Source organism: Sorex fumeus, unplaced genomic scaffold (assembly GCF_029834395.1).
Source record: "Sorex fumeus unplaced genomic scaffold, SorFum_2.1 ptg000075l, whole genome shotgun sequence".
NCBI classification, from domain to species: domain Eukaryota; kingdom Metazoa; phylum Chordata; class Mammalia; order Eulipotyphla; family Soricidae; genus Sorex; species Sorex fumeus.
The window spans coordinates 26,749,574-26,815,000 of NW_026606132.1; the positions used below are offsets into that span (position 1 = coordinate 26,749,574).

The 65,427-nt window shown below is 42.9% G+C and overlaps 1 protein-coding gene across 1 annotated transcript; it reads right to left on the reverse strand.

The window, feature by feature from the left end:
• Positions 1 to 14,998: 14,998 nt before the first annotated feature.
• Positions 14,999 to 60,340, reverse strand: GABRA3 (gamma-aminobutyric acid type A receptor subunit alpha3). Its single transcript, XM_056130283.1, has 4 exons — positions 60,183 to 60,340; positions 35,271 to 35,423; positions 28,025 to 28,236; positions 14,999 to 15,717 (listed from the first exon to the last, which is right to left on the reverse strand). The coding sequence occupies exons 2-4, from the start codon at positions 35,407 to 35,409 to the stop codon at positions 15,367 to 15,369; spliced, it is 702 nt and encodes a 233-aa protein (XP_055986258.1). The 5' UTR covers positions 35,410 to 35,423; positions 60,183 to 60,340; the 3' UTR covers positions 14,999 to 15,366.
• Between the last annotated feature and the right edge of the window lie 5,087 nt (positions 60,341 to 65,427).

Below are 65,427 nucleotides of genomic sequence, written 5' to 3' on the forward strand. Positions count from 1 at the left end.
TTTCTACTTAACATTGTATACCTTTCCATTTTCTTATGTTTTCTTATGACTAAAAGGGCTAGGCTGAAAAGGCACTTGATGTGTATTTGTACTTCAGTGATGGATGTGATATGATGATATGCCAACCCTAACACATATATGTATTTATAGTCTTATAAATGAGTGATACATGAATATATAGTTTTCAGTATACAGATATTTACCTACTTGGAAAGTTTTTGATGCCATTATAAATGGCATTGCTACTTTTTTTGTTTTTAAAGTATATGCCTATGCCACATTTATTTATGTACATCTGAAACCTATATGATAGTATGAACTAATTTTCCACAATACAAAAGCTGTTTGTGTATCTTTCAATATATGCAGCAAATTATTACCAAATTTTACTCTATTAGATGAAAGAGCAGTGCCACAATTCTATTTTTAAATGTCAGTGTATAAAATGTCAAAACATATTACTTACAACTGCAGTCATACTTATTAGTTATTTCTGTCAAATAAAAATGTGTGAAGGAATACATCTTCCAAACCTTTTGGTTTCTCTTTTGTGAAAAGTGTAATAATGGTTTTTCTTCATTTTCTTCTATTACAGCTTGTTTATTTTACCTTTTGGTTTATAAAAGTTTATTATATGCCTTCAACATGCAAGTTTTGACTCTATTATTGTGCATATATTCTCCAGATTTGGTACTTGGACTTTTTAAACATCAGGAAATCTAACGATTTCAGGTAATTTTTTCAATTAATTCTTTGCAATTAGCGTTTTATTGGATGTTTTTATTGATGTACTATTAGTTTACAAGACTACAAATACACATATATTTTAGGGGTGGCCTATCACATTCATTGCTCAAGTGCAAGTATACATCAAGTGCCTTTTCAGCCTAGGACCTTTTCAGTCAGCTCTGCACCTTGATGATCTCAGTTCAGTGTTGAGGGTCTAATGGGTTTGTTTTCATATGCCAGAAGAGCGAGGTTGTCTGGTATTTGTCTTTATTCTTCTGACTTATTTTACTTAGCATGATACTCTCTAGTTCTATCCATGCCGTAGTAAGTCAAGACTTCATCTTTCTTTTTAGCCAAATAGTATTTATTATGTATATACTAAAAATTCTTTTGATTTTTAATATTTTATTGAACATGATTTATAAGTTTACACCTTCAATTCCTCCGCCCCTCTTGGAGAGCCCGAAAAGCTACAGCAAAGCCTGGCAAGCTCCCTGTGTCGTATTCGGTATGCCAAACACAGTAACAATAAGTCTCACAATGTTACTGGACCCACTCAAGCAAATCTATGAACAATGGGAGGACAGTGACAGTGATAGTTCTGTCTTTATGTATATAATATTCCAACACCACACCCCCCCACCAGTGTCTATTTCACTTTCATCATAGTCTCAGGGTCTTCCCTCACCTCCTTGTCCCTCCTCAATTCTATTCCACCCCCCTCCACAACTTACCATAATGCTGAAGTTCATTCTGTAGACAAAGTTTTAGATTCTGTTCCTTTTGGCCTTATTTTATTCCCTTATTCTTCTTCTTTATATCCCGCATATGAGATGTATCATTCTATATCTATCTCTCTGCTTCTGGCTGACTTCAATTAACATGATACCCTTCAGTTCCATCCACATAGTGGTAAATTTTATGATTCTTCTTATAAATGTGTAGTATTACTTTGTGTATATACACCACAGTTTCTTTAGTCATTGTTCTTGGACATTTGGGTTGTTCCCAGATTTGGGGCTGTTACGAAGAGTGCTGCAATGACCATACAAGGACAAATATTTTTTTCAGAATAGTTTTTGGATCCTTGGGGTAGATGTCCAGAAGTAGAATTGCTGGGTCATTTGGAAGCTCAATTCTTCCATGTTGAGAAGTGTCCACATATTTTCCTCAAATGGCTGAACCAGCCAACATTCCCACCTGTGGTGGATGAGGGTTACCTTTTCCTTTCATCTGGTGGTTCTGTTTTTTTTCTTTTTGGGTCACATCCAGCGATTCACAGGAGTTACTCCTGGCTCTGCACTCAGGAGTTACTCCTGGCGGTGCTCAGGGGACCATATGGGATGCTGGGAATTGCACCTGGGTCGGCCTCGTGTGAGGCAAATGCCCTACCCGCTGTGCTATCTCTCCAGGCCCGGTGTTCTGCTTTTTTTTATGAATGCCAATTTTATTGCTTCATGGTGATATCTCATTATTGTTTTGTTTTGCATTTCCTTGATGATCCATAATGCAGAGCATTTTTCTCATATACCTATTGGCCATCTATGTGTCTTCTTTGAGGAAATATTTGTCCATATTTTGCCCTCATTTATTGGTTGGCTGAGTATTTTCCCTAGAAATAGTAAACTTGTACAGTAACATGTCAGACTACAAAATAAACATGCAGAAATCCATAGAATTCATATATGAAAATAGTATAATAGAAGAGAGGGGAAAATAACCTCTCTCATTCACAACTGTGCCTCAAAAAAAATCAAATCCATGGGGACCAGTTAAAGAAAAAAGGTGATGTATATAAAGAAATGCAATTAGTACTGTAGCACCGTCCTTCCGTTGTTCATCAATTTGCTTGAGTGGGCACCAGTAATGTCTCTATTGTGAGACTTGTTGTTACTGTTTCTGTGTGAGACTTGTTGTTACTGTTTTTGGCATATCAAATATGCCACAGGGAGCTTGCCAGGCTCTGCATTGAGGCTGAGATAATCTCAGTAGCTTGCCAGGCTTTCCAAGAGGGGTGAAGGAATTGAACCCCTGTCGGCCGCGTGCAAGGCAAATGCCCTACCCGCTGTGCTGGAGCAATAGCACAGCAGTAGGGCATTCGCCTTGCACGTGGCCAACCCGGGTTCGATTCCTCTGCTCCTCTCGGAGAGCCTGACATGCTCCCTGTGACATATTCCATATGCCAAACACGGTAACAACAAGTCTCACAATGGAGACGTTACTGAGTCTGCTCGAGCAAATCGATAAACAACGGGAGGACAGTGACAGTGATATAAGAAAAATATAATTAACTATCGTGACTGTCACTGTCCTCCCATTGTTCATCGATTTGCTCGAGCGGGCCCAGTAATGTCTCCATTGTGACACTTGTTACTGTGTTTGGCATATTGAATACGTCATGGGTAGCTTGCCAGGCTTTGCCGTGCAGGTGAGATACTCTTGGTAGCTTGCTGGGCTCTCTGAGAGGGGTGGAGGAATTGCACCTGGGTTGGCTGGGTCAGCTGCATGCAAGGCAAATGCCCTACTTGCTGTGCTATCGCTCCAGCCCATAATTAACTATTAAAGGAAATAAATAGACTCTCAGACTAAAGTAATTAAATTGAGAGTCCAGAGAGAGATCCTCAAGTATATGGTCGGCTGGTCTTTGACAAAGGAGATAACATCATGATGTGGAGCAAAGAAAACCTCTTAAACAAATGTTTTTGGAAAAACTGGTTGTTCATTTGTTAAAAACTGAACTCTGACCCCCATCTCACACCATGCAAAAAAGTCAAATCAAAATGTATTAAAGATCTCAATCTGAGACCTAAATCCATGAATTGTGTTGAAGAAAACATAGGCTGAACTCTTCATGATGTCGAATCCAGAAATATCTTCAGTGATTCAACAGTGCCTTTGGCCAAGCAAATGGAAGCAAAGATAAACAAATGAAACTATATAACATGAAGAAGCTTCTGTACCATGAGAGAAACAATGACTAGAATTAAAAGGCACCCCACAGACTGGGAGAAAATATCTGCCTAGCACTCACCTAACAAAATATTAATATCTAAAACACATAAAAATAATTGTAAAACTTAACTATAACTTTGTTAATTTACATACCACATTTATTTTATTTTTTTTAAATTTTGGGGCCATCTGGAGGTGCCCAGGGCTTATTACTGGCTCACTGCTCAGGAATCACTCCCAGAGGGGATTGATCGGGGGATCACATGGGGTGCTGGGGATTGAACCCTGGTCAGTCACATGCAAGGAAAGTGTTCTACCCACTGTACTATTGCTCCAGTTCCTAAACTACGACTTCTTTATCCACTCTTCTGTCATTTGATATTTGGGTTGATTTTAGAGCTTGGCTAATAGGAAATGGTACTGCAATTAAATAGGTGTGTATATATCTTTTAGACTTAGTGTTTGTGTAGTTTGTTTTTATGATTGTTGCCTAGGAGTGAAATTGTTGACTCACATAACATTTCTTTTGTTGTTGTTTGTTTTGTCTTGTCAGGGGTTACTCCTAGCTTTGCATGCAGGGATCACTCCTGGCCGTGCTCAGGGGACCATATGTGGTATACCTAGGGTCAAACTCAGGTTGGTTGCATGCAAGGCAAGCACCCTTCCCACTGCACTATTGCTCAGGAATATTCGGTCACGGTCACGGTCCTCCCATTGTTCGTCGATTTGCTCGAGCGGGCCCAGTAACGTCTCCATTGGAGACTTTGTTGTTACTGTGTCTGGCATATCGAATAGGTCACGGGGAGCTTGCCAGGCTCTGCCGTGCGGGCGAGATACTCTCGGTAGCTTGCCGGGCTCTCCGAGAGGGGCGGAGGAATCGAACTCGGGTCGGCCATGTTGGCTGCGTGCAAGGCAAACGCCCTACCGCTGTGCTATCGCTCCAGCCCACACTCAGGAATATTACTTTTTTTAAATTTATTTTTGGGCGTTGTTTCTTTAGTCGTGCTCATAAGCTTTAGGATCATGCCCAGTGATATCTACTTAGCCTTGTGGGCATGAGGGTTCAATGACAGGGTCCAAAGATGCAGTACAGCTCATGGCCAGTGGTGCTGGGAGTCACCAAGGCTATCCTCACAGTTCTCAGGAGCACAGCCTGTGCTGAGTAGTGAGCATGAACCCCCAACATGCAAGGTATGTACTTTCAGTCTAAGAGATATCATCTGACCAGATTTTAATTTTTGTTTCCACGCCACACCCAGCAATGCTCAGGGGTTACTCCTGGCTCTGCACTCAGAAATTACTACTGGTGGTTCTCAGGAGATCATATGGGATACCGGGGGCGGGGGTCAAAGCTGGGTCAGCCATGTGTTAAGCAAATGCTCTACCTGCTGTACTATTGCTCTGCTCCCATATTTTTTGAGAGATCTTCATAATGTTTCAATAAGGGCTGAACAAGCTTACATTCCTACCAGTAGTGAACAAGGGTTCCATTTCTTTCAGCTTTTAATATTTCTGTCCTGAGTGACATAGGCCATTTTTACTGGTGTGAAGTGATCTCATTGCTGTTTTGACTTGAATTTCTTCCATAATGAGTAATTATTACCATTGTTTCATGTGCCCATTGGTCATCTATTTATTATCTTTAAGTGTGTTCAGCTTTTTCCACGTGTTCTTGTTGTTGAGTTTTATGAATGCTAATATATATACATATCTTGTATATATATATATATATCTTAAACATTAGCTACTTGTCAGTAAGTCATTAAGTAGGTTGTCTTTGTTCTTTTGTTTAAAAGACAGTTTTTTCCCCCACAGTGCAAGTCTTCAGTTGAATGGAATCCTATTTATTTTTGCTTTTATTTTTCTTTTCAGTAAAGTTGAAGCACTGAACTTACTGATGCCATGAACTAGTTTTCTATGTTTTCTTCAATGTGTTTTATAGATCTGTGTATAATATCTAGAGTTTAATACATTTGGGGGACTTGATTGCTTTGGGGCCACATCCAGCTGTGCTCAGGACTCACTCCTGAGTCTGCACTCAGGGATGATCATGCTTGAGGAACCATACATGGTGATTGAAGTTGGGTCACCATGTTACTATCCTTCTGGTGCCTGGAATGCTGATATTTTTCAAAAGTCCATATACTGGTGAAGCATCAAATGTCCTGAAACTGAAAAAAAAAAACCCTGAGAGGTATGTATCAGAATATGTCAGTGTACTATTGTCCTTTATTGACTGCCATTCATTCTGTTAGACTCTATACTGATCCCAAAATGAGCCTGTAGGCTACAGATTAGTGTGAAGATTAGTGTGCTTGTTGGGCTTGTTGCTGGAGAGCAATCATAGAATGGGAAACTCTTTTTTTTTCTTTTTTTGGGTCACACCCGGCGATGCACAGGGGTTACTCCTGGCTCTGCGCTCAGGAATTACCCCTGGCGGTGCTCAGGGGACCATATGGGATGCTGGGAATCAAACCAGGGTTGACCGTGTGCAAGGCAAATGCCCTACCCGCTGTGCTATTGCTCCAGGCCCAGAATGGGAAACTCTTAGTCTTTGTTAAGTAGGAATTTGACCCAGAATGGAGCCATAGCCAAGGAGCCAGCAAGTGACTTCCCCAAAGCAGCTCTCCTGTGCTATTCTCATCTTTCTATGAAAGTTAACTTTCTGGGGTGACAAGTTAGCAAGATGATAGCTTGCAAAGAAGTTTCCAGGGAGATGAAAGGATTGTCTCCCACACCCCCTCTTAGGTCAAGAGATGCTCAATATTCATCTTAATAGGTAGAATGTCTATAAAGGACAGATAATGAAGACACATGCCTTTCCTTCACTTTGGGGTCTGTATACATCCATCTTGAATGACCTTTCCCTCTTTGCCTGGCAAATTCTGAATCTCCCATTAAAGTCCAAATTGGAAGGTTGTCGTTATTACTCAATAAGTATTAGCTGCATTTGGACTCTGTATTTGACTAGGAGTCACAGAGCAGCTCTTTCGTTAGCATTGCAATGAAACAGTTATATTTTGAATAATGTGAGCAATACAAAGTGCAGTGGAAGTCAATACAAAGCTGCTTTGTCTGGAGGACAAGGGAAGAGATGTGAACACTCACGTGAGAACTAAGGGATGAGTTGGAGTTGAGATGAAGTGGGAAAGTGAAGAACATTTGCGGCTGAGGAAACATGATTAAAGGCTCTGAGACATATTGGTACTTGATGGAGATGTTTGTTCATTTGTTTTGGGGACACACTTTGCAGTACTCAGTTCTCAGTGATGGGGCTCAAGAGACCACATATGGTGCTGTGCATAGCAAGTGTGCCTTACCCTCTGCACTCTCTCTCTGGCCCCCACTTGACCTAGAGTTGCTATGACTGTGAGTGAAAGGCAGATATCGTGTACCAGGAAACTGAGGATGACATTTAAGACTGAGGAGGATTTTGAATTTTATTTAGGTGCAGTGGGGATACCATGAAGAATATTAAACATACATATGATATGATGTGGATTGCATCTTACAGCTCTGCAGTTAAATAGGAATGCTTGACTTGTGGACTGGTGGTAGATGTAGAGGGAATAAGCTAGTATTTATATTAATGGATGAACATGTAAAATTGTCAGGATATACTGGTTGTGGGCGTGAGCCAGGTTTTATGAATTTATCCTAGATTTTTGTCTTGGCAAAGGAAGCTTCTCTTTATTAAGGAATAACCAAGGGAAGGATTGTGTAGGTGGAATACTCACACTTCTACTTTATGTTCAATTTGATGTTAATGAACTAGGATAGAACTATCAATTTGATAGTTACCACATAAAGGAGATGTGGTGGTTTTCATATACATCCGAAAATTCTTGATCACTTCTTGGATTAAGAGGTGAAGTCCATGCTCTTCCTCTTGAATATTCATAGAAACTGAGCATGGTGACTCTTTTAAACAAAAGAATGCAGCTACATTTCAAGCTAGAGCAGAAAACTCCTTGCTGTTTCCACCTGGTTCTCATAGAACCCATATTATCTGGTGGTTTCTTCTGGCCTCTTCATCTCAGTTTAGCCAACATTTTTTAATGACTAGGACAAAGCTTGGTAACTAATATACCTGCACGTCACTACAAAATATGTTACCAAATGGACCTCAGAAGCAGATCCTCTAGCCCCGTATACTTTGGTTAGTTAAGTGACCCCATTTGTTTGAGTCTTCCTATTTGAGGTCCTTGGCATTATGTATGCAAACAATACAAGCATGTCCCACTGTTCATGATTCTGGCCCATAAAAGTAATAGATGGTTATTGCTTTTACTTTATGGTTTCAGTTTCATAATAGCTATCATCTTGCATAGTCACCAAAATGTATTTTATTTAAACCAAATTTACTTTTACCCATTGTGAGACTTTTTGCTACTATTTTTGGCATCTCAAATATGCCAAGGGGAGCTTGCCAGACTCTGCCATGTGGGCGGGATACTCTCGGTAGCTTGCAAGGCTCTTCAAGAGAGACAGAGTAATCGAATCCAGGTCAACTGCGTGCAAGGCAAACACCCTACCCACTGTGCTATCGCTCCAGCCCCCACTTGAGTGAATCGGTGAACAACGGGAGGACCGTGCTAACCGTGCTTACTTTTACCAACTTACAAATATACAATACAGTGCTATTAACTCCTCCTCCTCCTCTTCCTCCTCCTCCTCCTCCTCCTCCTCCTCCTTCTTCTTCTTCCTCCTCCTCCTCCTTGTTCTTCTTCTTCCTCCTCCTCCTCCTTCTGTTTTGGGGCCACATCTGACATACTTGGGGGATCAGGCAGTGCTAGGGAACAAACCTGAGCCTTCCACATGCCAAGCGTGTGTTCTGTCCTATGAGCATTCTCCTCATTCTGTATTCTTGATGCTATTTTGAGCAGGGAGGAAGGTTGGAAGGTTGGGTCTAACTGGGTGGCTTACTCCTGGCTGTGCTTAGGGGTCACTCCTAGTGGTATTTGGGGAACTGTATGCAGTGCTGGGGATCAAATCAGGGACAGCCATATTCCAGGCTAGCGCCTTACTCCTTTTCCTATCTAACTCTACCTTTGACTCTTTGCCCACTGTCTCCATGCTCCACCTACTTCTAGCAAGTGCACGTCTCTTCTCTACGTCTATGACTTTGTATTGTTGTTGTTTAGATGCCACATTTAAGTGGTATCATACTGTATTATTTGATTTATCTGACTCAGCATAATGCCTTCAAGCCCCATAGTCATTGCTACAAATGGTAATATTTTATTCTTTTAATGACTGAAAAATAATTATGTATTCACACATTGCTTCAGGAGAAGTTCTGAGAAACATGCCCTTAGAAATTTTCATCATCAGACAAATTTCAGAGAGTACAGTTGCATAGTGATAGCACAGTGGTAGGGTGTTTGCCTGGGCACGGCCAGTTTGATTCCTCCACCCCTCTCGGAGAACCCAGCAAGCTACCAAGAGTATCTTGCCCACACAGCAAAGCCTGGCAAGCTACTCATGACATATTCGATATTCCAAACAAGTAACAACAAGTCTCACAATGGAGACGTTACTGGGCCCGCTCGAGCAAATCGATGAACAATGGGAGCACAGTGCTACAGTGCTACAGTTGCACAAACCTAGATGGTATCGATTACTCACCCAGGCTAGCTGTGGAGCCTGTGGGGGCCATCGCAACAGATGCGACACTGACTGAAGCATCATAGCAGACACTACCTTATCCATTCATCTGTTAACAGGTTGTTTCCATAGATTGGCTCTAATAAATAACACTGTAAGGATCTTGGGAGTGCAGACATATCTTTGAGTGGTAGTTTCATTTCCATCAGATACATATCCCCAGAAGTGTAACAGCCGGATCACATAGTTTGATTTTTTTTTCTGAACCACCATGTTGTTTTCCATTATGGTTATACCAGTTTACATTCCCACCCACAGCATGAGTTGTTTCCTCTGTGACCTTACCAGCCATCCTCATCTCTTGTCATTTTGGCGATTTCCACTAGCCATGTTGTGAGATGATTCCTCATTGTGGTTTTTGTTTATAATTACCTAATGCTTTGTGATGCTGAACATTTTTTCATGTATATTTTGGCTCTTTGTCTTTTCACTGGAAAAAATGTTCAAGCCCTTTGCCAAGTTTTAATATATATATTTATATACTAGTGTATAATATATATTTATATATATTAATTTTTATATTGAGTGATATGAGTTACGTAGTGGGCTGGAGCGATAGAAGAGGTAAGGCGTTTGCCTTGCAGGCAGCCAATATGGCTGACCCGAGTTCGATTCCTCTGCCCCTCTAGGAGAGCCTGGCAAGCTACCCGTGATGTATTCGATATGCCAAACACAGTAACAAGTGTCACAATGGAGATGTTACTGGGCCCGCTCGAGCAAATCAATGAACAAAGGGAGGACCATGACCGTGAGTTATGTAGATATTCTCAGGTTTGATTTCCAAATATATTCTCATAATCATTAGGTTCAGAAGGCTGCGTAGGACTTGAAACTCTAGGTTAGGAGAGAGAAGAAAAGTGCCTGCCACAGAGGCAGGCAGAGGTGGGGAGTGGAAGGGAAACTGTGTGGACATTGGTGGTAGGAAATGTACACCAATGAAGAGATGGGTGTTGAAACATCATATAACTGAACCAATCATGAACAACCTTATAACTGTGTATCTCTTCGTGATTATAAAAAAAAAGAAACTCCAGGGTTATATTTTAGATACTATTTTAGGTGCCGTAGGATGCCATTGAAGTGTATCAGCCATTGGAATCACACAAACTGAGTTGTAATTTAAAAGGCAGGGTATAACTACATCAGCACATCCAACCCTCAGCAGAGGTAGCAGAGACAGCAGGATGTCAGCTTAGCCTCCTGACTGTCCTTGCTTATCCCTTATTGAAGCTGCTCATGCAGCTTAGTTGTTGCAGGTAACCAAAAACAGAGTTTGTGTTACTGTGGCAGTGTGGTGTGATGGGCCCAAGATGCGGTGATACTCAGAGGCAAAGTGGATCGCCAGGGCTGCTCCTGGGAAAGTATTCTATCAACTTATTCCAACCTCATTTCACTAGTGGCTGGGAGGCAGGACTTATTCAGTAGCACGCAACAACTGGGATGAGATTGAGGTCATAATTCTCTCTGTTTCTCCCACGGTATGAAACTCCTCTAAGTGAGGCAGATGGCAGCCCAGAGCTACTCTGCACTGACAGGAAGACAGGAGGCAGCATACCCTCCTCTAGACTCCTCCAGTTGATGGTCAGGTGATTCGAGTTCCCAAAGTTAAAGGAGCTGGTGTAATTAGAAGCTGTTGTGACTGAATAAAAATCCTTCCAGTCCTAGTCCTTATTTGCATTTATTTGTTCAATAAGGATATCTTAAATTTCTACTATGTGTTAGTCTTTTTCTGTTGTTTTTTTTTTGGGGGGGGACCACACCTGGCAGTGCTCAGGGCTTACTCCTGGCTCTGCACTCAGGGATCACTCTTGGTGGGGCCCGGAAGACCATATGAGATGCCAGGGATCGAACCTGGATTGGCATATACAAAGCAAAGACCTCATCTGCTCGACTGTCTCTCTGGCCCCACGTGCTAGATATTCTTTCAGAGAGTCTAGAACTTCTAGGGATCTAGCTCTGATGCTCTAGGTACCATAAAACAGTCAACTCCAGTTGATACCAGTCACAGTTCTGGTAGGGTTCAAATTCTGGAAAATCTTACCCACAGAAGTGTTGACAGAAATAGCTTGAGCTTTCCCCTAAGATTAGGGAAACAATTTTTAGAGGCAATGTAATTCTGAAAGGCTCTTGAGGAAATCACATTTAAATATATGACGACAGGGAATTGCTAAGAAGTTTGCCACATGTTGTTCACCTGGTTGTCCAGGGGCTATGTTGAACTGGTCAGGGTCTAGTGATTACTTGCTTCAGCAGCAGGTAATGCTCAGATGACCACAGGGCTGGAACATGTGCCAGGGTCAGATTATTAAAAGCCCTGCTTTTGTTTCATGTGGAAATATTTTTATATGGTTCGAAATGTTCTCCCAAAGAGATTTACTGCATCCCTTAGGAGTCAGGTGATTTGCTCAAGCATATTTTGTGAGGTTATTTTCTTAGGAAATAAAGACCACTGTCCATTTTCCAACACATGGATCAGTAAAGCAGACACACTCCCTCTGCTTAGTAACTAATTATTGCCCGAGGGAAATAGCAATGGAAAAAAAAATGATTTAGAATGGCAGCAAAAAATTGCCTTTCTCTGTTTCAGCGGAATGGGTGAACGTAGAAAAGGAAACAATTTAAGGGCTGACCAGGATTCAATCCCCAGAATCCCATATGGTTCCCGGAGCCCCACTAGAAGTGATCCCTGAGCACAGAGTCAGGAGTCATCCCTGAGCACTGATGCGTGAGAACCCTCCCCTGCCCCTGCCAAAAACCCAACCAATCAGCCCTTCTGGAAAACAGTATGGATGATTCTCAAAAAATTAGAAATCGAGCTCCCATTTGACCCAGCAATACCACTCCTGGGAATATGCCCCAGAGAGGCAAAAAAGTATAGTCGAAGTGACATCTGCACTTGTTTGTTCATTGCAGCACTCTTTACAATAGCCAGAATTTGGAAAAAACCCGAGTGCCCGAGAACAGAAGACTGGTTAAAGAAACTTTGGTACATCTACACAATGGAGTACTATGTAGCTGTTAAAAAAGATGAAGTCATGAAATTTACATACAAGTGGTACCACATGGAAAGTATCATGTTAAGCAAAATGAGTCAGAAAGAGAAGGATAGACATAGAAAGATTGCATTCATCTGGGGAATATAAAGTAACAAAATAGGAGACTAACACCCAAGAGTGGCCGAGATTAGTACCAGGAGTTTTGCTCCATGGCTTGGAGTCCAGCCACACACTCTAGGGGAAAAGGGAGCTCAGATAGAGAAGGGAGCACCAAATAAAGGATGTTTGGAGGATCCTCCCAGGATGGGAGAAGCATGCTGAAAGGAGACTACAGACCAAACATGATTGCCACTCAATGCCTCTCTTGCAAACCACAGAACCCAAAAGGAGAGAGAGAACAAAAGGGAATGCCCAGCCACAGAGGCAGGGTGGGATGGGGGGATGGGGGGTGGGAGGGATACTAGGACCCGTGGTGGTGGAAAATGGGCACTGGTGGAGGGATGGGTGTTTGATCATTGTACAATTGAAACCCAAGCACAAAAATTTGTAAATCTACAACTGTACCTCAAGCTGTTTCACTAACAAAAATTTTTTAAAAAATGTGAATGATGGAGAATGGGCACTGGTGGAGGGATGGGCACTGGATCATTGTATAACTGAAACCCAGGGACAAAAATTTGTAAGTCTAAAAAAAAAGAAAGAAGAAAGGAGAAACTGGTAAAATCTCAGTGCTGGGACAAATAGAGACGTTACTGGTGCCTGCTTGAGTAAATCAATGAACAACGAATGACATAAGTGATTATTTTGTCAATGTAAACATGTTCTATAATTTGTGTGTATGTAAAAAAATTAAACAAACTGACTGGTTCTGTCATACCTGAAAAAAAAAAAACAACCAACAAAAAAAGGTGTCCTTCTCTACTGCATTGGCTAATGAGACCTCTGAGTCAGTGAAAGGTCTATTTTCACCCAAGTTCCATTTTGCATCACTGCATAGGTCTCTTCTTCAGGCAATCCCCCCTTTCCAGTATATTTCAATGGTGTTAAGAAGTGCAAAGAAAGGGCAGCCTTAGAGGAGGAAAGAAGCACGCAGTATTGTCCGGATTAGTAAAAAGAGAGACCCAGAGGCTCTGTAGTCTTAAGTACAATTCAGAAAGATTTTAATAAACAGCCACTGAATATTGCGCAGAAGCATATGGAAACACAGTTTCTACAGAGGCAAAAGTCAAAAGTCCACTGAAAGTCCATGAGACAATCATTAACAGCCCCCCACCCCCCCCACCCCACGTATTCACAACACAGCACTCTGCTAGTTACAGAATGATCTAGACAGGCTTTTTGAAATAGTGGGACCGGCATGCATCATCCCAGCTATGGCAAGAAAGCAGGGGCTGGGGGAAAGATGGGTGAAAAGGCAACCAGTAGCTAACGGTAGACCCCTTCGGAGCTTTGTTCAGGGCCGGACAGGGAAGCTCTGCTGTTGGTGCCACCTGTGGCTGGAGCTTAGGCTCTTAGGAGACGCTGACCTATCAGTTGTGAATCTCCTCTGAGCTGTGCTGCGGAGAACTGCTTTCTTTGGGGATGTCGTCACTTTCTAAAACTCTGTTGGTAGACAGTGGAACTGCACTTGGGACCTACGGGCCTGTGAAGACGGGGAGGCAAGCTGGACCTGACTACTTTCTTAGTCCTGCCATCATTTGAGCCTTCAGATATGGGCATGTGATAACTCTCTGTTACAGGCACTTTTAAGGAGCCTAGAAAAATCAGTTTGTCTTCCTTAGAAAACCTTTCCAGTTATCATTGACTTTTATCCACATTAGGAACAAATGATGCCAAGTGGTCCCTACATCATATATTATCCAGCTGGTAATAAAGTTACTGATTTATGTGACCCAGTTGACTAACAGGGCTGAATCCTTATCCTTAGAATTGGCATCGGCGAAAATCAGAGGTCCCTTACATAGGGGTAGTAAAATTCTCAGGTTGTGGAAGGTTTGGAAAATTGATGGGACTTCTATCTGTTCATGACCTTTTCTTTTAAGCCAGATTTTTAATCTAACCTTATTCCTGCACCAAATCTGTTGTTCCATCGGTATCAGACTCCTTGGCTTGTCCAGGAGGGGGAAAACATATCTCACTAATCTTTACAAAGTTCCGGTGTAGGGATTTGATCTACATCCTTTTGTTTTTATTTGTTTCTTGTTAGTATACATAGAAAGAAAGATTTTATCCTTTTCCTGATGAGTCTGCATGTGGTAATGAGCTCAAATCACTCAAGTATCTAGATACCAGAAGGGGATCAGAGAGTCTGAGGAAGAAGGCTTTTCAGAAGAAAAGGTACTCCAAGAGGGTCATATTTTCCTGAAAGGCTGAACATGGCAGGCAACAGCCATCTTGATGCATTGCTTGTCCCCTTGGATCTGTGTTGGCCATCCACGATAGAGTGGTGAGGCCCAATCTTTCTAACTAACCTCCAAGCCAACAAGAGGGCTGAGGGGCTTGTTCATAGGTTAGCACTAGCTCTTGCATTTGATCCTAGTACTTTGTGCCTGTGGGCCCTGTTCGTAAACAGGGTATGGCCGGAAATACCTTGCCATAGCCCAACCTGGCCCCCTTCCAAGTTAGAATCGTGTGACCTGAAACAATCAACAGTTTTCTTGCTTTGAACCTCTCAAAAAGCCAAATCATCCACTGGGAGGGGACTATTGTCTCCTGTTCTTTCTGCAGCGGGCAGAGGGCAAATGAATGCATGCAGTATTGTGGGCTGGGGAGACAGGCAGGCTAAGATGGCCAACTGGAAAAATGGCAGTGTTCGGCTCTGATGAGGGCACACTCACTAATGTTCGTGGGACAAGTACAATTTTTTCATTACTTTTTTCACCGAGACTCAAATATGAACTGGAGTCAGAGCTTGGTAGAGGGTCAAAACAAAGATCTTGAAACACATCAAGGGGAGCTCCGGGGTTAGGGGCCTGGTTGCCTCCTGGGGGAGAGAGTGCTCTGGGTGTGGCCTCACCACTATCTACTGTTTACGGATCATGCCCTTGATAGCTGTCTCCCTGTTCACGTAGGTAGCCCAGTACACCAGGTTGAAAATGGCAAAGAGCACTGGGAAGATTATGCGGGAAATTTTGTCAACCTTGCTGACACTGTTGTAGGTCTTGGTCTCAGCTGGGATTTCCTGCACGTAGGTAGTGGTCTTGGGAGAAGCGATGAGCGTCGGGGTTGAGGTTGCACTGGCGGCAGCGGCAGCGCCGGCGCCCTGGGGGATGGTAGTGAACTCGGTGTCCTTGGCCAGGTTGATGGGATAAGTGGTCCCCACGATGTTGAAGGTGGTGCTCGTTTTCTTCGCCGGGGCTGCTGGAGTCTTTTTCTGGTGGGACGTAGGAGGCAGAAAGAGCAAGGGCAGAGGGGAAACAAAATAAGAGCTAATTCAGAACGAGACAGAGCATCTTCAGAGACTTCAGGAAGGGGAGTCATGAGAGAAGTGAATGGGGTGTGAAACCCACAGCAACACACCGGCCAGCTCTAATTAAAGATGCATTTGAAAACACAAAACTCCAATGATCCCGACTTAGTAGCCATGTGGCATGAGCCAGGCTACCTCTATTCCTTGAGTTACTTTTGCAAAATGAAGATTAAAACATTTGGAGGTTGTTGAGAGCCTTGAATAAGAGAATGGGAGTAGAAACCACTGGAAGACGGAAATCTGGTTCCACAGAGGGTCTCATATACGCAAGTGATCTGATCCTCAGAGCAACCCTAGGTGATAGGTCGCTGAGCTTATTTCTATTTGACAGACAAGAGAAATCAGCTTAGACTGAGTGGCAGAACCCACACTTGCCACCTGGGCTCATGGCATGGACCTGGGGCTCGGCTTTTTGAGGGACGTATATTTTCTGTCCACCTAAGAAAAACACCCTCAAGGATTTGATCATCAAGTGGCACATCTCCCATGAGGAAGAGTGCTCAGAGAGTCTGAAAGTCATTTTGTCTTTATGTCACAATAAATAGTATGTCCCACTTCCATGCATTATTGCGATTGTAGCTCCCCCTTCAAACAGGAGAGCAAGCTGGCGAGTGCACCAAGGATTTGTAGCTCAGCCCTGCTCCAGGCAGGACCCTCAGCCACCCCAGGTGCCTCTGCAAAACTTTCTCTCCGAAACACCAGGGTGTTGCCTAGATGCTGCCACTCAGAGCGTTTTGTCAAAGGAAGGAAAAAAAAGAAACTCAATGGGAACCACACATGCACACATGCACCCCTACATTCTCACAAATACAACTTGTGTATACATGGAAACTTCATTTGGAAGAGAGAAGAGGTGACAGAGTTGACACCTGGATCAAAATTAAGGAAGAGAATGAGAAATAGGAGACGCTGAGGGAGCAGACAAGTGCCAGATGGACCAAAGCTAGTGATGCAGTCCAGAGTTAGGACTGTCTGTGGCCTCCTCCTCCCACACAGGCTTTTCTTCCCTCTACCCCTCTATGTTCCAAGGGAAAGGCCATGTTAGATGAGCTTCAGCCCAAGACTATTTGATAAACTGTGTCAGAGAGCTGTGCCATCATTTCACACTTCTCTTCTTGTCTCCTTTCTATATGGCACTGCATGCATGTCCAAGCATCTGCTTTATTTCTTTACTCCTCCACTTCCTTCTTGATCCCTCTCTGGGTTTCTTCACTTCTAATAAATGTTGCTGTGTTGTCTCTGGAAAGAAAGATGGCGGCCGCATGGGAGCCTTGTGGAAAACAGGTTTGAGCCGGGGCTGGCGGGAGCGGCAGGGACCTCATGGGAAGGGGGGCTTTGTGGGCCGTCCCCCACGCCCCACCGAGGTCGCCAGCTGCCCCCCACGAGCGGCTCTCCGGCACGGCCACGACTCCAGGGCACAGAAACCAATCTCTTAACTAGCTAACTTTTAATAGAAATTCTTCCAGGGTCAATAAGTAAAATAGCAGAAATTCAAAACCGCGCGGCCGCTATTGCGGCCGCGCGACATCATTTTATTCTTAAACTAAGTTGTAGAAAGCAAATCATTTCACAACGCTGTTTCAGCATGTCTGATTGTGGGGGGTGGGTCGTAAACTCTAAACAATAATTGTGCATCTTCTATCGAAATAATCTATCTAGTCAAAGTAGATAGAGTATTAACTAGAACTCATCTGCCTCACAAGAATTGGGAGGGGTGGGAGGTGGGGGTCTATTGGGGTTCGGGGTTAAAAATGAGTATTGGTAAAGGGAAATGTGTTTGGTATCTACATGACTGAGACCTAAACCCGAAAGCTCTGTAACTTTTCCCACAGTGATTCAATAAATAAATAAATTATAAAAAAAATGCATAATTAACTGACCTTAAACTGCAATAAAAATAATAAGCTTTTTCTTTTTATGGTGTTATATGCATAATAAATTTATTTTTTCCTATTGTAAAGGACAAAAAAGTCTATGAAAATATTTTAAAGACCCAGATGTTTTTGTTGTGTTCTCCTTTAAACTACTATTATAAATGAAATAGATTTTAAAATTAATCAATTAAAAAAAATCAAAAAAAAATAAATGTTGCTGTGTTTCTCTTAATTTTTCTACTTCTTTTCTTCTGTACTTCAGAGTTCCCAGCATGTTTGTTTGTGGGGCCATCCTTGACGGTATTCAGGGGCTAATTCAGGCTCTGTACTCAGGAATCACTCCTGGTGAGCTCAGGGGACCAATAGGATACCAGGTATGGAATCCAGGTTGGCCACATGCAAAGCACGTGCCCTGTCCACTGTACTATCTCTCTGGTTCCTTTGCAGCATTTTGATCCCCGCTCTCCTTTAGGCCACGCTGCCATTTATCTTCCCCATCCTAATAAACATTGTCTAGCATTCGCTGACTATCTACTGGGTTGAGATCTAAGCTGTTCTGTAGGGCAAAGTTGAAGGATGAATAGACGAGTTGGCTTCAGTTCTCTTTCTGAGGATATCACAGCGCAGTAGGGGAGAGCTTTCTGAGCACAGCACTTCCAGACGCTGTGATCAGAGAGGAGCAGAGTGGTGTGCGAATTCTACAGAGGAAGGGTCAAAGTACCTACGGCTACTGGAAACCACAACTCAGGAATGACAACGAACTCTGTGACATGTGTTGCAGAACAAGAGGATGCGGAAAAGAAGTGCACAGGTGAAGAGGACTATTCGTTGCGTGACAAGGATTTTGCTTTTGCTGGATCAGAGTGCTTATGGCAAAGACCTGGAATATTATGCTCTTTGGGCAGGGAGGGCAGCTGCTAAAGTAAATAGACAGTTTAACAGGCCACCTTCAAAGCAATGCTGTTCCTGCTTTCTGAGGATTGTAGTCACATTGCTACAAGAGGAGGACAGAATCGGAGGCTTTGAAGAGCCTTGTAAATGGTTTAAACACCACATGGTATTCATTTATAATTAGCAGATTCATTTTGTGAATAGAATCCTGCTGATAAATGCCTCTACTTCCAAATAAAAGAATACTTGCTTGCTTATTAATTTTCTTAGTAATCTCTTTTTGTTTTCCTCGGGTATACCAAGAAAAAAAATACTACCCTGACTTTGCTAGACACGTTTGCAAGTTTATTTACCTCCTCTTATAAGCTTATTATGACTTAGTCTGAGAAACAATCACTCCTGATAGTAAACACTTCCTTTCGCTCCATAGGCACTTCGTGTTTGGAAGACGGGGAGAATGAGCAGCTGATTTCATTGCACCTATTTTCAGTAAGAAAATTACCTTTCAACTTCTATTGTCCTTCCCAACATTTTAATCAGTCACTAGTATCTTTACCTACATTGGCAAAGGAGGAAATCAAACTGTTATCTAAAAATCAGAAATAACAGCCTGAGTGATAGTACAGCAGGTAGGGCTCTTGCCTTGCATGTGATCAACCCCAGTTTAATTCCTGGCATCACATACTATCTCCTGTGCATTGCCATAATTCCTGAGTAAAGAGGTAGGACTAAGCTCTGAGTCTGTCAGGTGTGGCTCAAAAATCAAGAAATAAATAAATAAAAAGTAAAGGGGAAATTGATGTTAATATTCTAATATATCTCTGTACTCTGAAATTGCATAGATTCTAACTAGAACTAGACTGATTTGATCAGTGTGGGACTGTATTCCTAACTTCCAGACATTTGCCTCTTCTTAGGCAAGTAAAAGACAAGTGTCCTGTCACTAATGGGTGTCAATTCCTAGTTTGTTCCTGCTGATTCTAAACCCTCTCCTAGACAATATGCCACTATAATTTATCTTGTCATCATTTCCACATTGCAAAATAGCATCTATTCATATAATGGAATATTAGCTAGTCTTAAAGAAGGAAGGGCATTATGAGACATACTACACAATGCAGATGGACTTTGATGCTACGTGAAATAAGCCCATCACAAAAGATGTCTGATTCCACATATATGAGGAACTTAGAGTGGGTAGATTCATAAGAATAAAATACAATCCCGGGGAGGTATCTGGGGATAACGTGTGGTGGTTGTTTTGCAGGAAAAGAGTTTTAGTAACGTGGGACTTGAAACTTCAAGAGGGATGTCATTCAACTTGCAGCGAACAGACACTCCTTTGATCCCAGGCACCATAAACAGGTCCCTGAGCACTGCCAGAGGTCAGTCCTGAGAATGGAGCCAGGAAAATTTCCTGAACACTGCTGAATGTGGCCCAAATCATCCTTCCTCTAAAAAAGCCTCAGTGTGCAAGATGGAAATGGTTCTTGAAATGACATGTACAAATACGTGTACATACTTAACACAACTGAACCATGTACTCGAATGATTAAGATGGTAAATATCAGTATATGAAGTGAGGAAGGTTACAGTCAGAGAGAAGTAAAATGTTAGGAAGAAGTACAGGAAGTACTCAGAAGTAAATGATGAGTCCAGCAAATTTCAAAGAAACAAAAAGCAACATTCTGGATTTGGAGGCATTTTATAAGAAAACAGAAAGTGGAATATTGCAGGTAAAAGAAAATTGAGTACTTCTACCAATTTTTGGAGAAGCTTATGGGAATATTATCATAGTTGATCATGGATAAAAAAAATCTCTTGTGGGTTATGACTACTGTTGATGAATATAACTTAACTCATGGCAAGTATTACTACTTCCCTACAGAAAAATGCCAAGATGTGACTTGGATTGTGGCTACATTTACAGGAATGCTCTATATATTCGAAAGCCATCAATGAAACGAAATGAAACAAACTTTCCCAAGATTTGGATGAAAGTTAATTTTATTATCTATTGTTAAATAAGATAAAATATTCTTCTAGGGCATCCTTGTTTGCAAAAAAAAAGCAGTGTAAGAATTACTATGTTAAACCAAATAAAGGTGTTGGGAGGATCCTCCCAGGATGGGAGAAGCATGCGGAAAGTAGACTATAGACTAAACCTGATTGTCACCCATTGCCTCTTTTGCAAACCACAACACCCAATAAGCAAAACACAGTACCCAAAAGAAGAGAGAGAGAACAAGGGGGAATGCCCTGCCACAGAGGCAGGGTGGGATGGGGGGGGGGATGGGGGGGGGGGAGGGATGCTGGGACCCGTGGTGGGGGAGGATGGGCACTGGTGGAGGGATGGTTACTTGATCATTGTATAACTGAAACCCAAGCACAAAAATTTAGAAGTCTATAACTGTACCTCATGGTGTTTCACTAATAAAAAGAGAGAGAGAGAGAGAGAGAGAGAGAGAGAGAGAGAGAGAGAACAAAAGGGAATGCCCTGCCACAGAGGCAGGGTTGGATGGGGGGGATGGGGGGTGGGAGGGATACTGGGATCTGTGGTGGTGGGAAATGGGCACTGGTGGAGGGATGAGTATTTGATCATTGTATAATTGAAACCCAAGCACAAAAATGTGTAAGTCTGCAACTGTACAACTGTACCTCACGGTGTTTCACTAATAAAAATTAAAAAATTAAAAATAATAAAAATAAAAAAGAAGGGCCCTTGGGACAACTAGAGCCCAACTATTGCAGTTGGTAGCAAAGGGTTCTCTAGTTATTATCTTCTTTATCTACCATACAATCTCTATTACCTTTCATTCTGGAACGTCTGTGTCATATTAAATTATTGCCTGATGCAGTGACTGTCTACTTAAAAAAAAAAGAAAAGAATTACTATGTTAGTATGAAACTAATATCCAAGGCCAGGGAAAATGGGCCAGGAGGACTGGTCAATGGTTGGGAATTACCACAAGGGTCGGGGGGGGGGAGGGTAGTTAAGATAAAAGAGGGTCTATTATGACAATACTAGTTGCAAATGACCAATCTGGACAGGAACTGAGTTGTTGAAAGCAGGTAAAGGGATATACATGATAACCTTTCTGTATCTGTATCACAAACCATAGTGCCTAAAATGAGAGAGAGAGGAGAGAGAGAGAGAGAGAGAGAGAGAGAGAGAGAGAGAGAGAGAGAGAAGAGGTGCCTGCCACAGAGACAGGCTCGGATGGTCGGATGGAGGATGGCTTGAAGGGGTGGGAGGGAAACTGGGGAAACTGGTGACACTGGTGCTGGAATACCGTGTTTTCAAAACTTAGGTAAGAATTTATAAATATTTTCCAAAAATGTCTAAAGATAGTAATTATTTTATTTTTAAATATAGAATTTTTAAAATTTAAAATTTGATTTTAATTTTCAAACGTGTAATTAAAGTATTTATACATATAGTTTCCAAAAATCAAATGAAAAGACTTAAAATGTATACCAGGGAATCCTTACCCCATGCACTATGGCCTCAAATAGTAACTCCTAATTGTTTGGAAATCTCTTAGCTAAAACTTCTAATACTTATGTTGACACTGCTTTCAGTTTTACACATAATGGTCTTTTCAAGATCAATTATTATTACCTCACTTGTGCAACCTTTCACCTTCTAATATAACTTTGGCAATCATTTCAGAATAATTAAGAATCAGCCACTATTACTAGAAATGATAATACATGACTACATAAATACTTCTGGCCTCCTGCCCCCTTGTGGACAACTTCCTCTCTAGGTCTGCTAACCGCATAACTTTTATCTCAGGACTTTTTATCTTCTCTGCAGGCTCTCTCGCCCCCTTTCCAGAGCCAAATGCCTTTCCTCGCTCTTCTACTTTCTTGTTTTAACAGACAATATCATCCAGTATCTTCCTATGGGAGAGTGCGTGGAAAGAGACAGGGGACACTTCTAAGTTGCTGAAGGTCAGAAAATGATAACTGTACTGTTCCACTTAATTGATGGGTAGGACTCAAGGTTGAAATCCTTTGCCCTGCCCCTCCAATCAATGGAATAGAATAGAAAACCCAGACAGACCCTATGCTGTGTGGTTAGTTACTCTTTGATAAAGGAGGAAAAAAGAAGAGGAGCAAGAAAAGCCTCTTCAGCAATTGGTACTGGGAAAACTGGTCAGCCACATGCAAAAAAAAAAAAAACAAAAAAAACAAATTCAGATCTCTTTCTAACGCCATGTCAAATCAAAATGGATTGAAGACCTTGATATTAGACCTGAATCCATAAGGTATATTTAGGAAAATAGAGGCAAAGCTCTCCATGACATTGAAACTAGAGGCATCTTTAAGGATAAGACTCCACTAACCAAGCAAGAGAAGCAAAGATAAACTAATGGGGCTACATTAAATTAAGAAACTTTTTGCACCTCAAAGCAAATGATGACCAGAATACAAAGACAGTCCAAAGACTGGGAGGAATTATTTGTTCACCACTCATTCGATAAAGGGTTAATATTGGGGCTGGAGCGATAGCACAGCAGGTAGGGCATTTGTCTTGCACGCAGTATCCCAGTATCCCATATGGTCCCCTGAGCACCGACAGGAGTAATTTCTGAGTGCAGAGCCAGGAGGAACCCCTGTGCATCGCTGGGTGTGACCCAAAAAAGCAAAAATAAATAAGTAAATAAATAAAATAAATAAAGGGTTAATATCCAAGATATACATAGCACTAGTAGAAATCTACAAGAAAAGAACTCCAATCCTATCAAAAACTGGGAAGAAGAGATTAATAAACTTCCTCAAAGAACCACAAATGACTAAAAGGCATATAAAAATGCTCTCTATCATGAATCATCAGGGAGATGCAAATCAAAACAACAATGAAGTATCACCTCACAACCACAGAGACAGGCACACATTTAAAAGAACAACACAAAGCAGTGTTGGCGTGGATGTAGGAATAAAGGGAGACGCATTCACTGCTGGTGGGAATGTCCCACATGTCCATCCTTTTGGGAAGACAATATGGACATTCCTCAAAAATAGGTAGGAATTGAACTTCCATATGACCCAGTAATTTCACTGCCGGGAGTATACTGCAAAGGGTTCAAAGCAGAGTCCAGAAGACATCTGCACTCCTATGTGCATTGCAACAATAGCCAAATGTCAAAGAACTGGTGACCAGACCCAAAAAACCCTATAGTACATATACACATTGAATACTATTTGGCCACAAGAAAAGATAAAGTCATGCAACTTGCTGTTACACGGATGAACCTGTAGAGTATCATGTTGAGTGAAATCAGCCAGAGGGAGAGGGAGAGTCTCATAATAATCTCTCTCATATGTGGGATATAATGAAACTTTGTAGGGGAATATCAAATGCCCAAAGGCAATGGAAACAAGAGCAGGAAAACTGGTCTTTTGTAGCAAGCCTGCTACTGGGGTAGAGGTGGGAGAGATAGGACAGGAAAGGGATAGGACAGGGAAGATAGGACCATGGTGGAGGTGGAAGGTAAATTGGGAACTTTGGTGGTGAATAGTGGGCACTGGTAAAAGGTGTAATCCCATCAACGGCCAAGACTCAGAGACTATAAAATCCAGCTCCCGGAACTGCGTGGCCGCATTTGCGGCCGCGCGACATCTTATCAGGACATCTTTTTATGACATCTTATTATCTCATTCCTACTTTGGACAAATTTGCAGGCTATCGAATGTAGCCTGCCCACAGGGCAGAGTCTGGCAAACTCCCCGTGGCGTACCCAATATGCCAAATACCAGTAACAATGATGGGCCTCATTCTCCTAAAGAGCCTTGAATAGAATCTCAGGGCTAGGATGAAAGAGACATTACTGGGGCCTGCTCGAGGCAATCAACGAATAACAGGATGATGAATGAATGAATGAAAATGGTAAAAGGACTGACTGGTACTGGAACATTGTATGCCTTCCTACCCTATCTTCTGGAATCCATTGCAGTTGACAAGTTTCATGCCAGTCAGCTAATTTGTTTTCCTCTGGAGATAATATTTCTTTCTAGAAACTTCTTAGTCTATCACTTTTTCCTTGGTTTTCTGAAATTTTATGATGGTGTGCCTTTATGTGGTTCTATAATGACATTTTCAATTTGGAGAGACTTGCCTTTTCATTTGTGAAAAAAAATGCTTTGCATTAGGGGCTAGAGAGGTGGTTCCATGGAGGTAAGCACTTGTTTCACATGCAGCTGACAAAGTTTCACCCCCTGAGCCCTGTCAGGAGTGAGTGGTCCAAATACAGAGCCAATAGTAAGTCCTGAATATTACTGGGTGTAGCCTAAAATAAACGCACGGAAAATCTCATATTAGTTCATTTCCTTCCTTGCTTTTTTCTCATTTCCAAGTTTGCTTTGCCAGCTCTTAGTAGCCCCAACGTCGCCTGACAATATAGATTGTCACCTAGTGGAGTTTTGATTGGTAGACTCTGATGTGAGGTCAGTGGGAAACAGGCATCTTCTGGAAGGTTCCATCTTCTGGAAGGTTCCATAACCTTATTATGTAAAAAAAATGTGTTTCCTGGAGGCATTGGGCTTCTTTCCAAATGGGCCATCTACCTACTGTCTTGGAGAAGTCTGTGTTTCGCTGCAGACACGTCACATGTAGGCAAGCTTCAGGCTCTGGCTACACATTTAGAACCAATCCCCCTAGTCATCCCGGTGTGCTTTATTCTTTGGATCTCAACAGTTTTTCACACTTCAGATACGCATTTCCATTGCCATTCATTCATCCCAGCCTGCAAATTGAACCTACTAGCTTATATTTCTTCATTTGAGTCACTGATGACAACGTTTAAGAGGGAAGGTTGAAAGATGAAGCCTTGACCGTTGTCATGGGGACTTCTATTCACATTTTTGTTGGTTCATCAATGTATATGATTTTAATTGGTCATTCAAATACATCAGCCTAGTTGTAATAGTTTCAGCTGCTATTTATCTTCATGAAGGCATAATTTAAAAGTTAGATGTCTTGGTAAAATATGAAGTTTCCTATTTTACCAGTTTAGAAATTTCTTCATAATTTTTTCAAGTTTCATTTGGCATATTTTCTTCTTGCGAACTCAGGCTGGATAGAAGTGATTTATGCTCATTACTCATAAGACATCTGTTTAACAATATATTCTTGGGTCTTTTCAATTGCATATGTTAGAATAAGGACATTTTTGCTTCCTTCTCCTCTCTGGAACCAACCAAAAAATTACAAGGAAAATAGAGATAGAAACTAATCATCTCTATAGAAAATAAATTTTTTACTGAAATTTGAAGGCATGTTTAAATTTGAAGACAAAAGTAAAGGACTGCCAGATATAGTAAAAGTTGCATCCAGTTCAAAAAGACACTGGGGATGCTTGTAGATCTAGATTTCAGACAAGAAAAGACTCTTAAACGGTGCATGACATAGCCCGAGTAAAGAAACAAATGACCCCTCTTTTCAAAGAAGGAAATTAGTTCTCAGACTGGTAGCAAAACTGTACTGGAACATGGTACAATGGCAGAGATGGTAGAGACTGGACAAACTAAAGGATGTAATCACACACACACACACACACACACACGTACAGTTGCACCACAGAGAGCTCTATGAGCGAGAAAAATTCCTTGCTGTTTAGAAGCAGAATCACAACTATAAGAGGAGTCAACAGAGGAAGAATAAATGCAATTATTTCTTCACAGTTTGCAGCAAGAACTGCATCAATTCTAATTAGTTAAATCCAGTGTAAAATGTTGTCAACTTGCAGTCAATCTTCTAGAGAATACTATCTGTTTTTCCAGCTTGAAAAACTCCATTATCTTTTATCTTCCCTGTGATTTCTCAAGGAATATTACTGGAGTGGTTCTGGCATCACAAGTGTCAGCTATTTTTAACATTGTTGCTAAGGTCTAGAGATCTGAATTCTTTTAAAACAGTCAAGATGATCTTGATTTCACTATTTGATTCCTATGAATGAACTCCAGTTGCTTGTTTCTTCTCTCTTTGGTTTTCTTTCCTCCATCCATCAGCCAATATAACTTACATTCGTTTATCTTTTACTCGGAGGCAGAAACTGCCGAAGGATGGTGGCTCATTAGCTGATGCTCACAAAAGCCCTTACTCTCATCTAGTTCCTGTAGTGAGAGGCAGACAACTAACTCGAATACAAATAAATTCTTTTAATGCCACAAAACATGAAAGTTCTCTTGGTGATTCTGAAACAACTTGGTGGAGAAAACAATATTTCATCTAGGTCCCTTTTTGTGGTTACAATTATTTTTTAAAAAATCTATTAGAGTTCAGGTAGTAAAAGAAGAGTTTAGGGTATTGATATACAAAGTTACAGCACTTACCATCATCAAAGTAGCCACGAATCTTGCACCACTGTCCACCCCCCCCCCTCACCACACACACACACACACACACCACCGCTTACTTTGTGATTGATTCTGTATTCCAATGCCAAGGGAATCATCTGGGTCTTGATGAATGAGTAGATATATTCCCAGGGAGGGAAAAAAGAATAACATATCAAGCAGAGAGGAAAAATAAAAGTAAAGATACAGAAGGAAGATTGATAATCTTTCTGCTTTGACTGTAAATGGGCACACTGAAAAGTGAGGGTAGGGATGGCCTTCCACATTGTTCTGGACTGGAGGCAGAGTCGGAACCTTCCTCCTGTGTCTAGCAGTGTTCCTCAGGGGGTGCGGGAACACTCCAGAGGGTAGCAGCCTTGATAAAACTCGGTGGGGATTGTTCTGCTTTTTTTTGACTTTAAGAAGGTAGATTTCCAGGAAGATTATATATATATATATATATATATATATATATATATACACATATATGTGTATGGGCTGGAGCTATAGCACAGCAGGTAGGGTGTTTGCCTTGCACATGGCCGACCTGGGTTCGATTCCTCCATCCCTCTCGGAGAGCCCAGCAAGCTACCGAGAGAATTCCGCCTACACGGCAGAGCCTGACAAGCTCCCCGTGGCATATTCGATATTCCAAAAACAGTAACAACAAATCTCACAATGGAGACGTTACTGGTGCCCACTCGAGCAAATCGATGAACAAGGAGGACAGTACTACAGTGCTATATGTGTATATATGTACATACATATGTGTATATATATATGTGTGTGTATGTGTGTGTGTGTGTATGACTTTTTCACAAAAAAGCGGCAGTAGGCCAAGCAAACTTGAGGACCTAAGCCTCTAGGTTTGGTCCCTTTCCACAGGAGATCAATCAAGCCTCCATGATAGTCACCCCCATTTCTTTGCTCCCCAGCAAACACTCCACACTGCTAAGAAACACTCCCATCAAGAAACGGATTGCTTTCCCCAGTGACTAGCACACACCCCGGGCCAGTTCCCCCAGGCTGTAGGCTACTCACTCCTGGCTCCAATACATTTCTTTCAGGGAGTGTGTCCCAGCAACACTCTTACTGTAGCTCACCTTCACCTCCACGGCCTCCGGCACCTTCTTTCCTTCCCAAGCCCAACTCCTTTTAGTGAAATAGTTGACAGTGGCAAATTCGATCAGCGCAGAAAATACGAAAGCATAACAGACGGCTATGAACCAGTCCATGGCCGTCGCATATGCCACCTTAGGTAAGGAGTTTCTGGCACTGATACTCAAGGTCGTCATGGTGAGAACAGTGGTGACACCTGGGGAGGGAGAAGATGACAGTTAGTTGCCACTAGCACCTACTTGAGCCAGGGGACTATACTACACTGAAATGATCTCTTTATTAATATCAATTTATATATTGATCGGTGGGGCAGGGCCAGGGATCAAAGCCAGGGCCTCAGATATACAAGGCAAGAGATTGATCCCTTAGTGCTATCCCTGGGCCCTTTCTCTCTCTCTCTCACACACACACACAGAGGGAGAGGGAGAGGGAGAGGGAGAGAGGGAGGGAGGGAGAGAGAGAGAAAGAGGGAGAGAGAGAGAAAGAGGGAGAGAGAGAGAGAAATTCAAAGAAAACTAGCTCTTGCTAGTTATCCTCCCAATCAAGGCAGGAGTGGGAATATCAGTACTCAGACACCCTTCAAGTGATCCTCCAATGCAGGAAGAGAAATACCTGAGCTTCTGAAGCTGGTCCTCTTTTGCTAAATTTTCTATTGGAAAGTAAATGACCTATTTAATTGTGACATGGTGTTTAAATGGCAAAAACCTATGTTCCAAGCTGAAACATGCCATCTTTTTAACTCCTAGAGTACTGCGCAATGTGCGTTGTGATCTGGCCCCAGGAAAGCCTGCTTCCTCCACTTCGGGACAGGCTTCAGAGGGTGGCCAATGGGTCCCTGTGAATGTGCTCAGCCCCAGAATGGCATGCCAGTTGGAAATGACAGTTCTCTCTCTTGTTATTTTCTCCCTTTGCCATGCTGGCAGTAATCCTCTGAACCATCTAGAGCTCAGCCCAAGGCTCAAGACATAGTCTGAGCTACGTGGCACTTCCACTTCCCCTCTACTGGATACTAGTCTAGTAACACAGTCAGTCACCATGGGAAATAAGTTCTTCATTGCCTCACAATCTCTGTCATATTGAACTTCATAGACAAACAAAGCTATTCCAGTACCTACTTCTTCTGAGTTTTTGCTAAAACAAAGCCTAGTCCTCGATGAACTGATGCCTTTGGGTCAGGGGTGCGGGGTTGTGCTTGGGACTTACTCCTGGCTTTATATTCCGGGATCAGTCTTGGAAAGGTTCAGGGGACCATATGCTGTGCCAGCCGTGTGCCAGCCACGTGCAAGCCATGCAACTTGCCCACTGAACCACCTCTCCAGTCCAGGAACTGACTTCTTGGCCCTGGTCATCTTATTAGCCTGAACTTTTTTTTTGCTTTTTGGGTCACACCTGGCAATGCACAGGGGTTACTCCTGGATCTGCACTCAGGAGTTACTCCTGGCGGTGCTCAGGGGACCATATGGAATGCTGGGAATCGAACCTGGGTCAGCTGCATGCAAGGCAAACGCCCTACCCGCTGTGCTATCTCTCCAGCCCCTAGCCTGAAATTTTAAGACTCAGTTATGCATTGAAATGCTTTCTCCCCTAATCTATTTACGTTTTAGAGACAGAAACAACCTAACACAACGTGGAAGATGAATAAATAAAGAAGTTGTGGCATACAGACAAAACTGAAAACTACTGACTTATTAGAAAAGATGAAATCTACCCTTTTTCTACAACTCTGACAAACCTGGAGGGAGCAGGTCTATCTCCTGCTGGAGAGACAGTTACCAACAATTTAATTTGTGTAAAGGAAGAAAGCAAGGCAACAGACAACGTTGAATGGGCCCCAAGCCCCAAGACTGACAACTCTGAGCTTACCAAGCCGGAAGGTGGGGGAAAGGGGTGGGCAAGAAGGGACCTAGGGACAGTGATGGAGGGATAATGACATTATGGTCAGGGGTGTGGTGTGGTACTACTAAAGCATATAAGCATTCGCACTCTTGGAAACCAATGCTATCTCAGTAAAAAATAAATGAATGAAAAACCTAAACATGGTAAAACAAATAAAAACACAATATGAGTATTAGAAACAGGCTGAAGAGACCTAAATTCAACCAATCCCATTTAGGGGACTGGAGTGATAGTGGTAGGGCACCTGCCTTGCATATAGCCAAGTGGGTTTAATCCCTGCATCCAATGGAACCCTGAGTGCTGCCCGGAGTAAGTCACGAGCACTTCTGGGTGAGATCCCCTTAAAAAAACCCAAATCAAAAACAACAACTGAAAATAAGCCCACCTACTAGTACTATGAATCTTGAATAAGGTGTTCTACTCCATGAATCTTCAGCTTTATCATGTGTGAAAGGTGTGTGTGATAATATCAGACTTAGACTTCTTAGGAGATCCAATGAAATTACATTCATAAAGTTCATACAGTATAATTAATATCTGTCACAGACTAATCCCTCAATAAATGGGAGCATCTAAAATTAATATTACTATTATTTGATTGTACATAATAGTACCATCAAATTTCATAAGTAGTAGTACACTTACAATCACATGTTAACAATACTTAGAATAATTTTGTAATTATTATTCACAATAGTGTTCAAGTCTTGAATACCTGCCTTAGATCTAGAAATTTTGAGTTTCACCACAGATGTGCTTTGTATCTTAGGCAATTTCCATAATCTCTCTGTGCCTCCATCCTCTCCCATCTATGAATGTTCCCTAAACATTCTCTGTCCAGAATTTGGACAACGCCATTTTACCCAAAGTCATCTATCTAAACTTGAGTAATGGGGAGAGTGAGAACCTCTTTATTCGAGTTAACTGCTTCAGCAAGTCATTCAGGTCATGGAAAGAAGGGGTGAGAGATGTCATGGAAAGCAAATCGATGAGGGGAGACTAGCACTGCCTGACTCCACACAGCAACTCAGGACGTGGATACTGCCCTTGGGACACCTGTCTGGTGGCATGTCATTGATCCCCTTACAGTTGCTATATGAACGGAAGTACAGACTGGAAAAGACTTAACAATCTCAACTTAGAAATTCCAAAGGAGTTGGGACTGGAGCAATCGTACAGTGGGTAAGGTGTGTGCCTTGCATGCAGCCAACCTGGGCTTGAGATCCAGCATCCCTGATGGTCCCTCGAGCCCGCCAGGAGTTATTCCTGAGTGCAGAACCAGGAGTAAGTAAGCCCTGAGAATCATGAGAGTGGCCCCCCAAACACACAAACAAAAACCCTCCAAAGGAGCTTGTTGTTACCCAAACTAGGCAAAAGGTCATTAAGGGTGATTAGCTAGACACCCTTTAGCCTGGACAGGGATCAAACAGAGCTGTTGATGTGCGAGGATGGACTCACGATTCAGCAACTCACACCACAGGAAGTAAGCTAGGCCTCCTCGTAGAAATGAGTTTCCGTTCCTTGTTCTCAGCCCTGTCCCACTTACTACAGTGCTCACATATGTGGGTGGAGAGAAATCTGCAGCACAAGTGATTATGTGCCACATTTTCGTGGAGATTTTTATAGCTCTTACTTCTACGGGCTTGATTATCTTGTGGAGAGCTTTTAGCAAGTAAGAACTGGTAAGACCTTCAATCAAGCCTTTGGTACACTTAATGGATGAGAAAGATGTTTGGCATTTGAAACCATTTAGTCAGACCTGCTACCCAGGGTTTTTCTTTTCTAATTTTTGTTTTGGGCCACACTTAGAGATGCTCAGGGGTTATTCCTGACTCTGCACTAAAGAATTACTCCTAAAAAAAAGAATTACTCCTGGAGGTGCTCAGGGAACCATATGGGATGCCAAGGATTGAATCCTGGTTGGTCATGTGCCAGGCAAACACCCTCCCTGTTGTGCTATTGTGCTGGCCCCTGGCACTTTCTCTTTTTCGCTCTTCTCGAGACCCATTTTGCACTATCTCCCCTCCTTTGAGTATATCTCACACTAACATGATATTCTCGTGTTTGTCCCACCAGACCAGGAGTGGTCTGAGAGCAGGGACCTTAGGTGATCTTTACCCGGTTCCGGTTCAATCAGAAAGACAAGTAGGTTCCAGTGACACTAATTCTCACGTCCAGCTCACAGTCAAGTGTGCCCTGTTCGCCCGTCACAGTGAAGAATGTGCTAGATAAGAATGAGGGGGTCCACACTCCTGGGAATATATCCCAGAGAGGCAAAAATGTATAGTCGAAGTGACATCTGCACTTGTTTGTTCATTGCAGCACTCTTTACAATAGCCAGAAACTGGAAGAAACCTGAATGCCCAAGAACAGATGACTGGTTAAAGAAACTTTGGTACATCTACACAATGGAGTACTATGTAGCTCTTAGAAAAGATGAAGTCATGAAATTTACATACAAGTGGTACAACATGGAAAGTATCATGCTAAGCGAAATGAGTCAGAAAGAGAGGGATAGACATAGAAAGATTGCATTCATCTGGGGAATATAAAGTAACAAAATATGAGATTAATACCCAAGAATAGCTGAGATCAGCACCAGGAGGATTACTCCATAGCTTAGTGGCCAGCCAGGCATTCTAGAGGAAAGGGCAGCTCAGATAGAGAAGGGAGCACCAAATAACCAAATAAAGGGTGTTTGGAGGATCCTCCCAGGAGGGGAGATGCATGTCGAAAGTAGACTATGGACTGAACATGTTTGCCACTCAATGCCTCTTTTGCAGACCATAACACCCAAAAGGAGAGAGAGAACACAGGGAATTGCCCTGCCACAGAGGCAGGGGGGATGGGGGGATGGGGGTGGGGGGGATATTATCCATGGTGGTGGAAAATGGGCACTGGTGGAGGGATGGGTATCTGATCATTGTATAATCGAAACCCAAGCACAAAAAAATTGTAAATCTACAACTGTACGTCATGGTGTTTCACTAGTAAAAAAAAAGGGAAAAAAAGGAAAATAAAAAAGAATGAGGGGGTCCAGGGGCTGGAGCAATAGCACAGCAGGTAGGGCATTTGCCTTGCACGCTGCTGACCTGGGTTCAATTCCCAGCATCCCATATGGTCCACTGAGCACCGCCAGGGGTAATTCCTGAGCGCAGAGCCAGGAATAACCCCTGTGCATCACCGGGTGTGACCCAAAAACCAAAAAAAAAAAAGAAAAGAATGAGGGGGTCCAGCATCACAATGTAAGATGTGTGTACTGAGAACCTGATTGTTGTCTCAGTCACCATGTACCTTGACCTACGACAATGAAACTTTAAACCCACTAAATATTACTTGCTATATTTATACATTCCCTTGATAAGGAAAATGACCTAGAATATTTTCATTTCATGGGTGTCTACCACAACCTGCGTAGATTATACTATGGCCTTCTCTTTTGTGTATGTGTGTATGTGCGTGCGTTTCTATCCACTGATCCTATTTCATAATTTTATTTATTTTGGTTTGGGGGCTACACCTAGAGGTACTCAGGGGTTACTCCTGGCTCTGTGCTCAGCGATCACTCTTGGCAGGCTTAGGGAACCGTATGGGTGCCAGAGATCGAATCCAGGTTGACCGTGTGCAAGGCAAGCACCCTATCTGCTGTGCTACTGTATTGCTCCAACCCTGATTTTTATAGTTTTATATATTCAATAATCACTAAGCATTAACTTTAGCACAACCCACAGACTTATAATTTTCATTTTCATTTCATGCAGTTAAACCTTCCTGCTGGTATAATTCTCCATTTGCTTGAAGAACTTCCTTTAATGGCATGTTTATGATAATGAGTTAGTTGTTGCTGAAAAAATGTTTATTTTCTTCAGTTGAAATTTCCTGATAGTCTATTTTTTATGACTTTAAAGACCATACTCTTGTCCAGGACCCAGGAAAAGGAATATTTTCCTTTTCCCCACAGGTTTCACTATAATCTCTCTCTTTGCATTGCCCTTTGCTCTATATATCCTTGTCTCCTAGTTATAAGGTCAATTGTACTTGCATTTAGAAATGAGCCAGATAATCCAGGATAATTGCTCGATCTCACGATCCTTAATTTGGTTCAAATCTGCAAATCCTTTTTTTGCCATTAAGGCAAAATTAATAAATTCTAGGGATTAGGACATACAAAGCTTTGAGGACACTTTTAGCCTACAATAGTGATACCACACAGACTTAGAGCATTTGTTATTTAACCTAAACCCAGAGATTTTTTTTACCAAAACTACTAGCAGTTCATTCACCCATCTTTTACTACCAGTATCTGTTACTGTGAATAATGCTTGAGTTTTCACTTCCTCCTCCTATTGGGGCCCCGGAGTAATTTCTTACTTAGCGGCTTAGTCTTACTTAGCAGCTCAGACATTTAGAAGAATGTTTTCTATGCCCTATTCAGTTTTTAGGATTTTGAAGGGGAAAGTTTTTAAATGGCCTCTAAATTCTGATTGCCTCCACTTGGCTGGTGTGGAGCCATTCATTAAAGATCATTATGCCACTGACACAGCACTGCATCCAACAGGCAGATTCTACCTGCACCATCCCTAAACTGATGGTAACATTCATCCACCTGCTTATTTCGTTCTACTGGAAGTATCCTCTCTTTCATGTCACTCCTGGGTTTTCCTTTCTTCTTACTTTCCAGGTCACTGTGTCTCCCCAGCTGTCTCCTCCTCTTCCTGGCTTAAAATGCTTCCCTCCTTCGTCAGTGCTGGGTAATTCCAAGTGAATACCATCACCACTGCACAGGAGACAGTTTCATAGACTACAGAAGTTAATTAACATTTATCTCCTTAAACATCTTACAGTAGGAAAAAAGAGGCAGTAAATGTTTTATACACTTTCTGTCTCCCAGGGAAAAGTGCTAATGATATGCAAATCTCTGCCAGACATCAGTAAATTCACACTAAGAAAAATTTTCCTGACTGTAGGTGCTATTGCAAAACCCTTCAAACTTGCTGTAACCCTTCCGGTGTAACAAATAATTGATACCTTCAAAAAGGTTAGTGAAAAAACAGCCAAGTCAGAGAGGCTCATGCAGAATAAAAGGGGCTGATGAAAGAGCCCCTGGACCACTTGTCTGTTGTCTTCCAACACAACGATTTCCTGTCTTCCATGACAGATCCACCCCAGATCCTAAGGCAGGGCTGCCTGACACCAGGTCTGTAGTCCCCTTAGTGCGACAACCCATTCTACTGCTTTGTCAAGCAATCGGTGATCTGAAGGGCAGGAGCCAATGATTAGCTACTAAGATGGGCCTCGGGTTTTCTTCCCAGTTTCCCATAAAGCAAAACTCACCAAAGACCGTGCGGGCAGGAACAGATTCCCGGTTGAGCCAGAAAGACACTTGTGAAAGAATGACAGTCATGATACATGGCAAATAAGTCTGGATCACAAAGTAGCCAATTTTTCTCTTGAGATGGAAGTGGGTAGTCATGATGACATACTCTCCTGGAGAGAGAGAGTAAAATTAGGCAGTAAGCATCCCAGTAGACAGAGCTCCATCTATAGCTCCCAATTCAATTCGCCAAGCTTGTCATCTCACATCTAAAATAAGGCATACCAGCACCTCCCACCTTCTCAGAACCACATAGCACTGTTTTATTCTTGGTTTGGGGCCCAGACCCCGCAGAGCTCAGGAGCTACTTCCAGCTTGTTGTTGTTAGAGGTCTCAGAGGTGCTTGGGGGATCATGCAGTGCCAGGATCAAACCTGGGTTTCCTGGGTGCAAAGGATGTTCCCCACACTATTGACTATTTCCGCAGTCCCAGGCAGACCCATTCCATCGTCATGAAGCAGTGTAGGGATTTTGCATATGTTTATACGAAGATCTGCTTTCAGCATACCAACATAGTCTTCTCAGAGTAATTTGGACTCGAAGTTTATGCAAATAAATGAGTGTCTCGTTTAAATAATAAGATGTCGCTTCACATCTACAGCTTTTGTTTTGTGCTCAACATTCTTCTAGGCCTTTAACAGTCTTAAATTACTTCATCTTTACAACAATACTATGAGATGGGCCCTGTGATCACTCTTATCTTCCAGGTCAATAAACTGGCCAAGATGAACCCCGTGGACAACAGTAACTGTCGAGAAAGGGGCAGAGTGCAAGCAATGATCCCAAAGTGGATGCTTTCACGTCATTGTGTTCCCCTATTTGGACTTCTTGGGTGAGAATTGAAAGTTCAAATAGCAGAACATGGGCACAGCATGAGACCAGGGTACCAACCAGTAGGACAGGGGGACTAGAGGGAGGAAATGAGGTCAGGAGGGGGTGACTATCAAGAATGGCCTGAGAAATCCCTCTTGCTCCCTCCATCCATCTCTTCCTTCCCTCCATCTTTTCCCTCCCTCCCTCCCTCCCTCCCTTCCTTCCTTCCTTCCTTCCTTCCTTCCTTCCTTCCTTCCTTCCTTCCTTCCTTCCTTGTCCTTGGGGCTTACTCTTGGTTCTGTGCTCAGGGGTCATATAGGGTGCCCGGAGATCAAACCCAAGTGGACTCTGCTAGATGAATGCCTTCCCTGGTGTGCCATCTCTGTTCTCCATACTTACCCCTTTCAACGTATTCTTAAGAAACCAATAAATGATCTCTTTTCCCTACTAAAACATAGGCCATACTCAGGCTCTCTTTTAAGACGCTCCATACCAAACAGAATATTGACTGCAGGGGTTCTGAAAGGCCACTTCCCAGGGTCAAAACACTATGACCATGTCCCCAAGTAGTGACCAGCACACTGTGTGGGGTTCTGCTACCCCACTAGCAAAAGAGTTGAGTGTGCCAAGGATGTTTCAAATAGAAGCTAGAATGTGCGATCCTTTAATAGATACAAATAGCCAGTCTCCCATCTGAAAGAGTACCCCTGTTGGCCCTGCTGAACAGAAATGCATGGCCCATTGAATCATGAATAGAACATAGAGAGATAATTATCATGTAAGGAGATATAACTAGTAATTAAACATCTGCCATCAAAGAAAAGCTCGGGACAAAATGACTTAATGCATGAATTCTACCATTTAAATACTAATGAGTGCCAATCCCCCTTAAACTTATCAAAAAATTGAAGAGAAACACTTCCAAACTCATTTTAGAAAGTCCACATTACTCTGCAACTAACACTAGCTAAGGGTGCTACAAGAGAAGAAAATTACTGACAAATATCCTGGTGGAGCATAGGTGCATAAGTTGCAACAAATACTAGCAAACTAAATTTAATAACTCCTTAAAAAGATCAGATAACCTGATCAAGTATATAATGTTTCAACATATAAAGTCAATATATATGTGGTATACCACATTAATAGGATGAAATAGTAAATTCATATGATCATTTAAATGCTCTTGCTATTGCTCCACTAAATAAATGTGGAAAAAACATTTGATAAAACCGAATATCCTTTTGTGATAATATAAAATATTGGTTCTGAAGGAATGTAGCTCAACACAACAAGGAAGTCCACAGCAAGCCTGTTCTTGCCATCACCCTCAATGCTGAGAACATGAGTGTTTCCTCTTCAAAGAGGACCAAGACAAACTTGTCCACTTCCATCTACCAATTTTATTCAATGAAGCCTGGAGTAACTAGACAGAGCAGATTCATGAAATAAATAAATGAATAAATGAATGATAAGAGTAAGCACATAGGTACGAAGTGAAGGAGTAAAAATATCATGTTTACCAATGATATGATGTTCAGTAACACTAAAAATTTGAACCGAAAATTCTAATGCATGAATTCAGGGTACAAAACTGTATTCAAACTACCAGATTTTTACACACAAAAAAATTGAAAATCAAATTCAAATGACAAAGCATTTATAATAACATCAAAATCAAAAAATTCTTAAGAGTAAGCTTACCCAAGGATATGGAAGACCTCTATGCTAAAAACAATGAGATACTGTTAAAATAAATTGAAAACAATATAAACAAATGGAAATATAGCTGACATTAAAGTTTGGACTTTAATACTGTGATAATTTCCATGTTACTCAAAGCAACTGACAAAGTTAATGTAATTTTTCACAGAAGTAAAAAAGAAAATTCTAGAAGTATATATAGAACCACAAAATACTCCAAGATCCAAATCAATTCCAAGAACAAGGGGTCAGAGCAGTGATACAGCAGGGAGGGCATTTGTCTTATATGCAGCAGACCCGGGTTCTATCCCCGGCATCCCACATGATCCCCTGAGTACTGCCAGGAGTGATTCCTGAGTGCTTAGCCAGGAGGATCCCTAAGCATTGCCAGAGGTGACTCAAAAAGCCAAAAAACATTCTAAGAACAATACAACCGCAGACATCACAATACCCGATTTCAATATATATTTATTATATTGTTACAACAATCTAAAGAGTGTGATACTGGCATAGAAACTGGCACATAGATCAATGGTGAAGCAAAATGAAAACAAAACAAAGTCTCCAGAAATAAGCTGATGCAGGGACTAGAGAGAGAGTAGAGCAGGTGGGGTGTTTGCCTTGCAGGCCACTGACCCTGGTTCTATCACCAGCATCCCATGTTGCTCCTCAAGCATCACTGTGAGAAAATCCTGAGTACAGCATCAGGAGTAACTTCGGAGCATTGCCAGATACGGCCCAAACACAAAACCAAAAGAGAAATAAATTCAGGTATTTAAGACAAACATGGATCTGAACAGGGCACTAGGAATTCAAACTGGGCAAAGGGGAAACAGTAATAAAGCAGAGTAATAGCACAGTAGGTAGGGTATTTGCCTTGCATGTGTCTAACTGGATCCCAGCATCCCAGATTGTCTCCGAAGACCCAGCAGGAATGATCCCTGAGCTCCAAGGCAGGAGTAAGCCCCGAGTAAGCACGGTCTGTTGTGGCCACAAAGCAACCGAGCAAAACAGGGAAAGGAAAGTCTCCAATAAATTGTGTTGGGAAGACCAAATATTCACAATGGTTAAAATGCAAACAATCACCTTTTTACATAATTTACAAAAATTACCTCTAAATGGATTAAAGAACTAAGGAAAAGGCCCGAAGCTGTGAAACTCCAAAAATAAGATGGGGAAAAGCATCTCCTTGGCAACGAATTTGTTTGCTTCAGTGGGGGGCTTGGAAAGAGCCGCTCAGGGGCACAAGGCCACTTCCGGTTATACTCATCCAGTGCCACCTGCAGGTCCTGCTGTGCCAGGGAGCTCCCGAACAACACTGGAGATGTTTGGGGGGCTCCAGGGTCACACACAACAATGCTCTAGAACCATGCTGAGGTTTAGCCTGGAACACACATGAGGCACACACACAAATGCTTCAGATTGTATGTGTCCTAAGCTATCATTACCTGGACAGAAATATTACAGGAGTTAGGGTTCTTGCCTTGCGTGTGGCTCACCCTGGATCTGATTCCTGGCATCACAGAGGGTCTCCTGAGCACCAAAACCAGGGATAGTCACTGAATACTGTTAGATGTGGCCCCCCCCAACATAAAAACAAACAAAAAGTCTATACATATATATGTATAGATAGATAATATATTTTTCTCACAGCTCACTAGTAAGGAAAGCGAATTATCTAACACAATTTGATCCAGGGAAATTTAATACAAAGCAGACATAGAAATTGTTGACAGCTACAGAAAATTGTTATTTGACATGATCGTCATGGAAATGCGAATCCCACAATCGGGGAGGGGTGGGAGAGCCAAGATGCTCAACGAGGGAGAACTTGTGTTTATCTCATCCCCCAATCGTGCGAAATCTATACGAAACCCTAAGCCATTCTACACAGAACTCATGCAAAATTCCAGCAAACAAAACTCCCACAGCAATGTACAGAAGAGGGGCACCCAAATGGATGGGAAAGGGAGGAATGAATACTCTTGCCAAGAGAGGACCCCCTATGTGGGGCAGCAAGTTGGATTCAGGAAGGGATTTCTTTCTTTAAAATTTTTTATTAGTGAATCACCGTGGGGTACAGTTACAGACTTACAGACTTTCATGCTTGAGTTTCAGTCATACAATGATTGAGTATGCATCCCTCCACCAGTACCCATTCTCTACCACCAATGATCCCAATATCCCTCCCACAACCCCCATCCCACCCCCACTCCCCACCGTGCCTCTGTGACAGGGCATTCCTTTTTGTTCTCTCTTTACTTTGGGTGTTGTAGTTTGCACTAGAGGCATTGAGTGTCCATTGTGTTTGATCTATAGTCTACATTCGGTCACATCTCCCGACCTGCACTGGTCCTCCAAATACCCTTTACTTGGTGTTCCCTTTTTTATCTGAGCTACCTTTTCCCCCAGCATTTGAGGCCAGCTGCCAAGCTGTGGAGTAAACCTCCTGGTCCTTATCTCTACCATTCTTTGGTGTTAGTCTCCCATTCTGTTACTTTATATTCCACAGATGAGTGCAATCTTTCTATGTCTCTCCCTCTCTTTCTGACTCATTTCACTTAATATGATACTTTCCATGTTGATCCACTTATACGCAAATTTCATAACTTCATCTTTTTAACAGCTGCATAGTATTCCATTGTGTAGATGTACCAGTTTCTTTAACCAGTCATCTGTTCTTGGGCACTCGGGTTTTTTTTCCAGATTTTGGCTATTGTAAACAGTGCCGAAATGAACATACAAGTGCAGATGTCATTTCTACTATACTCTTTTACCTCTCCAGGATATATTCCCAAAAGTGGTATATCTGGGTCAAATGGGAGCTCAATTTCTAAAGTTTTTGAGAATTGTCCATACTGTTTCTGGAAGGGAATTCTGAGGTAAAGAACCAAGGGGAGTAAAATTAGCATCTAGGACAGAAGTGTGTAACCCCCATATTCATTGCAGCATTATTTATAGTTAGCAAAACACAGGGGGAAATAATCTGTCTTCTTAATGATAGACTAGGAAAATGAGAGATACACACATGGTATATTATTCAATTATACAAATATGAAACTTTTGACAATATGGATGAACTTGGAGGACTCTGTTAAGTAGAATACACTAGACAAAGACAAATACCATGTAGCATGATTAATGTAAAAATATCTACTCATAGAAACAATACTTTTATTGAGACATAGAACAGAATTAAGGGTTCCAAGACCTGAGGACTAGAAGATGAGAAAGCACAGATGGCGATCAAATGACACAAACATTCAGAAGTAAGACGACTAAGTTCTGGGGGTCAGAATGGGGCCCAGGGATCGGAAAGACAGTACAGTGGGTAAGGTGCGTCCCTGGCACGCAGAGACCCAGGTTTGATCCCTGTCCCTCCATATTATCCACTTAGCACGCCAAGGGTGATTCTTAAGTGTAGAGCCACGAGTAACTCCTGAGTATGGCCAGGTGTGGTAACCCCCAAACAAACAAACAAACAAAAACGGGATACAGGGTGGTAACTAAATAATCCTGTATCACTGCCATCCCATTGTTCATTGATTTACTCGAGCAGGTGCCAGTAATGTCCCCATTTGTCCCAGCCCCGAGATTTTTTTAATTTAATTTTTATTAGTGATACACCATGGGGTACAGTTGTAGACTTACAAACTTTCGAGCTTGGGTTTCATTATACAATGATCGAGTATCCATCCCTCCACCAGTGCCCATTCTCCACCACCAATGATCCCAGTAACCCTCCCACACACCCCCACCCCCCACTCCGCCTCTGTGGCAGGGCATTCCCTTTTGTTCTCTCTTTCCTTTAGGGTGTTGTGGTTTGCAATAGAAGTATTGAGTGGCCATCATGTTTGGTCTATAATCTACTTTCAGCAGGCATCTCCCATCCCGAGCGTGCTGTTCCCTTTACTTGGTGTTCCCTTCTCTTTCTAAGATGCCTTTTTCCCCAGCATGCGCTGCTGACTTCCAAGCCATAGAGCAAGCCACCTAGTACTTATCTCAACTATTCCTGGGTATTAGTGTCCCATTTTGTTACTTTATATTACATAGATGGGTGCAATCTTTCTGTGTCTCTCCCTCTCTTTCTGACTCATTTCACTTAGCATGATACTTTCCATGTAGAACCACTTGTATGCAAATTTCATGACTTCACATTTTCTAACAGCTGCATAGTATTCCATTGTGTAGATGTACCAAAGTTTCTTTAACCAGTCATCTGTTCTAAGGCACTCGTTTTTTTCCAGATTTTGGCTATTGTAAACAGTGCAGCAATGAACATGCAAGTGCAGATGTACTTTTTCAACTGTACTTTTTGCCTCTCCAGGATATATTCCCAGGACTGGTATTGCTGGGTCAAATGGGAGCTCAAATTCTAATTTTGTTTTGAGAATCGTCCATACTGTTTTCCAAAAGGCCAGCCCTGAAATTTTCACAGCCTCTTCTTACTCGTCTTTCCCAATGCTGCCATATTGGAGGCTCTTTCAGGGTCATGGGAATGAGACCTGTTTATTGTTACTGTTTTTGGCATACTGAATATGCCACGGGTAGCTTGCCAGCTCTGTTGTGTGGGCAGGATACGCTCAGTAGCTTGCTGGGCTCTCCGAGATATATATATATATATATATATATATATATGAGGTATATATATTATGTCAATATAATATGTATTTATATATAAAATATATTATATATTTATATATAATATATATTATATAAATCACAGTGGTAAATAGATATAAATATATATTTTATGTATATAAATATATATATTTCCCTCTGGGCTGGAGCAATAGCACAGCAGTAGGGCGTTTGCCTTACAAGCCAACATGGCTGACCCGAGTTCGATTCCTCCACCCCTCTCAGAGAGCCCGGCAAGCTACCGAGAGTATCTCCCCCACACGGCAGAGCCTGGCAAGCTCCCCGTGACGTATTCGATATGCCAAACACAGTAACAACAAGTCTCATGATGGAGATGTTACTGGGCCCGCTCGAGCAAATTGATGAACAACGGGAGGACCGTGACCGTGATATTTCCCTCTATGATTTGTTGCCTACTGTCTGAACCCCATCAAATATGGTATGGTAATACAGTATTATATACTTGAAATTTGCTGACAACAAATTTTAGGAGTGCTCATAACTAAAATACTTTACAGTGAGATCACTTATGTTAGTAACTAAATTGATGATCATTTTGCAATATACACAAAGATCAAATCATCATTTGATATATATATATATCAGATGGCATAATATTTAAGGTACTGTGATCTTCTGCACGTGGTACACTTTAAATGCATACAATTTTATCTGTTAGTTATAGTTCAGTAAAGTTGTGGTAGAGGAGGAAGCAAAGAAAAAAAAAGAATTATTCTTAGTGAAAACTGAATGAAGCCTTTTGCCCTGGTGGGCAAATATTTCTGTTCAAATATTTCAGACTGCATCTAATGTGAAGTAAACAAAAAAAGGAAGCCCAACTAGAATATTATTAGGTATTTTCATAACCTATCTACTTTCTTTGAGTGACCAGTGTAAATGAACATTTAGAAGGATTAGCAAATTGATTTATCGTGTCCTTTAACTGAGATTCTCTCTAATACATTGTGATTCACTCCTGATCTCCTCTTCCTTTGCCATAGTAAAAACTAAAGCTTTGATCTGATTGGGAATTTTTCCCTGCATTATCTGTTATATTTCCACCCCTATGTCTGAAAACTTAGTAAGGTTATGAAGTACCATCTATGCTGTGTGAAATATTCATGGATACAATTGTAAAACGTATAATGCACATGTATTCATAAGTTGGCTGTCTATGGATCAGAAATATGGAGTTTACTGAATGAAGGCTTCCTAGAACTGATTCTATTTGTGTAAAGTGATCTGTAGATATGGGCTGGAGCGATTGCACAATGGGTAGGGCGTTTGCCTTGCACACAGCCAACACGGGTTCGATTCTTCCGCCCCTCTCAGAGAGCCTGGCAAGCTACAGAGAGTATCTTGCCCACACAGCAAAGCCTGGCAAGCTACCTGTGAAGTATTTGATATGCCAAAAACAGTAACAAGTCTCACAATTTGTTGTGAGATGTTACTGGTGCCCACTCAAGCAAATCGATGAACAACGGGAGGACAGTGCAGTGCAGGTCTGATCTGTAGATTTACCCTGTCATTGCTTTTCTGTCTCATTATGAAGGATGACCCTTACGTGGTTTGTGAAAACGCCCCCTGCCTTTGTACTCTCATCTATTAAGCAACATCTGTGTTGAAAGAGAAATATTTGAATATAAAATGTAAGATACAGTCATCAATTAACTAGCTTCATAGGCCATGAGAGACAGAAAAATATTTTTAATTTCTTGAAAAACTGAATTCATTATACTCGATGAGTAGAAACATATATGTTTATATATACATATAGTTTATATGCATGTATTTAGTGTGGCACTGTCCTCCTGTTGTTCATCGATTTGCTCGAGCAGGCCCAGTAACATCTCCATTGGAGACTTTGTTGTTACTGTGTTTGGCATATCGAATACATCACGGGTAGCTTGCCAGGCTCTGCCATGCGGGCGAGATACTCTCAGTAGCTTGCCGGGCTCTCTGAGAGGGGTGGAGGAATGGAACTCCAGTCAGCCAAGTTGGCTGCGTGCAAGGCAAACGCCCTACCACTGTGCTATCGCTCCAGCCCATGCATGTATATATGTATAAATATATATTTAGTATATATAACCTGTTTTTCTATCTATCACTTCACTTAATCACTTAATCCCCGTTATTCATCGATTTACTCGAGCGGGTGCCAGTAACGTCTCCATTCATCCCGGTTGCGTGCTAGCGTAGCCCAATGGTATCTGTTCATTCTAGGAACATGCAGAGCCTCAAACCGATCATTCAGGGTCTTGACGAAGAAGTCTGACCATCTTGTAGGTTGGCGTCCACGTGATCTTTTGATGTCCCGTGGAATCCAATCAGTAATGGCTCTAGTCCAGTGGTTGTCTGTAAACCTCATTATGTGTCCAGCCCATTTGATTTTTGATGTCTTGGCAAATGAGACAGCGTCCCTGATTCTTGAGCATTGACGAAGATCAGAACTCCGGATTCTATCTCTCATTTGAGTGAATCGTGATATTCCAAGCATAGCTCTTTTGATTTCTCTTTGAGAGACCAGAATAGCGTTCTCATCCTGTTTTCGTAGGGTCCAGGTCTCTGAGGCATATGTTAATGCAGGTTAATGCAGGAAGAACAGTGGAATCAAAGAGATGTGCTCGTAGCTGGAGGTTCTTTGTCCTTTTAGTTATTTCTTCAACGTTCTTGAAGGCATTCCAAGCCGCTTTCTTCCTCCTGCGCAACTCAGGTGCCAGGTCATTCATCATGTTGATTTCTCGACCTAGGTATATATAACTGTTGCATTCGGAGATGGTGGTTCCATTGAGAGCGAATGGAGCGTCAGGAACAAGGCTGTTTCTCATAAACACTGTCTTCGTAAGAGTCAGCTGTAGTCCGACCTTTTCACATTCATGGTTAAAGTCGTTCAGCATTTGTGCCACTTGGCTGATGTTTGGTGTTATTAGAACGATGTCATCAGGAAAGCGGAGGTGGTGTAGTTGCCGACCATCTATCTTCACTCCCATGCTTTCCCATTCCAGTCATCGCATGATGTTCTCGAGGGTGGCACTTACTTTTCTCTAAGTTTTCAGGGTACCTTTTCTATCTATATACTTATATTTCAAACTTTCTTGCGGAATTCTTTTTATCTCCCTCTAATTTTTCATTGTCTCTTTGTATTTTCTACTTTGTCTTTCCTTAGCGATGTCATATGTTTAAAGGGAAACTATAAATGATGACAGTATTAAAATTATTGCAATAAACCATAATGTCCAAAAGTAGAGAGAGAATAAGAAAGAAAGTACCTGCCATAGAGTCAGGGGTGTAGTGGTCGGGGGAGACACTGGGCACATTGGTGGTGGGAAATGTACACTGGTGGAAGGATGGGTGTTTGAATATTGTATAACTGAAACTCAATCATGAAAGCTTTGTAACTGTATCTCGTGGTGAGTCAATAAAAAAAGTTAAACAAATTAATAAAACTAAAAACCAAAAAAATATTGCAATAATTTTTGGAATGAAGAAATGGAAGTAAAACTGAATTAAATAATGTGGCAGAAGAATAATTATAGATTCTGAGGAATTTTGTTCATTTACTTCATATGTGTTCCAATCTGGAGAAGAGTGTCCAAGCCTTCTGCTTAAAATCACTTTATATTGACAACTGATAACATTCAGTAAGAACACCAATACACAAGAGCACTGGGACTAAAAGAGAGCACAGTGGGGGAGGGCATCTGCCTGGCATGAGGCTGACCTGGGTTCCATGCCCAGCATTCCATATGGTCTGTGAGCACCACCAGAAGCAATTCCTGAGCATTGCCAGGTGTGGCCGCCCCAAAAACATAATATCCATGAATCACACGCCTTTTCCTGTCAATACACTATGCCCCACCTGGAAGATCATCTTTAGAGTCCAGAAAGAAATTGCTATTATGTGAGGTGAAACTATTGAAACAAGTCCTAAGGACAAAGGTATCAGAGGGGCACATCCAAAGGCTCTTTCCTACAGCAACGTCCACACCAGCCACCTCGTTTCACCTTCCTTTAGAAAACTACAATGAACAAATCCTTGTGTTAATTCTCAAAGTACTCCCCTTACCTTAGTAGCAAACCTTGTGCCGTTCCAGGCTCTGCTTTGTTGACCTCAGCAGCACGTGCCTTGATGCCCCTACTGAGCACTGCACACAGGGAGGCCCGCATCCCCTGGACAGCCGCAAGTCTGGACTGTGCCAATGAACGGCAAGTATCTAATCACCTCTCAGTGGATGGGTACGAGACGAGGGTGTAGAAAGAACCTGAACTCGGCTCTGCCCCCCATCCAGACACACAGCGAACCCAAATCAGTCTACACTAAAATAGACCTAGGTGCTGATGGAATAGTTTCACACCAGACAATTAAGAGGCAGTCAGTACCAAGGCCAATGGGAGAGAAAGAAGTGCTTGCCCAGGGGTAAGTCCCACTCTGGGTGAGAACTTGCCAACTGAACAACGGAGGAGGCTGCGCATGAGAGGGGAGGAATGTGTGTGTGTGGGGGGGCGGTCCTGGGTCCAACTCACAGCAGGGCTGAGCACAGAAACTGAAGGCAGGTGGGAAATGAGTCCAGGGAACCAAAGCACTGTTTGTACTGATGTATATGCCACCGTGTTTGCAGGGCTAATTGGAGATGCCATCGAATGCCATCTGCAATGACCCTATTTTCAGTCTCATTCTGAGACGCTGAGGGTCAGGCCTTCCAACAGCTATTTTGGGGAGTCATAACTAAACCAACTCCAGCTGTGTTACCAAGGGTGAAGGCAACCGGATATGCGCCTATGCTGTCACAGGAGTATGAATTGTTTAACCTTCTTGAATGGCAATTTGTTGATGTGTATGCAGAATTCTGAACTAGCAATTTCAATCGCCCATCTAGCCTATCTACTCAATTACACAGGCACAAAATGCTATGTATAAAGTAGTCTTTAAAAGGCCAGAACAGTATGTTGCTTGCAACAGTAAGATATAGAAAATGATAGAGAATTGGTTAAGTGGAATCTGATCCATATATCTGAGACCATTAAAGTGGAGATAATTTATGGATTTTACCGTGCGATGCTACATTTCCCAGTGACTAACACCTTATCATTAAGAATGCTGTGGCTTTGCATAGCTGGGTTGGTGAGGAGAGTGGGTTGAGAGGGGTGCTGGGGGTCTTGGGGGAGGGAGGTGGGTACCCTGGTGATGGGTGTGCTGTTGGAATTATGTGCATGACAAAACACCATTATCAGTACTGGACATCACAGAATCGCAATACAAAATTTCAGGACTGTGGCTTTGGGACAGGTTTTTCAAATTCACTTTAACCAAAATGAGCAACATTAATGTTAATGTTGCATGTTAATTATTCAAATAGTATCAGTGGCTAAAATAAAACAGTAGTCAGCAAAGATACAGCAATGTCCACCATGACAACCTTAAATACTCCCTTTGCCTCTCCCCTTCACTTTACAACTAGCAAAACACAGATTTCCTTCACTCCGCACAGGAAGATGCTAGAGAACCACACCCAGGTACTGGCGAAGTTTGATGGACCAGGGAGCCAGTGAAGGCAGACTGCAATTCGCAGGAGCCATGCGTTTGGATGTAGAGGGTCTAATACAGCAGGAAACCAGGACCCGGCCCAGTCAAAGCCAGAAATGGCAGGAGGCAGGCAGTATGATGGGCAGGACCTGCTGCTCAGACAGACTACTGTCCAAGGTCACTGACAAGAGACCGCAAGGTCACAGGGTGCAGGACAGTGAAGATGCTGCGGTCCCCAGAGAGGCAGAAGCAGGACCGTTGCAGAGGCAGGACCAGAGCAAGTGATCTCACCATGGAAAAGAATGAGTTCTGGCAAAGATCCGGAGATCAGGGAGCCCCTGTAGCTTGTTGGTGTGGATTTCAGTTACCACAGCAACTACAGCAGTGTCAGGAGCTGAGGCGAGAGGACAGGGGACCCCTCAACAGGATAACAGATCCTTCAATCAAGTATCTGAACCCTCACACACTCTACAAGGCACCTTCTCAGCCCCTCTGGGGTATCACAATAGGACCCAAAAATGACCCCCCAGGTTATGCTCCAGTTAGCCCCCAGGAACAATTCGTGCTACCTCGGGGAGCAATCTGACCATCTGCTGGGCCGTGCCAAACATGTCTCCCAGGGGGTCCAAACGACAACCACATAGCCCATGTCCCCATAAAAGACACTGGGTGGGAGGAGTGGGGGAGGGGACTCCAATTAGTACAGCCTTGAAAAGCACTGACTCCCGCACCCAGGCCAGTTCTCTTGTAATCCCCCATGTCTTACTTTAAAAATGTCAAATGGGGTTTCTAAGTTTGTCCGGGACTCGTGTGTGGAAAATGGGAAAGATGCCTCGTGAGCCGCCTTCATTCCACCCTTAGCTTCACCACCAGCATTCTTGCTCTCTTCAGAGACATTCATGTCCTGATGCTCAGCAGCTACTGGGCTCCCTTGGGACTTTCGGGTGACTTTTTTCTTTCTTTTTCCTTTTTCTTTCCAGAAATGTCAAATCCAAAAAAGTTGAAAGGATTCAAATGGGAAAAAATGGAATTCAGGCACCTCGATGATTTGTTAATTGCTTGTTCAACCCAGGAGAAGGATTCTGATCGCACTATGACTCAGAAGAGCGCCTGGATTTCCGGACAAGCACGTGTATAAAATATCATCAGCTAGGGGCCAGTGAGATAGCTCAGCGAGTAAGGGCCCTGGCTCGCACACAGAGACCCCTGCTCGGATCCCCCTTACCACATAAGGTTCCCGAGCACTGTCAGGAATGATCCCCAAGCAAAGAGCCGGGAGGAAGCCTTCAGCACAAAAAGGCATGTGGCCCCCAGACAAACAAAATCTCCCTATCAAAAGTTCAGATTTTTCACTACAAAATTTCCAGAATCTGGAGCATATTCTAGCCTCAATCTAAAGATCACCATCATCTTATTAACAACAGTTGCCCCTCAAATGGACAGCATCGAGGCTTCCTGAGAAAGACTGGCTTTTGTCCCCTCTGGACATCAAAGTAGGGGTTAACAGCAACATCGCCACATGTGTCCCTAATGGGGGAAGGGCAGAAAGCCGTGCTCTGGAAAAGCATCTCAGTGAGTGAAGCAGGCAGGCAGGTAGCTAGGGAAGCCACCCTCACTCCCACCAAAGAATTCTTGGGAAGTAATGAAACCGGCACCACCAAGGCTGCCAAAAACCCACCGATGAGCACAGGAACCAGACCTTCACTTAGCACCAGCACAGCTCAGAAGTCTGGATCCCACTTTGAGAGAAGCTCCGGCAGGAACAAAAACCAGAAAAGAAATTTCAAAGACCACCCGCTGCTCCCAACTCCAGCCTTGGCAACCACCCAAGCAAGGGACTCTTACCAAAATGGAAGAGTGGGGCAGGTTGGGAGAAACCCTCTAAAAGCCAACTCGAATGAAGGAAGCGTGTGCATGTGCTGCCCGTGCCCGTATGCCCAGCACATGTGGGGTCCGAGTACATATGTCACCTGCATCTCCCCTCTTGAGATGTGGACTTTCGTATTTTCATATCTAATGCTGGGGTGGTCCTCCATGCTGGAGAATCCCTACTTCTCTCTTGAATGCATTACTCTCTCTCTCCCTCCTCTCCCTCTCCTCTCTTATCTGTCTCTCCCCTCTCTCCCCTCACTCTCCTTTCTCTCGCTCCTTTGTCTCTCTTCTATCTCTCCTTTCTCTCCTCTGGCTCTCCTGTCTCCTCTATCCCTCTCTTCTATCTTTCTCCTCTCTCCTCCCCCCTCCTTTCTCTCTTGTCTCTTCTCTCTTTCCTCTCTCTTCTTTCTCTCCTTCCTCTTTTCTCTCTCTCATTATACTTCACTGCTTATTTCCTCCAGACATTCTTTTCTGCGTGGGAAAGGAGCGGAAAGACCTGGTAAGGTCTAGGGCTGGCCTGCCCTCCCCACAAGGAGCAAGGCCCAGAGCACACTACTGTCAGTCTGTGCATTCCCTAGCTGTGCCCCTGACAAAGGCAGATTCCCTTCTTGAGGCTACGGCCTCTGTCCTCCCCACTTCACGTAAGTCACCCAAGACCACACGGACATCACTGACACATTCACAAGAGTTAGTGGTCGCAGAGGTCTTACAGGGAGGAGGCACTTGCCTTGCACAAGGCCAAGCAGGCTTCGATTCTGGCATCACATTTACCCCCTGGACCCACCATTGCTGAACACAGGGCCTGGAATAAGCCCTGAGCATCACCTGGCATGCCCCCAAATTCCAAAGAACAGAAAAGGAACAGAGTTGAGCCAAGCCCTGAAATAAGTACTTTCCAACCTGTTCATCCTTTATGTCTGTGAACAACAGCAAATCCTTATGGATTTGGACTCAGAAGAGAGGGTGTAACCAAAGGTAGGTGGCTTACTTCTCAAAACAATTTGATTTGCTCCCACTGGAATGGCAGGATTCTGGGGTGCGAGTGTGATCCCCAGTTACTGCTGTTTGTGAAGGAAGCTTGCAACGTGCCTGGGGGCTAACTCACTGAAGTTGAGATGCCTCGCCAGGCTCAGGAAGCAGGGTACTTCAAGGGCCCATTGACTCAGGGGACCTCTCAGCATATGCTCCTGCTGCTGCCCAAGTGGTCGGCCAGGTACTAAATGCAGCAGCCCCCTCCCAACTATGGCAGATGAGACCCTAGAACATAGAACATCACTATCGCAGACATGAGCACACCTTGCATACAGCATGACCCGACGGGAAACCCAGAGGCTGGGTACTACTCTAATGGCAGCAGCTCTGGAAAGAGGCATCCGAAACAAGGCATGCAGTGGTGGGTCCACAGAAAATGATGCCTCTCAGAAGAAAAGCTTGTGCTTTTCTCTGCCCTTGATGTTGGCATTATCACAGTCTTTGAAGTGTCAGTAGCCCAGAGAAAGCCATTCCGTTGCCCGAAGACACTGGGCAGAGGGAATAGATGAGAACAGAATTCTCTAAAAAGAGACAGTGCTATAAAATCCCGCTCACCTCTTAATGTCGGAAATGAAGCATTGTAAAGGAAGGATGAGGAAAGCACATGAAAACTACATGAAGCATGAAGAGTGTAGGATAACACTGTTTTGTCCTTCCTGCATAGCCTCAGGTAGCTTAGGTTTATTGGGTTGCTCCCATCCCAGTGCTCCCGAGTCACTCCCATTCTTTTGTTTATTTGTAACTACTACTCTATGCTCTCTTCCCCAAACAGTTAATCAGCTTATTCCCCCTAATCAGTTCCTGTTAATTTGTAAGGTCAGATCTTTCTAGGACGCTGAACTTATATTGTAAGTTAATATTTCCTTTCTCCTCTCCTTATGTCTTTTGAATAGTTTAATGCAATGTCCTTTTTGTATGGATACAGGAAGACAATTAATATTATGCTTTGTAATATAGGATTTAATTGGCTTTGAATATTATTCATTCCCGGGCACCTGCTTCCTCAACTTAAACTTCAGTTGCCCTCGCTTCCTAGTGCCCTCAAACACAGGGTCCCGACGAGGGGCTGGATGGAACCAGGGCAAGCAGTAAGCTATGTGCTACCCTAGGATCAAGATGGGCCTGGCCAAAGCACCATAATTCTTAAATATAAGTTAAGAGCTTGATCATGACAAATTCTTTTATGATCCAAAAGTAACGACAAGACTAGGACCCTGCTAGGGATAGGAAAGACTAATCTGGCCTGAGCACTGTAGTCTGAGATCGGGATGACCACAGGAGAGCAATTCTATAAGCTTAATGTGTCTCTTACTGTGTCCATACAAAATGATTAATATTATGAATGCTTATATGTTTGTTGGGCTGGAGTGATAGCACAGCGGGTAAGGCGTTTACCTTGTACGCAGTCAACATGGCTGACCCGAGTTCGATTCCTCTGCCCCTCTGGGAGAGCCCGGCAAGCTACCAAGAGTATCTCGCCTGCATGGTGAAGCCTGGCAAGCTCCCTGTGATGTATTCGATATGCCAAACACAGTAACAACAAAGTCTCACGATGGAGACGTTACTGGGCCCGCTCGAAAAAACTGATGAACAACAGGAGGACAGTGACCATCTGGATATGTTTATTGGACAAGGAGAGGAGAAACACTTGTGGGATTCCACCCCTGGGTGGGTGGTCCTGCTGAAATAGAATCTGTCCTAGAAGCAGCATCCCCTGAGGGGAAGAACTTTAATCCCATTGATTGTGACCACACCTATGTGTAAACCCAACCCTTCTTGGTTTGGGGGATTTAACTAGACTGTAAGAGTGGGGTGAAGATCAAGATTGAAATCCAGAGTCAGAGCCAGAAGGAGAAAGGGGTTCCAGATTGGGGCCCAGGAGAGGAGGAGAGACAGAGACAGAAATGAACGGGAATGAGAATGGAATAAACAGCATCTGACCTATCCACTGGTCTGGCCCTTGCTTCCTCCACTGTCTGCCCCAGGGCCCGGACCACCTTGACTGGGGGGTGCGGGGTGGCCCAGGCCCCCCAGAACCTGGGCAGCCAGGGGAAGAGCCGTCAGGGTCACTCCCTGGCCACCCTCAGAGTTTTTATTTAATGATATTTGATTTTTTTTTTATTAGTGAGATATCATGAGGTACAGTTGCAGACTTACAAATTTTTGTGCTTGGGTTTCAATCATACAATGATCAAATACCCATCCCTCCACCAGTCCCCATTTCCCACCACCACGGATCCCAGTATCTCTCCCACCGCCCATCCCCCCCATCCCACCCTGCCTCTGTGGCAGGTCATTCCCTTTTGTTCTCTCTCTTATTTACCCTCAGAGTTCTTTACAGAGGAGAAAAGAAGAAGAAAATGTACTACCTAGATAAGGAAAGAAGATGTGGGATTTCTGTTAAATAAAGGTAAAGGTAAAGGTAAAGGTAAAGGTAAAGGTAAAGGTAAAGACCCTCCCGTCGGGCCCAGTAACATCTCCATTGGAGATTTTGTTGTTACTGTGTTTGGCATATCAAATACATCACGGGTGGCTTGCCAGGCTCTGCCGTGCGGGTGAGATACTCTCGGTAGCTTGCCAGGCTCTCCGAGAGGGGCGGAGGAATTGAACTCGGGTCAGCCATGTTGGCTGCGTGCAAGGCAAACGCCCTACCGCTGTGCTATCACTCCAGCCCTTCTGTTAAATAAAGGAAGGGGAAATGAGACTGTTTCTGGAAGACGGAACTGAACTGAATGAACCTAGTAACGATGCAAATGACACAAGAGCGGCTGTGGCCGGCCTCTGTGTTGGCCAACGATTCCCATAAAGGTGCTCAGACTCAGAATTGGAATGTTGGAACGTACATGGGGAAGTCAAGAGAAAGGGAAAGGAACTCAGATCGGACCAAGCTCACTCTGGCCCTTTTTGTGGGGATTTATAGGAACACGGGATCTGTGTGTTACAGAGAATGCAGGGAGTTAAAAGTAAGGGTTTGCTGTGTAGACCCTCTGAATGAAAACTGGGCTCTTTGCATTTCTTATCAATTAACAAATGTCACAGAGGACTCAAGGACCCTACAGATATGATCTGACATTTTGCCTGAGGGATTGGCCAATACCTCAACCTCCAGGTGAGCCTAAACTCTGGGGAAGAACGAAATGCTAACTCCCTGTTAACTATAACAAGATGATTGTTAACTCCCTGTTTATCAGAAACAGTCCAGGAGTTCGGAGGAAGTAAAAAAATGTGAGATGGGACATTAAAAGATGGGAGTGCTCCTGGGAATATACCCCAGAGAGGCAAAAATGTATAGCCGAAGTGATATCTGCACTTGTTTGTTCATTGCAGCACTCTTTACAAAAGCCAGAATCTGGAAAAAATCTGAGTGCCCGAAAACTGATGACTGGTTAAAGAAACTTTGGTACATCTACACAATGGAGTACTGTGTAGCTATTAGAAAAGATGAAGTCATGAAATTTACATACAAGTGGTACTAAATGAAAAGTATCATGCTAAGCGAAATGAGTTAGAAAGAGAGGGATAGACATAGAAAGATTGCATTCATCTGGGGGACATAAAGTAACAAAATAGGACATTAATACCCAAGAATAGCTGAGATCAGTACCAGGAGGATTTCTCCATGGCTTACAGGCCAGCTGGGTATTCTAGGGGAAATGGCAGCTCAGATAGAGAAGGGAGGACCAAATAAAGGGTGTTGGGAGGATCCTCCCAGGATGGGAGATGCATGTTGAAAGTAGACTATGGACCGAACATGATTGCAACTCAATGCCTCTTTTGCAGACCACAACACCCAAAAGGAGAGAGAGAACAAAAGGGAATTCCCTTTCACAGAGGCAGGGTAGGATGGGGGGATAGGGGGGTGGGAGGGATACTGGGACCCGTGGTGTTGGAAAATGGGCACTGGTGGAGGGATGGGCATTTGATCATTGTATAATTGAAACCCAAGCACAAAAATGTGTAAATCTACAACTGTATCTCATGGTGTTTCACTAATAAAAATTAATTTAAAAAAAGAAAGAAATATCGACCCATTCTTTGTTATCTTTGTTGTAAATATATTTTTCCAAATCTGTAAAAAAAATGGGAGTGCTCCCGGCAGCTGGCAAGGGCAAACTGAGGCTTCCTCTAGCAGTAACTAAAAGTGAATGTGTGTGGCAAGCACAAAAAGGAATCTTAAAAGAACACTCTATGTAGAGCTAAGTGTGATGCAACAAGTGTTCTAAGATTGTTCAGAGATACACTCTATGATTTTTTGGTCAGCCTGAGGGGGCACGCAATCCCACACTCTCAGATCTCACACAAAGACCCTCATCTGACAGGCTCTGCTGTCAGCCAACTTTCTAACTGGGCAGAAAGGGGCCTTGTACAAATTAAACTCATACCCCTCACCCCATCCATCCCTAGAAATTCACCCTAATACACAGATGGGGTGGAGTTTACTAGTCTCTTTCAAGCTCCTTCTTCCAGTAAAGCGCATTTCAGCCTGACTCTTCGTTTCTCGTCCTTTCTTTCCGCAAATCCACGCCCAGATCTCTCAGTTTTCAGTAATATGTGTATGTAAGACCAACTGTGGTGCCTCTTGTCTACTGAGGAGCAAAAGTAGAATGGATTGTGACCAACTTTTTAATAGCAAACTGATTACTTTGAGTAGCCTGCCCAGGAAATACATACATTACGTGTTATCAAAGTAATCTCATATGCTTATGTCACTTTACATCTGCTATTTAATCAGGAAATAAACCTGGCCTTGATTTTCAAAGAGCTAAGTTTTATTTGCAACCATGGAGTCTTTAAATAATAGTTTAGTAAAAAGAGAGGTCACTTTGGCTATATGGATAATTAAGTACTGTTTCATAGTAAGAGTAAACTGTATAAATGGAGTACTATGTAGCTGTTAGAAAAAATGAAGTCATGAAATTTACATACATGTGGCACTACATGGAAAGTATCATGCTAAACGAAATGAGTCAGAAGGAGAGGGATAGACATAGAAAGATTACATTCATCTGGGGGACATAGTAACAAAACAGGAGATTAATACCCAAGAATAGCTGAGATCAGTACCAGGAGGATTACTACATGGCCTAGAGGTCATCCAGGCATTCTAGGGGAAAGGGCAGCTCAGATAGAGAAGGGAGCACCAAATAAAGTGTGTTGGGAGAATCCTCCCAGGATGGGAGATGCATGTTGAAAGTAGACTATGGACTGAACATGACTGCCACTCAATGCCTCTTTTGCAGACCACAACACCCCAAAGGAGAGAGAGAACAAAAGGGAATGCCCTTTCACAGAGGCAGGGTAGGATGGGGGGATAGGGGTGTGGGAGGGATACTGGGACCCGTGGTGGTGGAAAATGGGCACTGGTGGAGGGATGGGTATTTGATCATTGTATAATCGAGACCCAAGCACAAAAATTTTAAGTCTACAACTATACCTCATGGTGTTTCACTAATAAAAATATAAAAAAAAGAGTAAACTGTATAAAATCTTTAATATGACATAACTTCCTGGGTATCAAAATTCTAAGGAAAAATTTTTAAATTTTATACATAAACACATATAATTATATGTGTAAAATTATTTTATAAATTTATAAAATATATTTATAAAATATGTATAAATATATATTTATAAGATAAATATAAAGAAATACTGACTTAGAATATATATATGTAGAAATATATATACATATAAAGAAATACTGAAGACTTAGAAGAACTCCTAAGGCACCCATTGTTAACATCAGGAAGACAGGGTCTCTGGTAATGTATGTCGGGGTAACTGCAGAAATCTAAATTGCTCCTGAGGCATGGAGTCCTCTGACACTGCAGACCCATGTCCAGAGTGTGGGAAGCCCCTCCGATGCAGAATTACAGGGCCAAGCACAGATGGACCCCCGAAGAGAGGAGCCAGGAAGTCTTCTCATCTGCTCTCGGAACTCAAGAACGGAGCGCCAGAAGGCGAAGGCCTTCCCCAGGAAAAGCCCCATTCACTCCCACTCATAAAGAAGATGGGACAAAGTGTGGTCTGAGGAATATCCACAACACACCTGCCCCCAAAATGTTACTTCTCCCCTGAGCGATCTCTTAAGGGATGTCTCCTGCCCTTTCTTTATGTCCCCCACCCAAACCTAGTTATCCTCCACTCTTCCTCTCCTCCTGCAATTCTGTTCTGTGAGGGAGGGCAAGGTCCTAGCACCCTAAGGTCTGGGTAAGATCGGGATCCACTTTGCTTTTTGCAGAACAATTCCTCATTCCAGCCTGAGTTCATGGCTACCTGAGAAACGGGGACAAGAGCCTCTCAGGGTTGACGGGACCAAGTGGCAGGCCTGCAGGTTTGCACGCAGACTGTCGACAGGTGCTTGCAGGGGGCCAGAGGTGCGTAGAAAGGGAGTGTCTACTTCCTTCTCCAGGGGACACCTCTCTAAGGAGCTTCACATAAGCCACCTGGGGAAGTTCTGCTAGCATCCCTGCAGGAATTGTTCTGTCTCCTTGGAAAGAAGAACTACTTCCTTTTTTAAAATTTTTATTAGTGAGACACCATGAGGTACAGTTGTTGACTTACAAATTTTTGTGCTTGGGTTTCAATTATACAATGATCAAATACCCATCCCTCCACCAGTGCTCATTTCCCACCACCACGGATCCCAGCATCCCTCCCACCCCCATCCCCCCCCATCCCACCCTGCCTCTGTGGCAGGGCATTCCCTTTTGTTCTCTCTCTCCTTTAGGGTGTTGTGGTTTGCAAAAGAGGCATTGAGTGGCAATCATGTTTGGTCTATAGTCTACTTTCAGCATGCATCTCCCATCCTGGGCGGATCCTCCCAATACCCTTTATTTGGTGCTCCCAAGAAGAACTACTTCTGAGTTAGACTATCTGACATGTTGTGACTTCATGGGAAGTGAGACAGGCAGGTAGACAAGGAAGGGCCCCACAGCACTGGAATTCCTGGGAAGTAACAAAACTAATAGCCCCGAGGCTGCACAACGCCCACCTTGTGAGCACAGGAAGGAGAGCCTAATGATAAGACCTTCACCTGGAGCCAGCAGCCGACCTTGAGGAGGCTGGACCCCTACAGCGAAGACAGACGTCAGCAGAGACAAAGACTGCTATGAGGACCTGAAGGAGATTCACTGAAAAACAAGGTAAAAGCTCTACTTGAACGACAATCCTGAGTAACTCTCACACCTCACAGAAAAGTGCAGGCCAAGGCAACCTGAAGCACAGCCTTATAGAAAGCCTGTCTCGGGCCATGCAGGGCTCTCTCTGCCTCTGGAGAAGCCACGTTTTCTCCTGAGCACGTTGTTTTCTCTCCCTTCTCTGCTTCCTTCCTTTCCTCAACACCTCCAAATCAAATCTGATTTTACTTCACTGCTTGTCTCCTCCTGAAATTCTGTGAGAAAGGTGAAAGACCCGACAGCCCCGAGTAAGGTCCACGACTGATTTTCCTTTCTGGGAAAGAGCAATTCCTCACTCCAGCCAGAGTCCAAGGGTCCTCGAGAAAGTGGGAGATGGAGATTAACTCCCATGCCTTGTGCAACAAGTGGATGGCGGGTATGACTTGACAGCTGCCTAGTGGGGCTGCCAGGACTTGAGGTCATGCCGTGCAGGGGTTCACTGCAGACTTTATCACTCCTAGGCTTCCCAGCCAGCCATGGGGTGACAGAGGTGGATCGGGAGAAAGTGGTGTCTCTCTCCTCCCAGCTCACATAAGTCACCTGGGGACCAGAAGCATGGTCGTAGCGATGGAAATGTTTAGCTGTAACATACAAAAATAGCTAGAGTGCTAGATAAACTGCTCCTATTTTTGGTGTTGAATAAAGGTTTTGCTTCTCTCTATGTCCATTCCTGCCACGCCCAATTTTGTGTACTGGGGAAAGAATAAAATTCTAAGCTAGAAAGTAGACTGTGAGGCAGGGTGGGTTGGGGGGGATGGGGGGTGGGAGGGATACTGGGAACCGTGGTGGTGGGAAATGGGCACTGGTAGAGGGATGGGTATTTGATCATTGTATAATTGAAACCCAAGCACAAAAATGTGTAAGTCTGCAACTGTACCTCATGATGTCTCACTATTAAAAATTAAAAATAAATAAATAAAATAAAAGAAAGTAGACTATGGACCAGACATGGTGGCTGCTTAGTGCCTATATTGCAAACCATAACACCCTAAAGGAGAGATAGAGGAAGAGGGAATGTGCCTGCCACAGAGGCAGAGGGTGGGAAAGGGTGGGGGTCGTGGGAGGAACACTGGGAACATTGGTTGTGGAGAGTGGGCACTGGTGGAGGGATGGGTTCTTGAACATTGATTGAAACATAATGATGAAAATTTGTAAAACTGTAACTGTATCTCACGGTGATTCATTACAATAAGAAATAAAATTAATTAAAAAGATTCTAAGCTAATACTTGCAGAGGGGAGGAGGCATGGTGCTAGTATGAGCTTCAAAGACGACACCTCAGGTCCCCTTGCCAGCTGCTGTGAGCAGTTCCCACTGCTAGCATTCCTGAGCTCCTGTTTATAAGTCAACAGCTGTCCCATATCACAGATTCTGCCCCAGACTTGGGCCTTGAGTATGGCCAAATCCCCGCTCCCCCAAGAAAGAAGTTCACGGATCGTTACTGGACTCTTCAGGGCTTACTAATTTGCCACTCTAGCACTGGCAACTGGCAACTTTACTTCTCTTGATGAAAACTCTGGAATTAAAATGTGGCTCTATCGTCATCATAGCTTCCTTCTTCCTTCCATTCTACCACAGTTCAACCTTCATTCCCTTATCTAGTACTCCACTGCCTCAAAAGGCAGCTTAATGGTTTTTTAAACTAAGAGCTTGGGAGCCAATCTCTCTAGGATCACATCTTGTCTCTGACATTACAAATCTGTGACACAGAGGAAATGACTGAACATCTCTAAGCCCAAGTGACCTTAGGACAAGAGTATCTACATAACCAAACTGCTTGGAGGATTATACAAGTTATTATAAGCATTTTAGAACAGGTTGAAAACCATGCTTGTTGGGCTCAGGGGTGTGGCCCAGTGGCAGAGCATCTGGTTTGTACAGCTGAGGTGTCAAAGTCACACTGTACACACACAGCGAGTGTCATCCCCGGCTCTGCTGTGATTCCCAGTGCTGAAAGCAGAGTACGAGCCACAGTGCATTCAAGTGTGCAAGTATCACAACCAAGTGTGCGTGGCCCCTGGCACAAGGCAACCAAGTGTGTGCACTTCAGTGTCCTGCAACAATCAAAGGAAGGGGAAAATGTAAATGCTTGGTAAGGAAAATAATTACCGGTACTTGATCGGATTATCTCTGTCCCAACAACATGGCCAAGCAAGTCATACTGGTTGAGACGAGAGCCGTCCTGCGCCACTTCCACGGATTTGTTCTTCCCCAGTGTCCACGAGTAGACCACTTCAGCTGTTGTGTAGGCATCTAAGATATAAAAAGGTCAAGAGGCAGAACTTGATAGGAAAGGAAAATGACTTTTCTTTTTCTTTTTGCTCCTTTGGGCCTCCATCTGGGAGTGCTCAGGAAGCTACTTCCTGTTTGGTCCTTAGGAGTTGTTCTTGGCAGTGCTCAAAGGACCATGAAGTAGCAGGGATCAAACCCAGGCCTCTTGCATGAGTCCCATCCTTTGAGCTATCTCTCTGTCCCAGAAAATGATCAATCTTGATTATAAAATTGCATGCAACTTATTATTATTATTATTGGTTTACTGGCTATACCAGGTGGGGCTCAGGGCTTACTCTTGGCTCTATGTGCAGGGATCACCCCTGGGACTCAGGGGCCTACTTGGGGTGCTGGGGATTGAACCCAGGTCAACTTCATGCATGGCAAAAGGACCTACCCGCTAGACTGTTGCTCAGGCCCAAACTACATGTGATTTAAATACAACTTCTATCCCAATAGTGGGTCTGAATCTGTATTCAACTGAGGTACATTTACTCATACACTAATTTAATCAACACTAACTGAATAGCTACTATAGATTATGCTGGGTACAGAGTAATACATTTAGTGTTATCTTCCTTCAATGACTTGTCTAGTTTGATAATAAATTGTCAAGCATTTCCTTCTCTTAGAGGGTTCAGAGTAGAGGTAAGGAGAGAAATGGATAGATTATTATCTAATGTAGATTTCACAAATTCTAATTTCCTATAGGATATTAAATATTCTAGTAGAGTCTAGAGAAGAGAGAGAGGTATTTTAATTAAGTAAATTATGCTGTGGTAAGAAAAATAAATTACTATAAATATAATCAATTTTCGCACAGCGAGTAGGGCGTTCGCCTTACAAGCGGCCAACATGGCCGACCCGAGTTCGATTCCTCTGCCCCTCTCCGAGAGCCCGGCAAGCTACCGAGAGTATTCGATATGCCAAACACAGTAACAACAAAGTCTCCAATGGAGACGTTACTGGGCCCGCTCGAGCAAATCGACGATCAACGGGAGGGCCTTTACCTTTACCTTTACCTTCCCTTATGAAGTGATAGTATAATATAAAGTATTAAAATTGTATTAGGAATAGTTTTAATTTAAACATTAAAAAGTCCACTAAGCACTTTTAGGAGTGATGCCTAAGCACAGAACCAGGTGAAAGCTCTGAGCACTACTAGGTATGACAGCCCCAAACCAAAATCAATCAGCCAATATTTAAAAAAATTCAAATTGCATGTAGCAATAATCAATGACTATGATTTTCTTTTCTTTTTTTTTCTTGATTTTGGGGCCATACCCAGTGGTGCTCAGGGCTTACTCCTGGCTCTGTATTCAGGGATCACTCCTGTCAGTGCTCAGGGAAGTATATGTGGTGACGGGATGGAACCCAAGTTGGCTGTGCAGAAAAACAAGCATCTTATCTGCTGTGCTATCTTGCTGGCCCTGACCAGGATTTTCTTTGGGAACTTAATGCTTGATTTGCAAAAGGAAGCCTGCTACCTTTTTTTTTCTTTTCAAATATGAAATCAATTGCATAGATTTACATTTATAATCTTACGGTGGGCTGGAGCGATAGCAGAGGCTGGAGTGTTTGCCTTGCACGCGGCCGACCCGGGTTCGATTCCTCCATCCCTCTTGGAGAGCCCGACAAGTTATCAAAAGTATCCTACCTGCATGGCAGAGCCTGGAAAGCTCCCCGTGGCATATTCAATATGCCAAAAACAGTAACAACAAGTCTCACAATGGAGACGTTACTGGTAACCGCTTGAGCAAATCAATGAACAGGAGGACAGTGCAGTGTTACTATTACAGTATTTCCGTTTAGAAATGCATTTCATTTTTCTATATGCATATATATACATATATATGCCTCATGGCACTGAGCTTCAAATTTTTAGTCACCAGTCTATCCAAATGACACCCTTTACCCATTCCTCTCCATGTTAATGTCACATTTTGCATTAAAAAATTCAAGTCATGTACATGGTTTAGTGCAAAATATTTTCACAGGTTTGAGGACAAGGAAACTTGTGGGGAGTGAGTAATGAGGTTACGTAGCATCCTAAAGGAAGATGACTACTGTTTCACTCAGAAAATCCTGATTCTTTATGCAGTGGGATTCCTATTTGGGGTGAGTACTTGCCTTCACCCAGGTACCTAGGCTCATGAAGGGAAGTTGATCACCACTGATCAAGCTGGTGAGGAGCTCCAGGTATTGATCCATAATATGCTCATTTTCGATCTTTGCCCACAAAGTTAATCATTCTTCACAAAGTTAATCATTCTTACCAAACGTACCAACAAACAGACCAATTTTCAGGTCCTGAAAAAGCTGTGCAATGGTGGAAATACATTTCATAACAATGACATAAACACAGACTCACATGTCCTAATAGTAATATACTTACATGATACTTAATAGACATTTTTTCAATATACTACAACAAACTGTTCGCTGAGTTGTTTATAGTGGGAAACATGCCAGGAAGTTCTTCATTCTTGTCAACATTCTCATTGACATCATGAACAATATGCATAACCATATGCTTATATTTCCTATACTTATGTTTTGTCTCTGCTATCAAAAGCTGCAAATAAAAACTCGACAAGAAATCAAACTTTCCCACATAATTATATGCACTATGTATGGCCATTTCTTCAACAACACACAAAAAAGTGCTTCTAATTCAACATATAGTTCCTCTATAAATAACAGAAATTTTAACAAATTTGACACATACAGAAGTTTTGATGCCAGGACAAGAGTGCTGCTTTAAGCAGAACTGTTGCCCTCAGTCAAAACACTTAGGATATGAACTTACACTCAAAACCAATTTAGCTCTCAGTCAATTTTTCAAGATTTCCATTGTACTATTTTTCCTCTTGGTTTTGGGGCCATATTGTGCAGTGCAGAGAGTAACCAAGCTCGGTGTTTGGTGGTGACTCCTGATGGTGCTTGTGGAGGGTCATATATGGTGCCAGAGATGGAACCCAGGTCTCATGTATGCAAAACATGTGTTGCATCCCACTGAACCACATGGCCCCAATTATAACAAGTACACCATAATATACCAAGTATATCATATATGTATGTATATATGTGTGTGTGTGTATATACGTGTGTGTATATATATGCCTAAGCAGAGAATCCCCTGTAAGTCTTCCTATTTTTGAAAATCAGATGGTTGTATCACCTTTGTGTGAAAAGACAGTACAAAATTCTGCCCCTCATTTCCAAATGTTGATGATGCAAACTCTAAAACAGTATTGTTCAGGGAAAGGGTAGGGAATGAAAGATATTTTACAGCTCTGAAATGTAAAACAATTTTTTTTTCTGGATCTCTAATGCTTATTGCCTGGAATATCAGCTGGAAAGCGCCCAGTGTGATATAACAGGTGTGATACTAGATGACGCAGCTACCAGTATGTTAGGAAGCTCCCTGGGCCCAGAGAGGCAACCTGCATTATGCAAAAATCAATGGGGCTGGAGCGATAGCACAGTGGGTAGGGCGTCTGCTTTGCACGCAGCCAACATGGCCGAGCCGGGTTTGATTCCTCCGCCCCTCTCGGAGAGCCCAGCAAGCTAGCAAGTGTATCTTGCCCACATGGCAAAGCCTGGCAAGCTCCCCGTGACGTATTCGATATGCCAGACACAGTAACAAGTCTCACAATGGAGATGTTACTGGGCCCACTCGAGCAAATCAATGAATAACAGGAGGACCGTGAATGTGGGAGTAGAGAGATAAATGGAAGGAAGGTTTTCTTTTCATATGTTAGAGGTCAGTGCAAGAAAGGCATGAGGTAATAAGGGGAAAGAAGAGGGAGAAATAAACTCTAAAACCAAACTTAAAACGTGATTGAGTGCACACAATCTCTGGAAAGAGAGAGACAGAGCACAAATGGTTGCAGAGCAAGCCCGAACATGAGCTGCGTCCGTACTCCTGGCAGTGGGATGAAAACAAGGCTAAGTGAAAATAGAGGGCGTGCTTTGGGTCAAAGTGCAGGGCTGCAGAAGGATTCGGACTGGGGACGAAGATCAGGAAGTGGGAGCACTTTTAGCAGGTGAAAGGTCATTCGTAGCCGAAAAATAAATAATATAACAAAGGCCACAGCAGCATACAAGAAAATGGGATGTTATGTGAAATAATGCTATTAATGGACTAATTACAGGAGTGAAGCTGAGGTAATAGAGTAAAATATCCCAATTTCCTGCAGCAAGATAAAAGGGGTTGAGTCCATTTGCTAAATGCTGGGGCTGCCTGAGACAGAGCGAGGGAAGCAGAGGATTGTCCGAGCTACAGTGAGGGGAACTGCTGGAAAAGAGTGGAAACGCAGCACGGGGCTAGGGACAATGTCATCACAGTGGTTGGTGGCTGAAACAAGCTGCAAAAACTGCCGTGGATGGGGACGTGTCATCTGTCTGATATTCTAACTGATTGGTGTGCAGAACGGTTAAGAAAACAAGGATTCGAAATAATCCTGAAATGGTAGCTTTTCCAAGCATGGGAATAATGAGAGAACACATTTGCCTACTAGAGAACAAAATGCTTTGCCTTCATACCGTTTTTCTCATCTTCCACCATGCCTCTTGAATTCTATAATCAACTCTCCCTCCTAGAATTCTACAACTTTTTCTCAGTTCCAGTTATTCTCGTTTCAGAAAAAGATCAAGAGTTGAGCAGGGGATGAAAAGATTAGACTGACACCATGAGAAATACCCAGCAGGCCATTGGACGATGAGAATTACATCCCCAAAGGGGCAGGCCAACACAGGCTTCTGCTATTGCTCTCGCTCTGTTTTCCCCACTGAGGTATGTTATTTGCTCACAGGTATTCCATTCCTAGATAAAGAATACCAGAATTTCTCCTCCTGTGTGTTTTTCGTCTGGCGTTTTCATGGGCCACAAGGCAAGCTGAGGTTGTCAGTACAGTGAAACCAAACCAACCGGATGGGAGTGGGTTCTTCTGTCATTTCTCCAGATCTCTGTGCTGGACATCAAACCAGAGGTTAATGACACCACATTTGTATAATGTGGTTGGGGGGTTTGCAGTAATTTCCTGACTCTGTGACCAACAACAATTTCAAATTGGCCGGT

What these genes read in the sequence shown, in the direction of transcription:
- GABRA3 (XM_056130283.1), bottom strand. Translation starts at nt 35,409, where the DNA reads ATGACTACCCACTTCCATCTCAAGAGAAAAATTGGCTACTTTGTGATC. An exon ending in TCCTGCCCGCACGGTCTTTG is followed by an intron (nt 28,237 to 35,270) that starts GTGAGTTTTGCT and finishes CTCCCTCCCCAG; the next exon opens with GTGTCACCACTGTTCTCACC. An exon ending in CGGAGGCCGTGGAGGTGAAG is followed by an intron (nt 15,718 to 28,024) that starts GTGAGCTACAGT and finishes ACGTCCCACCAG; the next exon opens with AAAAAGACTCCAGCAGCCCC.